Below are 72,089 nucleotides of genomic sequence, written 5' to 3'. Positions count from 1 at the left end.
TGTAGGGAGCTGCTAATATAAACTCAAAGGTCTTGTCCAGTCCCGTCTACGATTTTTAAAAACTGCCCATATATTTCTGTAGCATGACAGTCAACTTACTACCAAACAGGAAAAGAATGTGGTGTGGATGCTGGAGGAGGCTCTGCAGAACATGGGCCTCAACTTCAGGTGTGGAGGGGAAGGAAAATTAAAAAAAAAAAACAAATTTTTTTAGGTACTGGGGATAGAACCCAGGGACATTCTACCTCCGAGCTACACCTCCAGACCTATTTTTTATTCTTTGTTTTGAAACAGGGTCTCACTGAGTTCAAAGGGCCTCACTAAGTAGCTGAGGCTATCTTCGAAAGGCGATCCTCCTGTCTCAGCCTCCCAAATGTTGAGATTACAGGCGTGTGCCACCATGCCTAGCTACGAAAAATTTCCAAAGTAGTTCAAGTCTTCGTCAGGAACACATCTTCTGAAGCTGAGAACGAAGCTGGTAAATTGTAATCCCATCCAGGGTCCTTGGAGAGGGTCGCTGTCCTCCCCACCAGGCTGTGCCTGCGAGTCCCGGACCTACCACTAGGTGGCACTGTTGCAGCATGACACATTGACCGGAGCTGGTCGGACCAGGCTCCAAGTCCCTCTGCTTCCTGACTGACACCCACCTCAGCTCAAACCCCCCCAGGCCTAGAAGTGGGGCCGCAGCCTGTGGTCAGGGAGCAGCTGGTGATTACACTACAGATGCAACACCTACACTTGACTCCCTGCACTGCCCTTGACTGAAGATGTGATGGCCGTGTCGGGGGCATGGGGAAGGTCAATTAAATACCCTTTAATGTTGTCTTTTAAGTATCATAACAGACTATTTCAAACATCTAAAAAATCATAGAGGATATTATAACAGATACCTGAATTGAATTTTAACATTTTTCCCCATGGTTTCTTGAGTGTTTTATTTAATGATTTATAATTTTCTTTTAATAGGTATTCAGTGTGTGTGTGTGTGTGTGTGTGTGTGTGTGTGTGTGTGTGTGTGTGTGTAGAGAGAGAGAGAGAGAGAGAGAGAGAGAGAGAGAGAGAGAGATAGATATCTGGGAATTGAACCCAGAAACATTCTACCTCTGAGATACACCTTCAGCCTTATTTAATTTATTTAATTTTTTATTAAATTAAATTAAATTAATTAATTAATTTGTGGGTCTTGGGAATGAACACAGAGGCATTTGACCTCCAAGCTATACCCCCTGCCCAATTTTTTATTCTTTACTTTGAAACCGGGTCTCACTGAGTTGCAGAGGGCCTCACTAAGTAGCTGAGGGTGTCCGCGAACTGTGATCCTCTGGTCTCAGCCTCCCGAATGCTGGGATTACAAGAGTGCGCCACCACGCCCGGCTCTAATTTTTTATTTTAAAATGAGATCTCACTAAGTTGCTGAGGCTGGCTTTCAACCTATGACCCTTTTGTCTCAGCCTCCCAAGTACTGGGAATATTGGTACACTTTATTGCAATTATTCCAAGGTACTTTTTAGTTTTTATTGTTATTAATATGAATGTGTTCTTTTTCTCTTTATACTTTCTTAAGGTCTACTAGTAATACATTTGTTTTTGTATGAATAAAATTTGAATTTCCTGAATACTTGGTATCTTTTGAGATGATTATATTTTCACTTGTTAACATGCATTTCTGTCATAATTTTTAAAAGTTGAGCCATCTTTGCCCATGAGATAAGCCCGTTAATCTCCTCCATCGGCACCGACGACAGAGGTTTCTGTGTTGGTGGCAGCGTTCTCTGTCCCAGAGGGGAGCCACTTGTGGCCAGGGGACATTTGCAATGTGGTTTACTGTGGCCAAACTTGAAACTGTATTTGGTTTCCACTCACTTAATTATCAATTGAAGTAGCCACACACAGCCGTGTTCCTGGTGCCCGAGCGCGGTGTCGCTGGGGCTCCTCTCCTAGGGCCCCGCAGTTCAAGGGGCTCTTCACTGGCTTTTCACCGCTACCTTACTGAGTCAGTCTCCTGTCCATTATTTTGGCCTGTCTTTGGGAAACACAGCAAGGAATGCCAGAGCACAGCTTTCCCTGAAGAAATACAAAAGGGTGACTGAAGCCAAACCCACCACTGACTTGAAAGAGCCCTGACTACCTGGGTTGGAGGCTGGAGACGCTCTTCCAGGCTGTGCTGCTTCTGCTCAGAGGGGAGGTTGCAGCCCACCTCGTGTGCGCCTGCAGGAGCCGCACAAGGCACGCGTATGCACTGGGAGTTAAAAAGCCCTAACATTAATTTTTTTGGGGAAAAAAATACATGTGTATTTGATTACTGAAGAAATACATATCCTATTTGGGAAACACCAAAAACAAAGAAAAGGACAAGAAAAAATCAACCACTTAATACTTTGTTGTATATTCTCCTAATACATTTTCTCTCCTCCCCCTTTTTTTTTATTTTGACACCAAGGATTGAACCCACCGGCATTCTGCCTCTGAGCTATACTCCCAGCCCTATTTTTTCTTCATTTTGAGACAGAATCTCACTATTTTGAGAGGGCCTCACTATGTAGCTGAGACTGGCCGCGAACCTGTGATTCTCCTGTCTCAGCCTCCCAAGTACTGGGATTACAAGCGCGCACCACCACGCCCGGCTCAGTGTGGGCTCTTCATGGTCACCCCACCTCGTCTTTTGCCCAGCCTACTTAGTACTTAAATCTTCATCAACAGGGGGCTGCACCTCCCCAGAACACACCACAGGGCCATCTGCCCCTGACAGTTCTATTGCCCTTCCTTCCTTCCTTCCTTCCTTCCTTCCTTCCTTCCTTCCTCCCTTCTTTCCTTCTTTCCTTCCTTCCTTCCTTCCTTCCTTCCTTCCTTCCTTCCTTCCTTTCTCTTTTTTCTTTCTATTTCTCCCTTCCTTCCTTTCTCTTTTTTCTTTCTTCTCTTCCCCTTTCTTCCTTCCTCCCTCCCTCCCACCCTTCTTTCTTTCCTTCCTTCCTTCCTTTCTTTCTTCTTTCTCTCTTTCCTCTCTTGTGATCCTCCTGCATCAGCCTCCTGAGCAGCTGGGACCACAGTGGACGTCCCCACATCTGGATACCGACAGCTGCACTGGGTAGTTCCCGGAGCCCTGGACTCATGTCCCAACCTGCTGTCACACCTTCCCACCACATCTGCTGTACTTGCTGGGTTCTCTGTCTCCCTGAAGGACACCAATCTCCACCCGCCCAGCGGCCCCACAGGAAGCTGGTAGCACCTCAGCCCTACTCCACCTCCACTTTATCTAATCCAGTATTCCTCCTAGCTCTTCATCCCTTCTGTGATGATTCCTCTGGAATTTTCTCCAGCACTCAAAATATCTTCTTGTCCTCTAAACATTTTTTTTTTTTTTTTTTTTTTTTTTTTTTTTTTTTTTTTTTTTTTTTTAGCACTGGGGATGGAACCCAGGGGAAATCTACCTCCAAGCTACACCTCTAGCCTGATTTTTTTATTCTTTATTTTGCAACAGGGTCTCACTGAGTTGCAAAGGGCCTCACTAAGTAGTAGCTGAGGCTGTCTGCGTACCACAGTCCTCCTGACTCAGCCTCCTGGATGCTGGAATTACAAGCGTGCACCACCACAGTCAGCTCTCTAAACTTTCTTAATAAAGCTACTTAAATATAAAAAGTACAGAAAATACTTATATTATGCCTCTGCATCTATGGCTCAGAGTTTATAAAGGCCAATGTTGGTCACTGAATGCGTCAAGTTTTTCAAGAATGAGGCTGTTGTAGATATTAAAATGCTCCTTCTAGCTGGGCGTGGTGGAGCACGCTTGTGATCCCCGCGCCTGGGAGGCTGAGACAGGAGGATCGCACAGTTTGAAGCCAGCCTCAGCTACTTAGCGAGGTTCTCAGTAACTTAGTGAGACCCTGTTTCCAAATAAAATATAAAATAGGTCTGGGAGTATAGCCTGGAGGTAGAAGGCCCCTAGGCTCCACCCCCAGTATCAAAAAAAAAAAAAAGCTCCTTTGACCTTGTAAACCCTGCCGTCCATCCTTCTTTCTAGGATAACCGTGCCTCTGAGGCTGGCGTGCATCCCCTGCCTATTTTTAATGCTTTTGCTATATACATATAAATCTGAAAATACATAGTATTTTGCATTAAGTGATACCAAATGTCCTATATCCTTCTGCCTGCAATTTGCCTCTTTTTTTTCCAACTTAGCATTATATATTGGGATTTAGCTCTGTTAGTACAGGTGGCTCCAGTTTATTTTAATTGCTGAATAGATTCCACACTATGAGCTGAAACCCAACGTGCACATCTGTTCCCCTCTTGGTGGACATTTAGGTTACTTCCTTTCTTTCTTTTTTCTCTTTTGCGTTACAAGCCATGTTTTAATGAGCATTCTTACACTCATCTCCTTTGGCATCTGTGTGAAGTTTCCATGGGGCTCTTCCCTGGAAGTAAAACTGCTGAGTGGGCACATCCCCAGCCACTAGACTCTGCTGTTTCCTCCTTCACGGTTGGGAAGCTTGTTTTCCCACATTCTCACCAAAAAGGTATGGACAGCTTTTCCACCGAGGCTAACTTGCCGGGTGTGAGCTGTGGTTTTAATTTGCACGTTCCTGTTTACGAGGAAACTCAGCATCTTTTCCTTGGTGCACCATCTAGTCCCTTCCCTTGCCCTGTGCCCTCTCCTGGCTGCCGAGCCAGCTGCTGGGGGAGGGGCTCTGCCCCGCCAGCCCCTGCAGGCCCCCAGGGGGCCTCAGACCTGCACCCGCGCGGGCTGGCCTCTGCTGCGTCTGCATCTCAGACCTCTTAGCCATGGGCTCCAGGCTGCCAGACTAGCGCTCACTCCTCAAGGCACCAGGCTGTTTCCTGCCTGTGGGTCTTTTTTTTTTTTGTATTGGGAATTGAACCTAGAGGTATTCTACCTCCAGTCTACACCCCCAGCCCTTTATTTATTTATTTATTTATTTATTTATTTATTTATTTATTTATTGGCACTGAGAATGGAAGCCAAGTGAATTCTATCTCTGAACTATACCCCCAGCCCTGTTTTATTATTCTTTTTTTTTTTTTTTTTTTTTTTTGCGGTACTGGGTATGGAACCCAGGGGCATTATATCTCTGAGCTACACCTCTAGCCCAATTTTTTATTTTTTATTTTGAAACAGGGTCTCACTGAGCTGCAAAGGGGCTTGCTAAGTAGCTGAGGCTGTCCGCGAACCGTGATCCTCCCGTCTCAGCCTCCCGAATGCTGGGATTACAAGCCTGTGCCACCACGCCTGGCTGCTTATTTTTTTATTTTGAAACAGGGTCTCACTAGGTTGCTGAGGCCGGTCTTGAACCTGTGATCCTCCTGTCTCATTCCAGTATGGGAATTACAAGTGAATGCCACCATGCCGGTGGCATATTTTTATTTTGAAACAGGTCTCACTAGGTTGCTGAGCTGGTCTCCATCTGTGATCCTCCTGTGTTGGGCTCCCAAGTTTTGGGATAGTAAGGGTGCACCGCTCCGCTGGGTCTCTGTTCATGCCCCACCTCCCTTCGCGCAGCCTGCTGCTCTCGGCCTGGTTCCTTGGCCAGGGAGGCTCCCTGAGGCTTCCTTCCTTGGAGCCCACGCTCTTGAGTCCTGGGCTCAGCTTGTCTGCAACTGAATGATGGCTGGATGTCAAATGAGGAAGAAACAGCTGGGAGGGTGGAAGGGACCCGTGGCAGGCCACTGATAGCCACGTGCTGCGGAACAACTTGCAGGACTGAACTGAGGATGGAGCCTCAGCCCATCACACGTCCTACTTTGGGTCAGAACTGGGGGCAGCTCCCTTCCTGACCCCGGCAGGGTCCTGGGTGCCGGGAAGGGATCACACTGGGGCTTCTGGGACTGCCTTTGTACCCTGAAGGCTGCAGTCGGCCTGAGGGCACTTGTCCTCATGGTGCAGGGAGGTGACGCTTAGAGATTCCAGGGGACTCCTCCTTGCACCTTGCTATGGACTCCGCTTGACAGGATGGCAGCCATCTTGAGTTGTAGCCACCATAATGGTCCCCGAGTAAACTTGGCCGGTTTTCCAGCATAATCTACGTAAATAGACAAAACCCTTGGAGTGGTACATGGAGCTTTACCAGAGGACCCTGGCGCTTGGCAGTGCCACGGACGCACCTGGAGTCTTTGCTACTGGCTCTCAATAAACCAGGTTCATTTTGGCTTCGATGAAATCGCTTTCGTCCTGATGGCTTGCTCAAGACCCCCCTCCCTTTGCAGACACCGCAGCTCCTAGGCACAGCTTTCTCTGCATTCAGAACATTCCTGAGAATAGCCGTCCGGCCACCGCTGTGCCACGCGGCAGGTGAAGCCTGTCCTTCCTTCCCGCTGCCCGGGCAGGGTATAATTTAGGCAACATTTTGAATGATGGAGACGTGGCTGTAGCAAACACATCACAAGACCACCTGGACAGAGGACAGGGGCAGGGCGGATCTGGGCAAAGGCAGGGAGCTTGTCTCCTGCATTCTTACCCTGCGGTGTCTCCCTTCCTTCTATGTCCCTGTGGCCCCCGGCTGAGCCCTCCCCACGGCCTCTCATCCACCTGCAGCCACATGTGCCCTCTGTCCAGGCCCTTGCTGGATGAAAGTGTCAAGAGTTTGGAGGAAAAGATAGAAAGCTTCTAAGAATAATAAGACTAAGCCGGGCGTGGTGGCGCACGCTTGTAATCCCAGCATCCGGGAGGCTGAGACCGGAGGATTGCGGTTTGCAGACAGCCTCAGCTACTTAGTGAGGCCCTCTGCAACTCAGTGAGACCCTGTTTCAAAATAAAGAATAAAAAATAGGGCAGGGGGTGTAGTTCAGAGGTCGAATGCCACTGGGTTCCATCCCCAGACCTGCAAATAAATAAATAAATAAATAAATAAAATAAAAAATAAAAATAACAAGACTGTACCTATCCTGAGATTTGCATACACGTAGTGATGAGGGCTTGCTGGGGGGTAGGTATTGCTAATAGGTATTGAACACTCTTCTATTCTCCTTTATGGGTATGAAGGCCTTTCGCAGAACACAATTACATTTTCTACACATGCGTCACTGCAGTAAAAACCAAGTCATGATGTTGCATTCCTAACATTGTGCCCAAACTCAGGAGGCTGAGGTAGGAGGATCACAGGTTTGAGGCTAGTTTCAGCAACTTAGTGAGATCCTGTCTGAAAATAAAACAGCTGGGTGTAGTGGCACATGCTTGTAATCCCAGCACTCGGGAGGCTGAGACTGGAGGATTGTGATTTGCAGACAGCCTCAGATACTTAGTGAAGCCCTTTGCAACTCAGTGAGACCCTGTTTCAAAATAAAGAATGAAAACTAGGGCTGAGAGTGTAGCTCAGAGGTAGAATGCTCCTGGGTTCCATTTCCGGTACTGCAAAATAAATAAATAAATAAATAAAAAGTTAAAAAAAACCCTCCAAAAAAGCCAAGAGGGTGTGAGAAAGCAAGGTTCTGCTGACCATTGGGTTCGGAGGCCTCACTCCCTGGCGGGTGAGCCCAAGGGGGTGTTTTCGGCCCGAGGGGGTGTTTTGATCTGCTGGCTTCTGAGATCAAACCATCCTTGGAGCTAATGAAGGGGCAGGAAGGGGATTTGCTGAATTAGCCACAGGAATGTGCCCTCAGATCTCCCGTAGGGAGAAGCCCAGTTGACTGGCAGCTCAGCAGCTCCCCTGGGTGTCCCCACCCGTGTCAGTGTGAGTCCACGTCCTCCAGGAGGGGCTCCAGCACGGAGACCCGGGCCTCGCTCCCCAGGCTCCTCCTGGCCTGGTCTCTCCCGGGCCCTGGCGGCTGCAGTGAAGCTCTCTCTGCATCTCTGACTTCTTCCTTTGTCCTTCACGGCTTCTAGCCCATCTCAGCATCTGCTTTCTGGGAGACCTGAGCCAACTCAAGTGGTACCCCAGTGGTCCACGGACACAAGACAGGGGTGGGCTGTATAACTTTCCTCCTCCTCCTCTATTTTCATCAAGGGCCATATTACCTATGAGCTACACCCTTAGCCCTTTTTATTTATTTTTATTTTGAAATGGATCTCACTAAGTTGCTGAGGCTGGCTGGCCTCGAACCTGAGACTGGAGGGTACAAGCATTATAGCTGTGCCCCACCATGCCTGGCTGCCTTTCGTCTTCTTGGCATGGGTTTGCCTTTCCAGCCCCTGTCCCGGCCTTCAGAGCGCCTCTGCCTCTGCCCAGATCCCGCGTTGCCCCTAGAACACAAGATCCTGATGCCAGCCCCTCCCGGCGCTGCGCAGGGGCCTTCAGAGCGAGGATGGGGGCACCGGCTCTGGGAGGATGTCACCACCCTTGGGCCAGCGGCGTGGATGTCCCGTCAGCCCCTCGGTCTGCGTCAGCAGGGACATAGTCTTGGGGCGAGGAGGTTAGGGGTGGCACAATGACGCTCTGGGGACCGAGTGCTCCCCTCCGTCCAGCTTAGGGCTCTGCAGACTTCTGGCAGGAAAGGGACTGCACGCTGGCCAGAGGACACAACAAGGGCCACAGGATGGCGAGGCCCTGGGGGGCTGGAAACTAACTCCCTGTCTCTGGGGAGCAGCTTGTTTGGGGGCCATGGGCGAGCACAGGGCTTTCTAAACAGGGCTCAGGGAGGAATGCGTGTAGAATCTGGTGACCACTTGGCTGTTCCTAGGTACTTCCTTGCCTCATTAGAATTGATTTTTTTTTAATTTACTGGGGATTGAACCCAGGGGGAATGAATCCACCTTGGAGCTATACTCCCAGTCCCCCTGTCCACTTTTTTTGTGGTACTAGGGATGGAATCGAGGGGCATTGTACCTCCAAGCTATACTCCCAGCCTATTTTATTTTTATTCTTTATTTTGAAACAGTGTCTGAATTGCAAAGGGCCTCACTAAGTAGTAGCTGAAGCTGGTCGTTAACCACGAACCTCCTGTCCCAGCCTCCCGAATGCTGGAATTACAAGTGTGCACCACCAGGCCCGGCTTCCCATTCCCTTTTAGTTTCAGACAGTGTTTTGCTAAGTTGCTGAGGCTGGCCTCAAGCCTGCAATCCTCCTGTCTCAGCCTCTTAAGAAGTAGAATTACAGGTGTGCACCATCATGCCTGAAATTTGTAGCAGCCTTGAGAGTTAGGATTGCAATGGGCTCAGACACCCCCTGCTAAAGGGTGTTTGAGTCACCCCTGCAGATACCCCTAGATCCACAGGGGCCATAGCGGAGGGTGAGTGGGACCTGGGGCAGGATGAGTATCAGTCTGCCCTGAGACCGGCCGCCCACCGTGACCAGGAGGGAGGGGGTTTGCATCAGCACCTGGGGCCTCAGGAAGGTCTCTGGGCATGCTGCAGGAGTTGCTCCCCCACCCTGACAGAGAAAGCGGGTCTGAAGCAGTGGGCTCAGCGTGTGCCGGCTCCGCTGTGCTGCAGGGACGGGACGGGCGAGCTGACCAGGGCTGCCGCCCTCTGCTAAGGCACCCACTGTGTGCGGCTCCTGCAGGCTCCTTCTGGCCTCTGCCCGAGGGCATGGGGCTGCCAGCTCAAGCCCTTTCCAGGTTTCCTGGACACCCTGACTCCTCAGCCCTGGCCACAGTCGGGTCACCCATGTCCGGCATCCGATTCGGCTGTGAACCCGTGGTGCTGCGTGGATTCACAGATCTGCTGCTGAGCGTGTCTCCAGGGAGTGACGTCTGCAAAATCAGCTTGAAAGGCTGCTTTTGATACGAAATCAGTTTAGCTTTAGGAAAATTAGCACATTGTTCTTGTCGATTGCTTTTGATTTTAGTACTGATCATTAAAAATTGATCACCCGCTGGGAGTAGTTTGAAGCCTGGCGTCTGGAAATCATAGGTGTAAAATCAGGTTAGGGACTGACCCTGCGGGGACCCTCCTAGGCTGGACTCAGACCGCATATCTACGATTAATTGTTATTATCGCTGCTATTATTTATTGCTTTGTGAAGACCGACAGGGACGGGCCTAACTCCAGTTTCGGATCTCTAGCTTGGAGAGTGAGGACTGCCCTCCAAGGCTGGCCAGGTGCCGGCTCCACTTTGACTTTGACCAGCGCTCCTGACCTGGCGCTGACCCGACAGGTGGAGGGTGGGCGCTGACCACCCCACTGCCAGCACCTCCCGGCAGCGGAGGAGCCGCGCTCCCGCCGCGTGGACAGACGGTTTCCTATGATCAGTGACCCGCGGCTCCAGCCTGCCCAACCTACTGCTGCCTCTCTCTGAACAGATCGAAGCCAGAACCTTCCGCTCTATGAGTTTCTTTTGAACTATGGAAACATCAGCCCTTTCAGAAAATGTTTCTAAAGGGAAAACTGAACACGGCGCAGCCTTTTCTCTGCGAAGTTTTTCCTGGTGTTTTCAGCTGAAAACGCTCCCTTGCAGTTCCGCTCGGCCTGTGTCTGCGCGGCTCCTGGCTGCGCTTCTGTCCTGTCTAGTCAGCAGGTCGGGCTGCCACCCAGAGCAGCTGACAGGCTCCTGAGTGCGAGAAAGCAGGACGCCCCCAGGCCGCGTTCCTCAGGGAAAGGGGCTCGGCTTCTGAAATGCCCTCTTCTCTTCTTCCCTGTTAAAGGGGGCGGGGAGACTACGAAATGAGATTTAGAAATCCATCCAGTTAAATAGAAGACAAGGAGACCTGGTAAGCAGGGCACTGTGTTAGATCTGGAGAATTACCACCTTGGGGTTCTGTGACACCCAGCCGTTGACACCAGCACCTCCGCTATTGTGTAGCGCAGCCCCCGCCAGGGTGGAGGTGACTAAAGGCTGACTTGTGGCGCCTCAGCGACCCCCCACCCACGAGGTTCCCCATATCGCCAGAAAAGCACTGAAGCTTTAAGTTTATAGTTTTTTTGTGTGTGTGAAAGGTAATGTTTGCTCACATTTAGAATTTTAGTCTTCTGATTTTGAGCATCTGCTACTAAGAGGGAACCAAAATGGAAATAAGCCAGACGTGGTGGCACATGCTTGTAATTCCAGTACTTGGGAAGCTGAGACAGGAGGATCACAGGTTTGTGGCCAGCCTGAGGTACTTAGTGAGGCCCTCTGCAACTCAGCAAGACCCTGTTTAAAATAAAGAATAGCCGGGCGTGATGGCACACACTTGTAATCCCAGCATTCAGGAGGCTGAGACAGGAGGATCACTCTGGCCAGTTGAGGCCAGCCTCGACTACTTAGTGAGGCCCTTTGCAGCTCAGTGAGACCCTGTTTCAAAATAAAAGATAAAAAATAGGGCTGGGGGTGTATCTCAGAGGTAGAACGCCCCCGGGTTCCACCCCCAGTACCGCAAATAAGTAAATGAGTAAATAAGTAAGTAAGAAAGTAAATAAATAAATAAATAAATAAATAAATAAAACAAAGTAAAGAATAAAAAAAACTGGGCTGGGATGTAGCTTGGAAGTAGATGCCCCTGGGTTCAATTTCTAGTACTGAAGTAAAAATAAAGGTAAATAAACATAAGCACTTGGCAACACGGAGAGAAGGGGTCTAGTGAGGCCCAGGGCATGACAGCCCAGGGCCGGTGAGGACCTGGTTGGTGGACAAGCACAGGGGCAGCTTTCTGTCTGTTCAGTGTTGTAGTCCCAGAACTCAGGTGAAGCTTGGCACGCCCAACTGCACTCTTTGAATGAATAAATAAAAAAATAAAATGTCTAAATTAAGATTTGACTCTAGAAGGCTGGGCGTGGTGGCTCGTGCTTGGTAATTCCAGCATTTGGGAGGCGGAGACCGGAGGATCATAGTTCATGAACAGCCTCAGCTACTTAGTGAGGCCCCTTGCAACTCAGTGAGACCCTGTTTCAAAATTGAAAAGGACCAAAAAATAGGGCTGGAGGTGTAGCTCGGAGGTACAATGCCCCTGGGTTCCAACCCCAGTACCGCAAAAATAAATAAATAAATAAATAAATAAATAAATAAATAACAAAACAAAACAACATTTGACTCTAGAAAGCAGAAACATCCGAGAGTTGTTTGGAACCTGTTGAGCGCCATAAGATGCCACACGGTGAGTATAATCAGAGATGTTTCACATGAGAGGATCGTATATGAGAGAATCACTAGACGGGTACCGTAACAGTTGGCTCTGGGAAACCAGAGCACTATAAGCAGCCACCTCCTGGAGAGCGTCGCAGCCCAGGACTGCGCTCACTGCCATGTAGGACTGCGCTCACTGCCGTGTAGGACTGCGCTCACTGCCGTGTAGGACTGCGCTCACTACCAGGGCAGAGCGATCCTTTGGTAGGACCAGAACTCAAAGTCCTAGGAGAGCAGCCATCTCGATCCACAGGACAGCATTCACATGGAGAAAGTACGTGTCACACCGAGTTCCCAGGAGACAGACGACAACACAGATGCCCCAGCACAGGGTGACCCTGCGGTATCTTTCTTGGCCTTAACAGAGTGTTACAGTGTGAGAAGAAAATCATGTAGCTATGTAGTGATGTCATGTCGAGAAATTGGCATGCACACTACCAACACCGAGTAAGTTTTAGCTAAAACACGTCAGCAATGCTATAGGTCATGGAAATTCACACACAGGAGGATTTGTCACCTCTGGCTTCAGATACGATGTGGCCATATTCTCTACACGCCGCTCCCAGGGCTTCCGCTGGCACCAGCTTGTGCCTCTGGGTTTCTTTGGCCCCTGTGCCTCTCCTGACTCTATTGTGTGTGGGGGGTATCCATTAGGGTGGGGGCACAGTATCCAAACAGTAAGTATTTCTTCCACTAAAGCTGATTTTTATTTTCTTTCTTTCTTTCTTTCTTTCTTTCTTTTTTGCAGTACTGGGGATGGAACCCAAGGACATTCTACCTCTGATCTACACCCCCAGCCCTATTTTTTATTCTTTATTTTGAAGGGCCACCATGCCTGGCTCACAGCTTATTTTTATAAACAGCTTTATTTTGAAACAGGGTCTTGCTAAGTTGCCAAGGCTGGCTTCTACCCTGTGATCTTCCAGTCTCCCCCAGTACCAAACTAAATCCAAATCAAGACAACTGCAGGATTTGACTGTGTGTATGCTACGGCCTGAATGTTTATGACCCCACCAAACTCACATGCTGAGCCTAACCACCCAGTGATGGTCATGGGGAGGATCAGGTCAGGGCAGAGCCTTCCTGCTGGACTCACGTCCTCATAGGAGAGGCCCAGAGCCCTGCCCCATCCTCTTGTCATATGAGGACACAGCGCGGAGGCATCTGTGAACCTGGAAACGGTCCTCACTAGACCCCAGACCCGCTGGTGCCTTGATTGTGGGCTTCACAGCTTCTAGAACTGTGAGGAAGACGTTTCTGTTCTTTATAAATCACTCCGTTTATAGTATTTTGTTATATAAGACAAAATGAACCGAGACATATACAATAAAATGCTCTCATATTAATTATCTATAAAAATAACCATTTTAGCCGAGGGTGGTGGCACACACTTGTAATCCCCGCGCTTGGGGGGCAGAGACAGGAGGATCGCGCAGGTTTGAAGCTGTGCTGGCTTAAGAGACCTGTTTCCAAATAAAAAATATAAAATAGGTCTGGGAGTGTAGCCCAGAGGTAGAAGGGTTTCCAGGAACCCCGGTACCACCACCACCACCAAAAAAAATCCATTTTAAAATGAGGTTTTCCCTATACCGGGGACCAAACCCAGATCCTTGCGCATACTAGACAAGTGCTCTACCACCAAGCTATACCCGCAGGGCTTGAGCCGAATTTTCACAAGCGGACGCACTCAGGTAACCTTGACACACTCAACACGTACAACACTCCCACTGCCTCCCAAAAGGGCCGACGTGTCCCTCCTCAGAGCCCCGGCCCACTTCGCTCCCTCTGCTTTCCATCACTAGAGATTGGCCTGGCCTCTTCTAGGACTTCACATACACGGACGCATGCAGCACACACCTGTCCGTGTCCGTCTTCTTTCACGCAGCGCAATGCATCCGAGTGTCGTCATGTTGTTGTCGTACCAGCATTTGCTTTCTGGAGGCCGAGTGGCATTCCAGGGCCCGGTTATCCCATAATCTCCTTATCCCCCCACCTGTTGGTGGGCATGTGGGTTGTTTCCAGTTGGAGACTACGAATAAAGCTGCTCTTAACATTGATGTCTCAGTGTATACGTGAACTTACATCCTCCTTTCTCCTGGGCAATTTTTCATGGCTTATTATTGTCTGTCAGATTAAGTACACTCTTGGGGCTGGGGGTGCAGCTTAGTGGTAGAGCGTTCATGCATGAGGTCCTGGGGACAAGCATCCTCTGCTTAAAAAAAAAAATGAGTGCACTCTTAATTGTCCTCTACGGAATGGCCCCAATTACCTTCCCCGTTTCACCTTTCCCACCTCTGAGCCAAGCAGGGTCGCCTCCAGAGGTCTCTACAGGGCCTGCTGTTAAGACTCCCGTGGCTTACACTGTTTTCTCCACCTGGATGCTCCCACCTTCACCTGCCATTTGAGTAACACCTCAACTCCTCCTCCTGCCCAACTCAAGCATGGGACTTCTCCCTGCTCTGAACTTTATGGCAGTTTGGATAGCACTTGCCTTGTTATTACAGCTGATTTTTTTTTGTTGTTGTTGTTGTTGTTGCAGTGCTGGGGTTGGAACCCAGGGGCATTCTACTTCCGAATTACACCCCCAGCTCTATTTTTTTATTCTTTGTTTTGAAACAGGGTCTGAGTTGCAAATGGCCTAAGTAGCTGAGGCTGGCCTTGAACCCTCGACCCTCCCAAGTACAAGTGTACACCATTACACCCAGCTTTTAAAACATTTTAATAGTGTAGTTACTATCAACTCTTGGCAAACAGGGAGTCAGCAAATACTGAACACTGATCTGCTCTCGGAGGAAAGGCAGGCTCAGTTCTGTGTGCCTCTCGTCAAACGTTTTCAGTCAGTATTGCTGACTCTGAGCACTGAGCTCAAGGCCTGCGGCACTAAATCATGCCCCAAGAAAACTTCCCAAATGCGCGTGTTTTTTCCCTGAGTGCAGCCTTTGTGGGGTTCAGATCCTCAGACAGTGCTATAGCACAATGCCTGGGCCATTTAAAATCCCAAACAAGAATCAGGTGTGGTGGTGCACACTTGTAATCCCAGCATTTGAGAGGCTGTTTGTGGATAGCCTTAGCTACTTAGGCCCTTAAGAAATAGGGCTGGGAGTATAGCTCGGAGGTAGAATGCCCCTGGTTCCATCCCAACTGGTGCAAAAAACAAAACCCAAACAAAATTGCAAAAACCACACCCTTGAACAGATTGTCAAAAGGACTCTGTTTCCAGTACCAGGGCTGAGCCAGGGCATTTGACCTTAACTGGGATCTTGGGGACTCAGATCTGTGATGCTCACTGTAGGTCCACAAATGAACAAGAAAGCTTTCTTAGTGAGTGGGCAAACTCTTTTTTTCGGCACTGGGGATGGGCCCAGGGCCACCCTACTTCAGAGCTACATGCCAGCCCTTTTATTTTGAAACAGTCTTGCTAAGTTGCCGAGTCTGGTGAAATTGCTGATGTTGACTTTGAACCTGTGATCCTCCTGTCTTGGACTCCCAAGTACTGGGATTACAAGTCCGTGCCATTGTGCCCGGGGTGTTATTTCCCTTTTACTCCCCTGTCCCCAAGACTGACAAATAGTGAGACTTATTACAGCAAGAGAATCCTTTTACTTGTAGATGGACGAGTGCTCCACAAAGAAAAGCCTTACACGAAGTCAGGAGGGGACTGAGGACTTCTGCTCTACAGAAAACACAGTTCAGCTCAGAACACACACATGCTCAGGAGGGAAAATACAGTCGATCTGAGGCTTTCAGGGAACACTGTTATTCTCTTATTTCACTTTAGAACTTGGGAGCCATCTGTTTTTTGAAATGTGAAGCCAGTATATTGAGTTGTGGTATATGAAGAACTGCAAACAGGAGAAAGATTGCTTGATAAAGGAATACCGGAGGCAAGTCTTAAGACTCTGCTGTACACGTTTGCCACTTAAAAGTAATTACATTTTGGAATACTTCATGATCAGGACAAAAATCACCCAATATCACTGCAGTGAAATTGCATATATTCTCAGTGGCTTAGCAGAGCATGGTTTCTGGATTAGCAAATTACTGTTCAATGTGTGCATGCTGTTCTGTTATGAAAGGAATCTCACACTTCAGCCAAAGGGTGTGCAAAAGACTTTTATTAACAACCACAAAGGTAGCAATGAAGACTCAAGCTGACTTGTAGCACAAAGCAGGCATGTTTCACATCACTTAGCAGGAGTGGACCCACCATGCAAACACACCAAGTAGTCTCTCTGCCGTTAACCCTTTAGTCTGAAGCCTGTCTTCCCACTTTTCTTGGGCGAGAGGAAGACAGGGTTACTACACACTTTGTTACTTTCTTTTCTTGACTAGTTTTCTTTGGGAAAGTATTCTCACATGTCATCTTTGCTTCAATTCTGAGTCAATAAACAAATCACCAGGCGTGCTGGCGCACGCTTGTAATCCCAGCACTTGGGAGGCTGAGACCAGAGGATTGCGGTTCGCAGACAGCCTCAGCTACTTAGGCCCTCCGCAACTCAGTGAGGCCCTGTTTCAAAATAAAGAATAAAAAATTGGGCAGGGGGTAGAGCTAAGAAGTCAAACGCCTCTGGGTTCCATCCCCAGACCCTCCCAAAATAAAAAAAAAAAAATCAAAACAAACAAAAAAGCCAAATCTCTTGTTGTGTCCAAAAACAAGTCACTCAAACACCTATATCCAAGAAAAGACAAACTTTAAGCTCTGAAGTAAAATGTCAGGGACTTCAACAGCCAACTTCTGAATTTTCCAGAATATCCACAAACATATCTACTTCTTCATCCTCTTCCAGCACCACCCAGAAGACAATGAAACATTTTTAACTTTATCGTTAACATTTGTACTGTGCTTTAAGAATTTCAAATGGAAGGAATGCTAGCTAATTAGTGGTCTAGCCTGGGAACACATCTATTGTAATCATGGTCTTATGGTAAAATACAGAGTTCAAAACAGCTGTACCTGCTGGCTAACTTGAACAAATGTTGGAAATTGTTTGGCCTTCAAGTTTAAAAAAAATCAACCATTGAGCTGGGCATGGTGGTGCACACGCTTGTAATCTTACGGTTTAGGAGGCCGAGACAGGAGGATCGCACAGATTTGAAGCCAGACTCAGCTACTTAGTGAGGCTCTCAGCAACTTAGTGAGACCTTGTTTCCAAATAAAGTATAAAATAGGTCTGGGAGTATAGCCTGGAGGTAGAAAAGTCCCTGGGCTCCACCCCCAGTACCACCAAAAAAAAAAAAAAAAGTAATCAACCATTGACTACTGACCTCCTACTATGCCTAAGGATATTTACTGGGGGACACAAAGGCATTCGTAAATGGAGGTCAAGGCAGTAAGGAGCACCAAGTGGGGAAAACACAGAAATGCTCTGAAGGTGCAGTTTGGAGAGGCCTCATGACCCTGACCTTTGAACTAAACTTCAGTGAGAAAGGGTAAAGAGGGTGGACAAACACCCTGGAGAGGAAGGCTTCTCAAGGGACGTGATGTGAGGATTCTGTTGGGGAGAACTCCCTGAGAAGGCCAAGCAGGTGACCAGCGAACGAGGAAACAGCAGTGGAGACTTCTGGCCTGGGGAGGGGGAGAGCAGTGCAGCCAGGGCCATGTGCTTCGACCTGGCTGCAGCGTGCACGAGGGAGGGTGTGGAGGCAGGGAATCACTCTTCTCAGTGTGACAAGGCACAGCTGGCTGGGCACCAAGGTGGGAGCAGGGAAGATTCTACAGTATTTGCTCACTGCATTTTTGGAACATCAGCTAGCTGTAATGGTTTTATGTTGCGTACCTAGGGTGAGGGAAGAATGCCCTCGAAAGGGAAGATGGAGCTACCGAGCATCTGAAAGGGGAGGCTCTTGAACGCGGGTGCCTTGCTCAGTTTCAGCCTTTATGCAAAGACAACGATGTGTGGAAGCTGGAGTAGGCCCTCTGAATGTAGCATGTTATTTTCTGAATAAATAATTTGTTATTTTCTACTATAAAATTTACATCTCTTAGACAGCTAAGCAAAAGCATGCTTGAATTTCAGGTCAGTCTGTGGTATTTTCATCAACCCCACAAAGCAACCAATTTAAGGAATTAAGAGGGAAAATTCAGTGTCAGTGAACAAAACACTAAATTCTGAAGTGTTGAGATGTCCCTAGCCAATTCAGAAAAATAAAGAGCAAACTTACTTGTTAGTTAATACTGCTGAGGAAAGTTTTGCCTCTAAACCCATTCATGCAAACACACGATCCATGGTTTTAGGGACAGTTGCTACGGAGCAAGAGGAGGGGCTGGCTCGAAGGGGCTCACGCGAACCCTCACATCACCGCGAGCTGGGCTCTACCTGCCACCCACCCCAGCCGCCACACACTGCGGGACAACCTAACTTACACACATACCTCCAAATCACGTCTTCTTTAGAAGACTCTTCTCAGTGGCCTCTTTTTAGATGGAAGCAATAAAAAATTAAGATGTAGCGGAGTCACTTCAAGTAAAATGGATTTAAAGTTGTAGTTGCAAAAAACTGATGTCACAAGTATGTTTGCTTGTCAGAGAGGAAAATAAGTATTTTGTAGTACCATCTGGGAAACTATGCTAATACCCTGCCAGAGAGTAAACCTGGAATGGACTGTGGCGCCCGTTTTAATACTATTTTCTAGGGCAATACTGCCCACCTCAATCATTCATGAACTGAATATTCTATCTTACACTCTTCATCTCTTAAACCTGTCATTGTTCCCTAGAATTTCCTAGACATTAAATCAGTATACAGGACACTGGTGAAATATCAATTCTGCTAATTAAACATTCTTTATTAATTTAAAAGTTAGTATAGGCAGGGCGTGGCGGCTCACGGTTGTGGTTGTAATCCCAGTGCTTGGGAGGCTGAGACAGGAGGATCGCACGGGTTCGAAGCCAGCCTCAGCTACTTAGTGAGGCTCTCAGCAACTTAGTGAGACCCTGTTTCCAAATAAAGTATAAAAATAGGTCTGGGAGTATAGCCCAGAGGTAGAAAGCCCCTGGGTTCCACCCCCAGTAACACACACACACACACACACACACACACACACACACACACACAATAAGTTTTGGACTATGGGTATAATTTTCTGCATAATTTTAACCTCCAATATAGTTTTAAACAGATTGATTCAGCAATTTAAAAATGCAAATGGAGATTAATAAATTGTTACCTTTGCTCATAAAACTTGCAATAAAACATGCAAACTAGTAGTGATACTGGCTGACATTTTAATGACTCTTCCTGAGAAGTACAGTTTACATGAGCTGCCAATCCTCACTATCCTTGTGAATATGGGAAATGTTAGTACCCCAAAATAATGACAAGAAACATCTTTCCATTTGTCACCTTAGATCTGTCATCCTATTTGAACAGTGTGGCAGTGCCCACTGGTGGTCTCCAGACCACTAATATGTCCACACCTCACAGTCCTTGGCGATGGAAATTTCCTTCCTAGCGTGTTTAAAAGGCAACTCAAGGCAGGCCTTTCTACAGCTTCGTCAACAGGGACCGGCAAATGCTACCTTTCTGAGCTTAAAAAAAGCTCAGAAAAACTGAGTCCCAATTTTTTGAAAACTGTGAATATGAACGTTCTCTTCAAGAGACACAAACACACACTCAACACGTGTAGGTCACGGGACTGAGTGAATGTTAACTAGATGAAAACCTAAGCTAAGTGGACCAAGAAATCACATTTGTTTTCAACAGTGGAGTACAATTTCTAAAAATTAAAAAGAAACAAAAGGACAAGTTATAGCACACAATGCAAGCAACAGCAATGTCCATTCCCCTCCTGCTTTTTTTTTTTCCCGGCTCAGTTGAAATCTGGTTGTTTCCTTTCATCAGTTAAATAGAAGTCTAAGGAAACTGACAAAAGTAATCCGAGAAATGCAACCAAATACCACGGTGTCATGAGAGGATACTCTAGAGAATAGATTTTTTTTTTTTAAGATTTCACCAAATGCTTAAATGTTCTGCTGGGGTACAAATTATTTTCTGTCTCACAACCTTTAAAAACAAGCCACAGAATGCACATTAGAATATAAGTTTTTTAATTTTTATAAATAACTTATCTGTTACAAAGATAGTTTACCCAGCTAAATCACAAAACCATCAACTCAAGATATCCAAATTACGTTTTATTAATAAAACAAGTAAAAACTGATTTATCAATCTTCACATAGAACTGCAGATGAAGCTGAAAAACAAGGCCTATTTTTAAAACAAAATGCATCAAATATAAGGGCTTTGGGTCTATTGTATAATCACCTAGGACTACTGTATTTCTTTCCATACACATAATGTAAAGCCTGGAAGCCGAGGCTTTGACTCAGGAAGATCCCCTGTAATAATCCTGATTATTTAACACAGCCACTTGCATACATTTACAGTGGGCGACAGTCTACACTTCCTCCTGTCTTTGCTGTATTTTAGCATTTCCCTTAGCCCCATTCTAAGCACTGATATATAACTTCATAATTCTTTTTAAATGCATACTGTTATTTTTCTTGATTTCATTTAGTTATATACATTCCTGATCATCTGAATATTTTCCTTACAAAAATATATCATCAAAATAAAGAGATGCTTGAGGTTGCTTCAGTGTTCAAGTTTGCTTTGTTTTTCTTTTTTCCAGCATTTCTTCAGTTGTCCTAAATATGACCAACCTTGTTTTATAAATACATGTTACCGCCACCAAGTCAGGCTTAGAAACAGATTGTCCCAACAGTAAAGCATTTAAATTTCTTTCCAAAAAACGGGCTGTCGGTACTGCTGCTGTTGCTGGTCTGGAAACTGTACTTTCCCATTCATAATCTCTTGTGGGAGCTCTGTGGGCACCAGACAGATGGAGTGAGCTCTGCCAGGGAGTTAAAACACCGTGTTTTATGCTTCCCCAGGGAAGACAAAACACCGTGCCGCATCACTGACACAATTCTCCTAATATTTTCTGCAATTCACTGTGCAGCATCTGTACATCTTCACAGAACACCGGCACCCCTGAGGGCAAAGTACAGAGTATGTAGAGGAAAGTTACTTTGTGCATAGTTTCATTTCATTAATGCTTTTTTATTTTATGGCATTGCTTCTCTCAGGTAAGGCTTAAAAAGGGACATGATCGTGCTTAATTGCTAAAAGGAAGAAAGAAAATTAGTTAACAAAAGGCTATTACACTATACATATAGAAATATAAGAAAGTAATAAAGAAGAAATCACTTAAAGCAGACTGGAGGATCTGTACAGTAGGAAAGGCGGGGTGTTTCACTGCACGTTTGTAAGACGATGCATGCTGTGTTCCTTCCCATCTTGAGGACTTGGATGCTGCTGCAGAGACGTGCTCAGGGAAGACAAAGACAAGGTCAAGAGGACCAGACTGGTGAAATTCTTCCCTGTTCACTGGCACCATGTGGCAGCAAACAGTTTAATAAACCTTGATCCTTCTCTTTGCGGATGTAGTGTTTCACTGAAAGCTTTAAAAAAAACAAAAGCCATCATTTATTCCTTCCTCTTGTCAAAATTCAGTAGTGACACGAGGGGAGAAAAGAACTGGGAACACCCAGGCACTAGCAGAGTGAGAATAATCCATACCGGGGTACTGGTAACACTGTACACGGTCAGGCAGCCGGCAACCAAGTCTTTCAGCGGATCACCTTTCATGTGATGAATCTCAACTGCCCAGAACATTATACTGAGGTATTATTAGCTCTGTGGGCTGACATTTAACATTAGCACAACACCATCTTGTCACACCTTCAATTTAAAAAAAATCCTTTGTAGCAGTGAAACGTTTCCCCGATGACAGACTAGTTTCTTGAACTTTAGGATGTGGTTTTAGAGAAGACATAGGGCCTTCTGGCTCAGAAATGTCGAGGCATCTCACACTGTTCACAGCGGATTAAGGCTGGATGGTTCAAAAAAGTACAGGCAGTGCAATTCCACTGAGCGCCCTCATCATCTTCTGTGTCTTGAGTCTTTGGTGTTTTGATGGACCTTTGATCTGTAAGAAAGCAAAAAACATTATTCTAGAGGTTAAAATCACAAATTTTTAAACCGGGCATGATGGCCCACGCCTGTAATCCCAGCATTAGGGAGCCTGAGACAGGAGGATCATGGTTTGGGGACAGCCTCAGCTACTTAGTGAGGCCCTCTGCAATTCAGTGAGACCTGGTTTCAAAATAAAGAATAAAAAATAGGGCAGGGGATGTAGCTTGGAGGTCAAATGTCCCTGGGTTCCATTCCCAGACCCTAAAAAAAAAAAAATCACAAATTTTTGTTTTTTGCAGTACTGGGGATTGAACCCAGAGGCAATCTACCTCAGAGCTGCACACCCGCAGTTCTATTTTTTATTTATTATTTTGAGACGATCTCACTAAGTTGCTGAGGACCTCACTAAATAGCCGAGGCTGGCTGTGAACCTGGATCCTCGTGTCTCAGCCTCTCAAGTACTGGGATCACAAGCGTGTGCCACCACGCCCAGCTAAGATTACAAGGTTTGACAAGTTACTGGCAACTCTACCACTTGTACTGCATGGCACAAAGCACTTCATTAACCAAATGAACCACCAGCGGGAACTGAGCATGCGCTCAACCTCTGCCATCCCCATCAAGTGGGGCTTCTCTGGAGGAAAAGCAACACAGGACAGGACAGGACAGGACCACCTCCCTTTCCTCCCACCAGGAGGAAATGGCACGGTTTCCCCTCAACTTATAGTAGAAGAAAGGATATCGAAGAGCAAACATTTCTGTAATGTCATTTAAGACTGTGAAAAGGTATCCCACTGTAAAGCAATACTGACATGCATTTAGGTCTCACTAGAGTTAGTGCCACTTCCTACTAAGTACTGTTCATATTTCTTTTCTATCAGGAAATCCTCTGACTTAATTTTGGCTCTAGTCTTTTATTCTTTCTTTCCTTCTACTAACTTTGGACTTACTTTGCTGTTCTCCTAGTTCTTTGAGGTATAAAGCTAGGATGTTCAGGGTTTTTTTTTTTTAAATAGGCATTTATCTACATAAATTTAGCTATCTGTATTGCTTTTCTTTCTTTCTTTTTATGTGGATCACATTGGAAAAGACACTCACACAGTGCTTGGTGCCCCCCTCCCCCGCTTCCCCTATTCCGCCTTCCAACAATGAGTGTCCAGGTTGACCACGCTACATTCACATTTATGCACATACTCAAATGTAGCTCTCCCATCAATCAACCTCAGCCTTCTTCCTCTCCTACCCTTCCTTCCTGGCTTTGCTGAGATTTCCCCTCCATTATCTGGCGTCTCTCTGGTATTCCTAATACTCCCTAGTTTGGGCATGGCTGATCTCACTTAACATAATGTTCTCCAGGTCTTTCCATCTTTTTGAGAATGACATGATTTTGTTCTTCTTTATAGCTGAGTAGAATTCCATTGTGTGTATTTCCCATAATTTTGCAATTCACTCATCTGTTGATGGAGACCTAGGTTGGTTCCATATTTTGGCTATTACGAATTGTGCTGCTATGAACATGGGTACGCATATGTCACTGTAGTTCTCTGATTTCAACCCCTTTGGAAAGATACCCAGGAGTGGTATAGCTGGATTAGATGGTGGATCTATTCCCAGTTTTCCAAGGAACCTCCACACTGATCTCCACAGCAGCTGAACTAGTTTGCACTCCCATGAACATTGTAAAAGAGTTCCTCTTTCCCCACATCCTCGCCAGCATTTGTTATTTGACTTCTTTAAGCTTGTCACTGATTGGGGTTAGATGAAATCTCAGCGTAGTTTTTTTTTAATTTTTAAATTTTTTTTTATTTTTTTGGTGGTACTGGGGTTCCTGGAAGCCCTTCTACCTACAGGCTATACTCCCAGACCTATTTTTACATTTTTATTTGGAAACAGGGTCTCCTAAGCCAGCGCGCGTGGCTGGCTTTAAACCTGAGCGATCCTCCTGTCTCTGCCTCCCAAGCGCAGGGATGACAAGCGTGCCCACCACGCCTGGCTTCAGCGTAGTTTTGATTGGCATCTGTTTGTACTGCTTTTCTATCTCACAGGTTTTGGTTTGTTGTTTTTCTTGAAGTACTTTTAAAATTTCCTTTTCATTTCCTCAAAAGGAGGTTCAAAAATGTGTTGTTTAGTTTCCATAATTTTGTTTTTTTTTTCTTATTTCTACTGATTTCTAGTTTCATTCCACTGTGGTTAAAAAGGTTTTGGAATGTTTTGATCACAAATTTGTTAAAGCTTGTTTTGTGTGAACTAACACATAATTTACCCTAGACAATGTTCTGTGTATATTTGAGAAGGATATATATATATATCCTTTTGCTGTTGGCTAGAAAGTTTTATATATTTGTGCTTTCCTACTGAATCGATTCTTTTATCATTTATATGCTTTTGTATGTATGTATGTATGTATGTATGTATGTGCGTGTATATATGTATGTATGTATGTATATATGTAAAACTTGGCCTTTTTGTGTCTAGAGATAGCTTTAGACTTAAAAACCCATTCAGTTTGATATAGACACTCACGTCTTTTGACTGCCATTTGTATGAAACATGTTTCCATCTCTTTACTTTCAGTCTGTTTATGTCTTTAAATATAAACTGAGACTTGTTGAATCTTGATTTTTAAAATCCATTCATTTATGATTTCTGATTGGTGAGTTTAACTGATTTACATTTAAGGCAATTATTGATAAGTGAAGACTTAAATTTGCTGCCTCTAGTATATGTGGCAGTTTTTTGTTCTTTTCCTCTCTTGCATCTTTCTTTGCAGTCATTTTTAGGCTTGCATAAAATAAATTTTAGCTATTCCTTTTATTTCAATTACATATAAAAACATACTTTTACCATCTCACCCTACCATTTTGTATTCTTATAGTCAAAGCTTACCTTTTTATTGGTAACAAAATTTTATATTTTAACTGCTTTTTTTTTTTGAGAGGGGCAGTACTGGGGATTGAACTCAAGAACATTCTACCTCTGAGCTAGACTCCCAGCCCTATCTTATTCTTAATTTTGAAACAGGATCTTAAGTTGCTAAGACTGGCCTCAAACCTGCCATCCTGTCTCAGCCTCCCAAGTACTAGGATCACAGGCATGCGCCACCAGTGACAACCGAATGTTTTAACTGCGATATTAGGGTTAAAGTATTTACACACCATGACTGTACTGTTATATTAACCTGTATATATATATATGTCTACATATTTACCTTCATGGGTGAGTTTTATGTACTTGACTTCACTTTTATACATATTTTAATGTCTGACTCAAAACACATCAATATATTTTGACATGTCTTAATTTGACATGCATATCTTCTGTGAAAGGTAATACTTTTTCAAAACCATTTACCTGGAATTGAGGATATTTTGATTACCTAAGAGTTATGTGTAAATTAAGTAAAATAGGACACTCATGAAAAAGTAAATTTCCATAAAGTGTCTTATCATTTGTCTAAAATTTTAAAGAATACAAATTTTTGCAATTGGTGATCTTTTTTATCCAAGAATTGCCATTTGGGAGTACACAGTAATTTCTACAGTCACACATTACTCCTAAGAAGTTAATATTACACCTTTGCATCCTCCCCGACCCCCAAAATATAACATCAACAAACACCTTCCTAATGACTCCATCCAAGAATGCCAAAGTTTAAAGCACTTCTAGAGTGGAAGGCTGCTAAAAAAGTAAAGATTTTCTAAGATCTTGCTATTCAAAACGTAACAGTTTTCACACTTATTGGATACACTAACCTTTGGGTTTTGGTGGCACAGGACCTACAAATCCAATATTGTCATAAAAGTTATGAATTGCGCTGGGATTAAAATGTGGTCCTGAAATATATAAAAAGTAAATATATCAATGTTTATGGCTCAAAAATAATTTTTTTCAAAGCAAGCATTTCTTTCTAAAAATGTTAGTACAAACAGAAGAAATGCTTTTCAGTGTTTTTTAACCTATAACCTTAAATTATATGTCAGATTTCAAAATATAGGTAAATACAGAACTTATAAACAGAGGTTATGTGGTAAATTGGAGAAGGAATAAAATTAATGCCAGTAAGAAAGAATCATATGCAGACTCCTGGTCTATGTGACAAGTTAAAATAACTTAAAATTTAACAATTTAAAAGATAATTCTAAATGATCAAACATTGAGTTAAGCAACTAAATAGCCTGGCCCTAAGTAAGTATAAAAACCTTGTGCTAGCATGATATAATGTTTTAGATTTTAAACTAAAGAAACAAGTTCAAGAATTGTAGTTTCTAGATCAACACTAACTTCTTTTTCTTTCTAAATTTAACTTGTGGCATTGTTCTGTTTTAAGATATGTAACTTACCAACATTTTAAAAGAACTTAAGCAGGCCTAATCATCTTTCAGTCTGGTTGTTGGAGCACACTGAAAAGTGTAGGAACTTATTTTTTTTTAGCTTCCAAACTTTTCCTGTCTTTTCTACTTCATATACTTCTACTATTTCCCCAACTTTAGAATTAGGCTTAAGTAATAATTTTGTTTTAGCTTTCTATGGAACCGAATTAAATTATGAACATTTTTTAGTAGAGTAAAAAATTGTTTATTAATAAGAGCTCAAATGTGAAAACTACCATTGTCTAAGAATGTACAACATACTTGTATTTTCTTCTCTATTTTATCAATTAAGGTAGTGTCACTGAGATGAGGTGCATTAATTCTCAAAGGTAAAAGGAGAAAAGAGAAACAGTTATTGGATACCTCTATATTAATACTACTGTAACAGATTCTACATGCATAAAAGCAATACATCTGACCACCTAGACATACATGACTAAATAGAACTTGAAGGTTATAAAGTACATCATGTTACTACTGAACCAAGTACATATTTTTTTTTGGGGGGGGGGAATAGAAATGTAATGGTTCTTAAGCACTATCTGGCTCCAAAGCCAAATATTCTGCAGTGGTGAGATTATGACTGGTAAGTCTGTTCTCAGCCACAGGACAAGAGTGGGCAGATCAATTCAATGGGTTTCAGCTGAGTATACACTGAACTTTACCTCGGGCTTGAAAAAGATCAATTTCTTTGGTTAAGCAGTCAATGTCAATCTGGAGTTGTCTATTACAACTTCTCAACTGCTGCATTTCTTCGAGCTGAAAAATAATTTCAGGTAAGAAGGTTTGCACTGAATTCTCATGTCATTAGTTAAGAAAGAATGGAGTTTGGCAGAAGAAGGAAAGGATGGAAAAACAAGTATGACTTAAGAACATTTGTAGAAAAGTAGCGCAAGCCTTTACATTATGGCAGCTTATTCTCATGTTCAAACAAAGAGATCACAAGAGGTACATAGAGACTTACTGAAGGTATCTGGGATATGGAATTTGATCTTTTCAGGCGCCTTCGAGTCAGATTATTTTCCATTTCGTTGACCTCAGATTTTAGTTTATCCAGCTTTTTCTTCTGAATCTCAAGTTCTCTTTGAAGTCGTTCCATTCTGGCCTTCTGGTGTACCAATAGAGCTGCAATACATATTAGTAAACATGAAGATTTACTCACTTTAGTCAGTTACCCTATAAACAGACTTGGGGAAAGAAAACAAATGAATATTTCAGTGACAAATACGAATTTGCCAAGAATACCAAAATCTACATTAAAACAAAACATTCTGAGCTTAAACATTTAAAATCTAAAAATTGTCAACCTGAAAACGGTTTTAATTATTTAAGCAAATGTTACTAATCATATTTTTAAAAGATTTTTATGGTTTGGCTGAACATAGTAGTTTTAGCCTATTACTTTTCTAAAATTTCTGTCTACTTAATTAACCAGCTCACCGCTATCTAAATCACATCTGACCTTGGAAAGGACAAGCCCTTTTACTTCAGAGTAACAGGTTTGCTTTATGTGTAAGATACCTTAATATGAAAATTTTATAGATATTTTAGAAGAGAATTTGAAATAGGTTGAATATATTTTGATGTATCCAACAAAGAGGCTGACATCAAACCATATGAAAGTTAAATTGGTCAAACTGCAAAGTAAAAACAATACCATTCCTTTAAAGGAATCAAACTTATTTTCTTAGACTCAAGAGTGTATTTTATGAAAAATAATTTTTGGTGCTGGGTTTTGAACCCAGAACTTCTTATCTGCTAGATAGGTGCTCAACTACTGAGGTATACCCACAGCCCTCCAAATTTTTTAAAAAAATTAAAATAAGCAATCAATCTTGCAGCATTAATAACGAACTACTTGGGAAACCTTATTAAGCTATAAAAACTGGTGCATGTCCTCAGTGATTCATCCTGCACAAGGTGAACCTCATCTTTTAGGGTACTGAAATGCAGGTAAAGGTAACAATCTATTTTTATAACAAGACAGTTTAGGATGATGTTACCTTGATAAAATAGGCAGATGTAAGTTTATAAGTACCTTAAACCTCTAGAAAAAGAAGTAATTTGAAATGAAAAAGTCAAATAGAAAAAATAGTATATTACAGTCAAAGACATAGCTGGTGATCTATAAAATAGATATTAAGAATAATTCCCAGAAAACAAAGATAGTGCTAGAAAACATAAAGAAGGGGTTCAAAGGTTTCACATACTGTCGCGTGCTTCCTAATGACGTTTGGGTCAGTAACAGCCTACATACACAATGATTGTCCCAACAGATTATTGATGGAACTGAGAAATCCACTGCCGAGTATATTTCCTGAGTCTTCCCTATACTCATATATGTTTAGATATACAGATTTACCAGTATTCAATACAGTGACATGCTATACAGTTTTCTAGCTTAGAAGAATTAAGCTATAACATAACAGTCTTAGTATATAGGAGACAGTATCATTTAAGTTTGTATAAGTGCAAACTCTATTATGTTTGCACAGTGATGAACGATAGTATATCTAAAAAAGGAATTTCAGGAGGAGACAACAGACAGTGGAGAAGAGGCAATATTTAAACAGATGCTCATTTAAAATGTTCCAAAATTGAAGAAAAGAATTAACAAATTTCATAAAATAAAGGAATAATCTGCTTACCTAATTAAGTTAGCAGAGAGTATGACCAAATAAAGACATTTTTAGACTAGGTTTGGGAGAATCTTCAGTGACAGATATCTTTGAAATAACTACTGGAGATGAGTTTTGACAAGAGGGAAATTAAATACAAAGGAATGAAATAAAGTAAGTCTATCATCTATGGCTATAAAAATGAAGGGAAAAGATCATGGTGGTGAGGGAGACTTTCTAAAGCAAAGTGAGACAAGAATATAAGAAAATAATAACAAGAAATTGGAAGTATGCAGCAGGCTAAGTTCTTCAGAGTGTTTAGGAGAAACATCCTCAAATGCTGCCAAGCCAATATACACATCAAACATTTAGGAGTCACTACAAAAGGAACACATACAGTTTCTAAATGAAATATGCAGCCTCTAAACTGAAATGTGCTACACAGAATGTGCAGTTTCTAAATTAAAACAGAACATAAAGAGAAATAAAGAAAATGTGATTAAGATTAGAGGAGCAACCAGGCGTGGTGGCACATATGCTATTGTAATCCCAGCATTCGGGAGGCTGAGACAGGAGGATCACGGTTCATAGACAGCCTCAGCTACTACTTATGAGATCCTTTGCAACTCAGTGAGACCCTGTTTCCAAATAAAGACTAAAAAATAGGCCTGGGGGTATAGCTTGGAGGTAGAATGCCCCTGGGTTCCATCCTCAGTACCAAAAAAAAAAAAAAAAAAAAAAAAAAAAAAAAAAAAAAAAAAAGGATTATAGAGGGACAGTAAAGCAGTTTAAAGGATACAGAAAACAAAATTAAAAAAAACCTTGACAAGAGTAATTCCAAATATATTTGTAATCATAACAAATGCAATCTAATTAAATGTATTTGATGAGACCAGAGATCAATAGACTAGATTTAAAAAATTCAGCTACATGTTATTTATAAGAAAAATGTTCCAAATAGTTCACACTCATCCATTTAAAAAGAAAATAAGCTGAGAGCCTACTACTACCATGTGTTAGGTGCTATTATATGGAAATCAATGAACAACAACAACAACAACAAAAAGCAAAAAATCCTCATCCTTATGGAGCTTATATCACACTAGAGGAGAGACTGGGGCAGGGAAGGAGGGTCAGCGAACTAACTATAGGGCCCACAAGCCAAATCTGGCCAGTTCTGTCAGTAACGTTTTATTGGAATACAACTCTGCTCATTTGTTTATTTGTTGTCTATGGCTGTTTTCATATTACAATAGCAGAGTTGAGCTGTTGCAACAGAAACTATGTGGCCTGCAAAATCCTAAATCATTATCTGGTCCTGCACCAGATCACATAGAGCCGGTTGACCACATTAAGGATTCTGAATAAAATGGGAACCATCAGGTTCAAAGTTAAAGGAAGTATCGTGCACTTTGAGGCACCACTCTCAGAAGCTTAATAAAGCAATGGTAGCCAGCTGCTGTAGGTATGTGAGGATCATGGTGCACTGAGGCAACTTCCCTCCTGACGAAACCAAGTCTGTTCCTGACACTAATAACCAACAGAAAAGGAGGTGTCCCCATTTCTGCTTATAAACACTTACTTGGAAGAGCTCCCTTTCAAACAATATTTGGCACTCAGGGGAAAGTATGAGATATACATAAAAGCAAGAGAAAAGCCCAGCTCATCATCAAGAGATGAAGCCGCCAAGAGAACCATACTCAAGAACGAACCAGATGCTGGAGCTCCCCTGATAGGGTATTTAAAGTAACTATGACTAATATGTTAAAGGACTGAACTTAAAAGGCTGATAATGTGCAGAAACTGATGCATAATTTGAAAAGAAAGGTAGAGATTACAAATGAGTAAAATGAAATAAAAACTACAGTATTAGATTAAAAAGATCTTTAACAGTCTTACATGCACACAACAGTGAGCCTGAAGTTATAAATTATGCAAACTGAACACAAAGTGAAAAAGAACCATACATTTAGGAATTGTGGGGCAATATCAAAAGTGCACGTGTAACAGGTGAAGAAGGAAAAAAAAAGGCAGAAAAAATATCCAAAGACAAAATGGCCAAAATTTTTCCAAAATTAAAGACAATAAACTACAGATCCGAGAGGCCTAAAGACACCAGAATATTATTAAAACAAAAGAAAATACTCACATATACCATAACCAGACCACTCAAAACCAGACAGAGAACTGCTCTACCACTGAGCCACAATCCCAGTATTTTTTATTTTTGAGATAGTGTCTGACTGACCTGCCCAGGCTAGCCCTGAACTTGTGATCCTCCTGTCTCAATCTCCAGAGTAGCTGGGATTATAAATACAGAAGGTAAAATCAAATCAAAACCAAGCCAGTGTTCATTTAAGAAATATTTCTTTCAGATTTCCAGGAAGATGGCGGCCACAGCAACAATAGCTGGCAGCAGCCAAATAGGACAGGTATTCCTCTGAGAAACCCCACACATCAGATTTTGGTTTAATATCTGATTGGGACAATATACAGAGACATTTATAGCAATGACTTCCCAACTAAAATATAAGATGGACCAAGATGGTGAAAACGGTGGTGGCAGCAGCGGCCAGTATTCGAAAGAGGTAGATAAAAACCCACCTTGAACTGTTGGACCCCCCCCCCCAAAAAAAAAAAAAAAAAAGACTGCTCCTGCCCCACATGCTCAGGAATTCTGGACAACCTACTATGTAAAAAAAAAAAAAAAAAAAAAAAAAAAAAGTTCAGGAGGAGGGCAAAGATGGTGTCGATGGCAATGGCCAGTATCAGGGAGAGGCAGGTAAATTCATTCTAATCAACCCTGAACTTTTGAGGGAATCTCCTTGAAAGTAGATTGCTCCTGCCCCAATGCTCAGGAACTCTGCGCAACATACTATGCAAGAAAACTGTTCGGGGCACGTCAGATGGAGCCCCACAAAGTCAGATCCACCAGTGCCACGCATCCCGGGAACCAAGGGAACTCCCGGCCTCCGTTCTCATCTGCGCAGCGCTGGGGCTGGGTGCACTTGGAGCAGCAGAACCCGCTCTCCGTGGTGAAGCAGTGGGCCTCCGCTCTTTGCGGGGAGATAAAACACATTGCTACTGAGTACTTGGGCCCGCAACTCCTGCAAATGACATGTATTGTTTTATTAAAAAATATTGAAGAGGAAGGAAGACGGCAGGGGCTGCAGTTGCAGTGGTGATGGTTAGCAGAGGCCAAATAGGATATGCATCCCCTGAGAAACTCTGGACAACAGATTTTGATTTAATAGCCGAATGGGACAACACACAGAAACATTTCCAGTCATCACATCCTATCTGAAATATAGAAAAAGAGTGGAAAGTGGTGGAATTAGAGACAAGACTGCAGCGTGGCGCCCGCCACTGCAAGAAGTGATTTTTGGAGGGATATCTCAGAAGAGATCAGAAAGCAGACGGCTCCTGCCACACATGCACAGGAATACTTAACAACAACATACTCTAGGAGAGAACAAGAAGGCGGCAGTGGCAGCCAGTATTCAGGAGAGGCAGACAGATCCAACCAAATCCACCTTGAATTTTTGAAGAAATCTCTCCAAAAGTAGATTGTTCCTGCCCCACATGCTCAGAAACTCTGAACAATGTACTATGTAGGAAAAGTTTTGCAGAGACAAACCAAAATGGTGGTAGCGGCAGCAGCCAGTATTCGGGATAGGCAGACAGATCCAATCCAATCCAACTTGGGGTTTTGAAAATATCTCCCCAAAAGTAGACTGCTCTTACCCCACAAGTGCAGGAATTCTGGACAAAACACTATGTTAAAAAATGCCTGGGGCAAGTTGGAGGGAGCCCTGCCCGCACTGCTGGGATGATTTGCTGTGCTGGAGGTCCAGGGAGGCCTCAGCTCATAGCTACTGAGCCCCTCTGCACTGTACCAGAGGTCAGGGTGTGCTTGGATCAGCAGATCTCACTCTCCATGGTGAGGCTGTGAGCCTCCACTTTCAGTGGGGAGATAAAATCCACTGCTGCTAGGGAATTGGGCTCTCAGCTTCTGCAAATGACATGTGCTGTTTTCTCTTACTAATATATATACATGGATGGAGGAAAATAGGAACCTCTGTAAACGCCATGCCCAGTGATAGTAACCAGAGCCTGCTGGGGAGTGAGGCTGGGTCTGGAGCCAGCAGGCCGGGCTTGGAGCCTGCCGCGGGGCGAGGCTGGATATGGAGCCAGTGAGACTGGGCCCAGAGCCTGCTGCGCAGCGCGGCTGGGTCTGGAGGCAGTGAGAGGCCAGGTCCGAAGCCTGCGGTGTGGCGAGGCCAGGTCTGGAGCCAGTGAGGCTGGGTCCAGAGCCTGTTGCGCGGCAGGCCTAGAACTGGGGCCTGCTTCACAGCAAAGGGCCAGTGGGTTTCTTTGACGGTGTGGCCAGGAAGCAATAGAAGCTGCCACGGCCTCACCTAATCTCTCAGCAGATTTCCAGACCCAAGTGAGCCCTATTAAAAAAAAAAAAAAAAAAAAAAAAAAATGGAGCCAGGCATGGTGGTGCACGCTTGTAATCCCAGCATTCGGGAGGCTGAGACCGGAGAATCACGGTCGCGGACAGCCTCAGCTACTTAGTGAGGCCCTCCGCAACTCAGTGAGACCCGGTTTCAAAATAAAGAATAAAAAATAGGGCAGGGGTGTAGCCCAGAGGTTGAATGCCCTTGGGTTCCATCCCAAGACCCACAAAAATAAATAAATATAAAGTAAAAAAAAATAAATTGTTTATGAGTGGATCATTCTGTCAAAAGTTACTCACCTTCTGGCTTTCAGGTTCTCCATAAGTAGGAATAAGTGTGGAAAAAAAGAAGCTTTAATACGTTGTTGGTGGGATTGCAAGTTGGCGCAACCACTTTGGAGAACAGTACAGAAGATCCTCAGAAGAAGGAAAACGAACTTACCATATGATCCAGGAATACCACTTCTGGATATCTACCAAAAAGATACCAAATAATGCATGAACAACCATGTTCATAGCTGCACAGTTCATCACTGCCAAACTGTGGAACCAGCCAAGATGTCCTTCAATGAATGAGTGGATTTCCAAACTTTGGGATATGTACACAATGGAACTTTGCTCAGCCATAAGGGAGAACAAAATTATGGCATTTACAGTGAAATGTCACACACAAAGAAATCAGATGCTTTTCTTAATGTGCAAAATATTAGGAAGAAATGGGTACCAGGAGGAACTCTAGATGAAGAAGGAACCCTATAGAGGAGCAATGAAGGTGACATATCTGAGGGGATAAGAGGGAGGATAAGGGAAACTCTTTAAAGCACATGATGTACTTAAACATATCAAAGTCAATCAGGAAGCCAAGCATGGGTAGGAGGGAGGGGGAGGGAAGGGGTTGGAGATTGGGTAGGGGCTGATTGGGTGATGTGTGCATGTATATCTCCAAAAGTTTTTCATCCCATTAAGATGTATGACTACAATGCACCAATATATATATAAAAGCCGGGTGTGGTGACGCATGCTTGTAATTCCAGCATTCAGGAGGCTGAGACAGGAGGATCGCGGTTCACAGACAGCCTCAGCTACTTACTGAGGCCCTCTGCAACTCAGTGAGACCTGGTTTCAAAATAAAGAATAAAAAATAGGGCAGTGGGTATAGCTCGGAGGTTGAATGCCCCTGGTTCCATCCCCAGACCCGCAAAAAAAGAAAAGAAAAGAAAAAAAAAAAAAAAAAAAACTTCTTTCAGAAAAACTTCAATTCAGGGCAAAATATGTTATGAAACAAAGAGGTTCTTAATGACATATGGGGAGAAATGCAGGTACATAACTCTCATTCTGTATGAAAAAAAAATACTCTTTTCCAATGAATGCATCATATATAGATCATACATTTTAGAACCCTCCCAGTCACAGCCCCACTAGTAATTCTAATATTTCTATCAAAATAGAAGTATATATTATAGGGCTGAGATACAACAGAAAGCCTGTATTAGGAGAAATAGCCTTCAACATGAGGCAAAAGTTTGACTCAATGATTTAGAATTAACTGGGTTGGGAGGCTGAGACAGGATTGAAGGTTCAAGAACAGTCTTAGCAAGTAGTGAGATGCCCATTAACCTAGTAAGATCCTGTTTCAAAATAAAAATAAAATACAGCCGGGTGTGGTGGCGCTTGCTTGTAATACCAAGCATTTGAGAGGCTGAGACTGGAGGATCGTGGTTTACGGACAGCCTCAGCTACTTACTGAGGCCCTCTGCAACTCAGTGAGACCTGGTTTCAAAATAAAGAATAAAAAATTGGGCAGGGGGTGTAGCTTGGAGGTCGAATGCCCCTGGGTTCTATCCCCAGACCTGCAAAAATAAAATAAAACAAAATAGGGCTGGGGGTATAGCTTGGAGGTAGAACGCCCCTGGCTTCAATTCCCAGTACCAAATTCAAAACCAAACACCAAAAGGCTTAGAATTCAAACAGCCTGTAGTGAAGGTTTGGTTGCCAGTAGAGCAGTGTTCAGAGGTGGGCTTTAAGGTGATGGATGGGACGAGGGTGCTAACCTCATCAAAGGGTTAATCCATCATGGTTGAAAGGTCTATGGGGAGGACTGGAAACTGTGAGAGGAAAGACTTAGTTGAAGGGAGTGGGTCCTTGGGTCTGTATTTTGTCCCTATCTTCCCCCTCTCCCCCCTTGACTCCACCAGCATGCTTCCCAGCCACCGTGAAAAGAGCAGCTGTGCCACCATGCCCTGCCTCACCACAGGCCCATGGCAACGGAGCCAGCAGGCTGGGGCTGAAACCTTCAAGGCTGTGAGCCAAAATAAATCTTTCCTCCTCCAAATTGTTTTTCTTAAATATTTTGTCTCAATAAGAGCAACTGGACTAACAGAGATTCTGAAGGTATGCTTATAAGATGTTTCTGAAATTAAAGAGGAAATTCTTCAGAATGTTTCTGAAACATAAAATATTACATCTTTGGTAATTCAAAAATAAAGGGTTTTTCTAACAGCTGAAAGATTATGGCTATGAGAGGATTAAAGCTCTAAAAGTAAAATATTGCAAATCCAGTATCTTAAAATTGTTTGATATTTCCAGTCTAAACAATATTTTAGAGTTATAACAACTATATTAGAAAAGATATACTCAGTTGGTAGACTACTTAGGATCTCTTAGGTATGTCTCTTAGTTATAAACAATTTAAAAATACTCTGAAAATAGTAGAAAAGCTTACCCCTATACGAGAGAGGTAAACTACAGAGAAAAAAAAGAGGAAAATCCAGCTACAGCTCAACGCTTTATTCTCTAGCTGTAGTTTCTTGCAATTTTAACCTCTGCTGCACAAAACATTACTTAATATTTGTGTATTACAAAACAAAGGCCAGGCATGGTGGTAAATGCTTGTAATCCCAGTACTTGGGAGACTGAGACAGGAGGATCACAGGTCCAAAGCCAGCCTTGGTTAGGAAGGCTCTTGGCATCCTAGTAAGACCCTGTTTCCAAATAAAATTGGGACTGGGTGTGTAGCTTGGAGATAGAATGCCTCTGGATTCAATTTCCAGTACCAAAAACTGCTCCTCAAAACAAACAAAAGTGTTGGATTCATCCTAACGGAGGACATTTCTTTAAAAACATTTTTACTATCAGCCTCTGATAAGTAAAAAAGGGTTGGGTGTTGACAGGGAAGAAATATAACAATTACACTCCCAGGGTCCATAAGAAGAGGACAGTTGGAGGGCTTTCAAACTGGGATGCAGTTGTTGGGGGAGGCTGGAAATTTTCACCTGTTATGGAAAAGTGACTTGAGAAATGACTTGAAAAAAATTACTTTGTATGCCTATTTTTTTTTAATTTTGGCACGTAAAGAAACTTAAAATCCTATCAACTATACATCCTGATGAACTAGGCTCATGTACAATGTAGTAATATATTTTTTTATACAGGAGTGATTGTTAAACAGACTTTAGCAAAAGAACAAATTTCCCCATCCTTATTTATTTACATACAGATTAATATTGACATAAAAGCTGAACTACAAATAGTTAATTTTATTATTATCCAGGACTTTAAGGATGATTTGCACATTGTACTAATGACTTTGTTTTCCAAAAGCCCATAAAAATGACAGAGGAATAAATCTCATAGAATCCAACAGTAAGGAATAGAAAGAAGACAATAATGGACAATATATTTCAACAAGTTTCTAGAACACTAGAAGCAGATGAAATGAAACAGACTAACGAAGGAGTAGACAAAGCTATTGTCTCATGGGCAAGCAGGGCATTATAGAAAAGCAGCTACTGCCCTGCCCTGCGGAAAGCTAGAGGTTCTTGACCTTGGAGAATGCAGGTAACCAGAAGGAGAAGCGATGGATGGGCAAGAAAAGAGTGGCACAACTGGTTACCTGGGTGGAAGAGCCGATCTCTTCCCATCCTCAAGGACAGGCTGCATGCGGTGGTATGCTTCGCATGCGGCGGTATGCTTACTTTTCACACAACCTCCATTTCCCAACCTGGCCCCCATGCACACAGACCCCTAGTGGCCAAGGTGAAGAGTTCTCTTGTAGCAGTTGACTCCCACCTATTCATCACAAAGTAACTGCTGTCAAGTGGGAAGGCTCACATACATACAGGGCCTTTAGTCAGCCTTTATGATACTTCTTTCTAAAAAGGAACCACCAGCCAAGTACCACCACATAGTCGAGGAGCATCTGACACATGAAAAAACCGGATGAATAGTAAGAAAACTAAATCCAGATGAACTGGAGATATCTCAGGAGAGATGAGAACTTAAATTCTAATTAATACCAAGAGATTAGAAATAATATTATACCTATTAATATCAAGAGATTAGAAATAATATTATACCTATAGAACAACCTGCTTACTTGCTTGAAAAAAATCAGAGAATTAGCTCTCAGAAATTAAAAACATCATGCTGAAATGAGTATTTGATAGTGGATATGAGTAAGAATTAAGGAAATCTCCTAAAATGCAACCCAGGCAGAGTGGAATATACTGAGGATGAGATTGAGAAAGATGTAGAAAGCTGGTCCAGAAAGTTAATAGCTTAAGGAGGTTCTATTAAAAAAAAAAAAAAAGTGGAAAACCAGTGGGATCACAAGAGAATCTCCAGGACTGAAATGAAGCACTAGTCTTTAAAGGAGGCCACTAAATATAGAGCAACAACAAGACCTAAATCTAAGCACAGCACCATAAAACTTTAGGCTACTAAATACAAAAGGAAAAGCTTGTGTATTTCTAGAAAGGAAAAAAAGATAGGTCACATGCAAAGGCACAAGTATCATACTGACATAAGATTTCCCCTGTGACATAGGACTCAGTGACATGTCCTATGGAAAAATAATTTTCATCCAAGAATTCTAAACCAACATGAGGGTACTTTCAAACATTTAAGGACTTGGTAATTTCATATCCTAAGACTTTTATTAGATATTTAAGGAGATGTTCTAGCAAACTAAAGGCATAAACCAAGAAGGAAGATAATCTAAAGTCTAAGAAATGGTAACTCCCATGCTGGGCATGGTGGTACATACCTGTAGATCTCAGTACCTGGGAGGCTGAGACAAAGTATCTCAGGTTTGAGGACAACCTCAGTAATGTAGCAACACTCTCAGCAACCTACTGGTACCTTTTTTTCAAACAAAATAAAAACGAGCTGGGTTTATAGTTAGGAGGTACAATGCCCTGGGTTCAAGCTCTAGTAGCAAAAATTTTAAAAAGTACAAAAAAAAAAAAAAAAAAAAAAAGAAGGGTAATTCCTACTTAAGAGAGTGATAAAAGAAATCCCTGGTTGATGGCTATAAAAGCCTCAAACAGCCAGTCAACATTGTGCCTGGAGAAGTCTCCTGGGAAAAGGAATAAATGACTTCTTGGAGAAGCTTAAAAATACAATAAAGGAAAGAATAAAAATTCTAAGAAAAATAGAAAGCTATATCAAAGAACTATACAATATAAACAATTGTAGTATACAGTGTACAATATAAACACCGTGGTGAGCACTTCCAAGTCTATTGTACTATTTCCTTAACTTGCATCTTTATGAATTTAAATGTTGAAGCAATCTCTGTGGTAGTGGCATTAATAGGAGGGCTGAGCCGGGCGTGGTGACACACACTTGTAATCCCAGCATTCGGGAGGCTGAGACAGGAGGATCGTGGTTCACAGCCAGCCTCAACTACTTAGTGAGGCCCTTTGCAACTCAGTGAGATCCTGTTTCAAAATAAAGAATAAAAATTAGAGCAGGGGGTGTAGCTTGGAGGTAGAATGCCCCTGGGTTCCATCCCCGGTACTGCAAAAAATAAAAATAAAGAGGTGGGCGGAGGCGAGGGCAAGACAGTCTCTGTGGTGGTGGCATCGAGAGGTGGGCAGACACGAGGGTGTGCTCAGTGCTTGCTCTTTACCACTGGAGGACATGAGAAAGACAGCTAGGAGTAATGGGCCCTCACTAGTCTGCTGCTGCCTTGACCTTGGGCCTTCCAGCCTCCAGAAATATGAGCAATGCATTTCTGTTCTTTATATATTATGTACATTAAAGTATAATAAAATATAAATGTTGTCTACTATGAATGTGTTGAGTATAAATGAGAGGTGAAGAAAAGGGAAGAGTAGTTTGCATGTTATCAGTGAAAGCCTTATTTATTGCAAGGAGTTATCAGAAAAAAGTTTAAACAGTATAAATGTATTTAAAAGCCACATTAAGCTGGACGTGGTGGCGCACGCTTGTAATCCCAGCACTTGGGAGGCTGAGGCAGGAGGATCCAGGTCCCCCACCAGCCTCAGCTACTTAGTGAAAGCACTCCACAACTTAGTGAGACCCTGTTTCAAAATAAAGAATAAAAAGTAGGGCTGGGGGTGGAGCTGGAAGGTAGGAAGCCTCTGTGTTCCATCCCCAGAAGTGGGGGAAAAAAAAGCTACATTAAAGTTCTTTCTATATCTACACATTAACAATCCATAATTTTATGTTATAAATTGAACATACATAAGCATATGTAATATATATATATATACCTTGATAAAGATACATTAAACTTTCACTGTTCTGAAATCCAAGATAATCAATAGTAACGAAACCTGAGTTATTTTTTAAAATTTCTTTTGTGGTACTGGGATCTGAACCCAGAGACATTCTACTCTTGAGCTATACCCTTAATCTGATTTTATTTCTTATTTGGAAAAAGAGCCTGGCTATGTCAATGAGTCTTACTACTTGCTGAGGTTGTCCTCAAACCTGAGATTCCCCGTCTCAGCCTCCCGAGTACTGGGATTATAGGTGTGCGCCACCATGCCCAGCTGAGTTAATTTTTTTGTACGACTTATTCAAAAGACAATCTGAATTTTAATGGGTAATAGAAATACATGGGTAATAGAACAAAATAGTATTTTTAAGTCCAAGAAATACAAATATTGACAAAACAAAAACTTTAGATTTAAAGTCTCCTTACGTGTTTAGTTTTTTACTTTTTACTTGTGAAAATCAATACATTATGAAATCTGGCAAGCCTTTCAGGTTTATGGCACTGCATATAAGTGGTTTTTTACTATTTTAGTTCTAGAAAGGAAATAAAGTGGTAGCTGAGTGTGGTGGCACACACCTGCAATCCCAGTAGTTGGGAGGCTGAGATAGGGGCGTTGTAGGTTCAGCCCAGTAAGTAGTGAGACTCTCATTAATCTAGTGAGACTTTAATAATAAATAAATAAATAAATAAATAAATAAATAAATAAATAAATAAGCAAGCAAGCAAGCAAGCAGGCTGGGAGTGTAGTTCAGAGGTAGAATGCCTCTGGGTTCCACCCCCAGACCCCCATCCATGTATATTTAACATTTCAATCATATATTTATTTCTTTATTAATTTTCTAAGCTAGTCTTAGCTTGTTTCCCTAAATAGATGAAAAAGGAGGCACTACAGGTAGCAATATAAATATCTGCTTTTAAATCCTTTCAGTTAAAATTAATGAATAAAATAATTTGGCATGTAACTCCCTCTTGTGGTTGTAACTGAGTATTCATGATTTTAAGTACCAGGGCTCTTAAAACTACTCTTTCAGGAATTCCAGATGTTTTATACAAAAAGCTTAGTCTTGACCTAACTTCTGACATCTGATGAACAACAGATACAAATGTTACTCCATTTTATTTGGAACTAGAAAAACACACTGGAAGTTCCAGATGGTGCTAACTTTAATAATTTTAGGCATTCTATTGTATAATACCTATTTTCTCTAAAAGCCTAAAAACAAAACCATGAAAATGGAATGTACTGATTAAATATCTATGCCACAAGCTGGGCATGGTGGCCCACGCTTGTAATCCCTGTGCTTTGGGAGGCCGAGAAAGGAGGATCGCACAGGTTCGAAGCCAGCCTCACTCAGCTACTTAGTGAGACCCTGTTTCCAAATAAAATAGGTCTGGGAGTATAGCCCGGAAGTAGAAACCTGCTGGGTTCCACCTCCAGTACAACAAAACAAAACAAAACAAAACAACAACAAAAAAAACCACCTATGCCACTATAAAACTAAGAGGAACTCTTGAAGATTATAAAGATTTTAGGCTGCCGGGTGTGGTGGCACACTCTTGTAACCCCGCGCTTGGGAGGTATAGACAGGAGGATCGCGCAGGTTCGAAGCCAGCCTTGCTGGCTTGAGACCCTGTTTTCAAATAAAAAATATAAAATGGGTCTGGGAGTGTAGCCTAAAGGTAGAAGGGGTCCATCCCCAGTACCACCCCCCAAAAAAAAAAATTAGGCTTATTTTAAAGAAAAAAGATATTTTTCAATTGAAAAATATAATAGGTACTTCCTTCTAGTCTTTTATTTGTGGTACTAGTGATTGAACCAGGGGTATTCTACCTCTGAGATATACCCCTCCCCCTTTATTTTTGTTTAGAAACAGAATCTTGCTAGGTTGCTGAGGCTGGCCTTGAATCTGCTATGCTCTTGTCTCAGCCTCCCAAGGACTGCGATGACAGGCCGGTGCCACCATGCCTGGCTCTTTCATTGTTTTGTCTGTCATAATTTTATATGTTTAAATCAGGTATGTGCTTAAGTCTTGTCTAAGTTTTTATACTCAAGAAAGTAAAATGTCAGCTTCTAAAGTAAATTCACTTTTTTGTAGACTAATTTTGATAATTGTGTTTATACCTGTTTCATACACAACTACATGGCTAGTCATTTATTTGGTTACTGAATCACGAAAGATTCAAAGATGGCTAATTGCTCTTTAAAATAAAGCATTCTGGGCTGGGCATGGTGACACACGCTTGTAATCCCAGCACCTGGGAGGCTGAGACAGGAGGACTGCAGTTTGCAGACAGCATCAGCTACTTAGTGAAGCCCTTTGCAACTCAGTGAGACCCTGTTTCAAAATAAAGAATAAAAAATAGGGCTGGGGGGTATAGCTCAGAGGTAGAATGCCCCTGGGGTTCCATCCCAGTACTATAAATAAATAAATAAATAAATAAATAAATAAATAAAGCATTCTGTTTTCATCTATTTTGTCATCCTTAAGAACAAACTGAAATTAGGTATTGCAACAGTGGTACATCTGGACCTATAATTTGGGAAAGATATAAAAGAATTAGAAAAATGATTCTTAATCTCAGACACTGAACACATATTTTAGAAAGGTTTATATTTTAAAAGGGACTATGGTTGCTATTTTCAAGTTTGTGATGGGATTCCAAAGAAGATCAGGTCCATGTGGTTTCAAGAAGTATGGTTGTAATAGAAGTCAAAATACAGCGCAAAGTTTCTGTTTTATTTTTTTAAGCTTGAAATGAGGAAAAAGGTTTTTTAAATAAAGACACAAAACCCAGAAGCCATAAAAAAGGAACTTTGAATATATAAAAGTAAAAAAACCTATAAATTTACTGTCAAGTTAAAAGTAATTATAATTAGAAAAAATGGCATAAACATCCTACAAAACTAGGTAAATTTACAAGAAAAGAAATACAATTAACTTAAAAGAAATCACGAAGACACTCAACCTCATTCTTATTTAAAAATGCAAATTAAACTATAGCAATAATACATTTTTATCTAGCAGTCTAAGAAAAATGTATTTTTTTCAACCACCTATTTCTTGGTGGTAGGAGGGGAAAGAGGAAAGAAAGTCCTTATAAATGTTGCCAAAAATTGTACCTTATACATACAGTAATATAAAACTGGCAACATTTACTGTGGTAGTCATTGCTGTCCTACACAAAGTATTTCTGGTTAGTCTCCTAAGTGTGTGAGGAATTTTGCCTTCCACTTCCTCTGAAGTAAGTGTAACTACATGACTTGTTTTACCCAAAGAATAATATGTTGACGCAGGCGCCTAAGGAAACACTGCTGATGTGCTATCTTTCCTCTGTCATGAAAGCAGAGAGATGGAACTTCCCTTAGCCTGGGGCCCTAGATGAGGAAAATGCAGAATGGAGTCTACCAGCTAATCTAGAACAGAGAAGTGTGAGTACAAGCAAGTCTTGGTGTTAAGACAGTTTGTTTCTGCAGTATAACCAAGCCTAAATGATACATCTATAATACACATACCATTTGACATAGTAATTGCATTTCAGTAATTTGTTCTGCCAACACACTTGAACATGGGTAAAAATATAAACACATGAGGAATTTTATTGCAGCACGATTTGTAAATGCTAGATTAGCAACTACTTTAAGGTCTGTCAAAAAATGGGTGGTGGCACATGTCTGTAATCCCAGTATTTGGGAGGATTCCGGGTTCTAGAACACCCTTAGCAGTGAAATGAGACTCTCAGCAACCTATAGAGACCACTTTAAAACAACAAGCCAGGTGTGGTAGCACATGCTTGTAATCTCAGTACCTGGGAGGCTGAGACAGGAAGATGACAGGTTCATGGCCAGCCTCAGCAACTTGTGAGGCCCTCCACAATTTAATGAGACCCTGTTTCCAAATAAAAATGTAAAAATAGGTCTGGGAGTGTAGCCTGGAGGTAGAAGGGCTTCCAGGAACCCCAGTACTACTACCACCACCAAAAAAGAATAAAACTGGACTGGGGAGTGTAGCTCAGAGATAGAATGTCCCTGGGTTCGATCTCTAGTATCTAACACACACACACACACACACACACACACACACACACACACACACACACACACCTAAAAAAGCAACAACAAAAAAGGGCTGGGCGTGGGGCTCATAGGTAGAATGTCCCTGGGTTCAATCCTCAGCAAAACACACATACTTGTTAGATATTTTGGCATAATACTATTGCAACTATTTCTTTCAAATGCAGATCTATACATTTGTATATAAGAAAGGAGAAAATACACAAACAGGCCTGATACAAAATTTCAATTTCTATAAGATTACAAAATGAAGTATCAGAGAATAGGTATTGGAGGGAACTTTTCATCATATAGCCCTAATTTCTGTTTGCCCTGAAAAAAACAAGTATAAAAATAGTTTAAAGCAATCCATATCAGAATCTCTAGCTAATTCTAAAATTTATATGAAATTATAAGAAATTCTTAAATATAGCCAAATCATCTTTAAAAAGAACAAAGTTGCAAAATTCATGTCCTAATTTCAAAATTTGCTACAAAGCAATTGTGATTAAGATCATATAGTACTGGTTCCAGTACTTGAGAGGCTGAGACAGGAGGATCGCAGGTTCGCGGCCAGCCTTAGCTACTTAGTGAGGCTCTCCGTAACAGGCTCTTAGTAAGACCCTGTTTCAAAATAAAGAAAAACTCAGGCTGGGGGTGTAGCTTGGAGTAGAATGTCCCTAGGTTCAACCCCCAGCAACGCAACACACACACACACACACACACACACACACACCCATAGAGTACTGGCATAAAGAACACACAGATCAACAGAAAAGAATGAGACTAAAGAAATAAACCTGGGTATTATAGCTATCAGATTTTCTTCAAGGGTGATAAAATCACATAATGAGGGAGTCTTTTTCAACAAACAGTGCTGGGATACCTGGGTATATATTTATATGCAAGAGAATAAAACTGGGTCCTTAACTCATGCCATTATATAGAAATGAACTAAAAATAGATTAAAGACCAAAATAGAAATGCTAAAATTGTAAATTGTAATCCCTCCCACCCCAGTACCAGGGATTGAACTCAGGGGTCATCCTACATCCAAGCTACATTCCTAACCCTTTTTACTTTTTGTTTTGAAACAGGATCTCATAAAGTTGCTGAGAGTCTGACTATGAGGCTATCCTTGAAGCTGCAATCCTGTTTCAGCCTCCCAATACTAGGATTATAGGTGTGCGCCACATGCCTGGCTCTAAAACTGTAATTCTTAGGATAGAACATAGGGTTTTTCATTATCCTGGATCTGTCAATTGATCTTAGATAAGACACAAAAAGCATGAACAACAAAAGTACTTCAGCAAAATCAAATACTTTTGGGCTCAATGGACATCATCAAGAAAGTGGAAGGATGACTCATAGAAGAAAGTAATCTCAAGTCATATGTTACTTCTAGAATACACAGCAAAAATTCAATAATAAAAAACCAAATAACCCAATTAACAGAGGTAAAGGAAGCCAGATGTGGTAGTGCACACTTGTAATCCCAGTATTTGGAAGGCTGAGACAAGAGGATTGCAGGTTCACTCATGGCCAGCCTCGGCTACTTAGGCCCTCCACAACTTGGTGAGACCTTGTTTCAAAAATAAAAATAATAAAAAATAGAGCTTAAGAGTATAGCTCAGAGGTAGAATGCCCCTGAGTTCCATCCACAGTACTGAAAAAACGAGAAAGGAAGCCAGGAGTGGTGGTGGACACCTATAATTCCGGTACTTGTGAGGCTAAGGCAGGAAGATTGCAGGTTTGAGTCTAGCCTCAGCAATTTATCAAGACCCTGTTTCAAAATAAAAACAAAGACTGGGGGTATAGCTTAGAGGTAGAACACACCTAGATTCACTCCCCAGAACACTCCCACTCTGCAAAAAAGGCAAAGGATTTGGATATTTCTCAAAAAACAAAACCCCAAAAAACTAAACAGCCAGTCACATGAAATAATGTCCAAAATCATTATTCCTTAGAGAAATGCATATCAAGACCACAATCAAATATATCACAGGCACTAGGAAGATAAGAATCACAAAATCAGACGACAGCAAATGTTTGTGAGGATGTGGAGAAATCAAAAGCCTAATAACCTTGCCTATGGGAATGCAAAACGTTGTAGTTACTTTGGAAAACACTGTGGCCCTTCCTCAGTGGTTGATACAAGATGACTATATGAACCAGCAATTCCACTCCTAGATATACACTGAAATGAATATGCCTAACACACCAGAAACTCATATAGCAATGATAGCATTATTCATAATAGCCCAAAGGTGGAAAAAACCCAAAATATCCACCAACTGATGAATAAACAAAATGCACCAAATCTATATAATGGCACATTATCTGGTTGTAAACAGGAATCAAGTATTAATACTTGCTATGAGTAAACTTTAAGTGGAAAAAAAAAAGTTACAAAAGGCCACATAACTTATAACTTCATTTTGTGAAGAGACCAGAATATGTACAGCTACAGAGATAGGAAGTAAATTCATGGCTGCCCAATGCTGAGGGTGCTAGGGACAGGGAGATGAGAGGTATTTCTTTTTGAGGTGATAAAAGTATTCTATTATTGGCTGTGGCAATGCTTGAACAAATTGGTGAATGTACTAAAAAACTCTTGACTTGAACACTGCAATGAACAAATTATATAGTATGCTAACTATATTTCAATAAAACTGTTAAAATGACTAAAAATGAAATAAATTTGTACATGCTGAAATGCAAAGATCTTGAGATGTATTAAGCAAAAAATGTGTACTGTATATTCTCAGACTTAATACCTAGGTTAGACATATTGTAGGGTATGTACAGATATACAGTTGTCCCTTAGTATTTATGGGGATTGGCTCCAGGGCCCTTCACCTGCAGAATACCAAAATCTGAGGATGCTAAAGTTTTTTTTTTTTTTTTTTTTTTTTTTTTTTTTTTTGTGGTACTAGTAATTGAACCCAGGGACATTCTACCTCCAAGCTACACTCCCAGCCCTATTTTTTTATTCTTTTATTTTGAAACAAGGTCTCATTAAGTTGTAGAGGACCTCGCTAAGTAGCTGAAGCTGGCTGTGAACCTGCGATCCTGTCTCCCAAGTCCTGAGATTACAAGTGTGCACCACCACACCTGGCTCAAGTTTTATTAAGATACAAAATGGTGTAGTATTTATAAATAAACTATGTACATCCAACTGATCACATAATCCTACATGTGAATCAATGCCAATATCAACTAGTCTATTTCAGAAAAGGATAATCAACTGACACTCCTACTGACATAAATAAAATTCTTAGTCATGATTCTAGGTTAAAAAAAATTAACCTATATTTAAGGAAAGACAAAAAAGATAAGCATCAGAGCAAAATTCAATTTTACTTTGAGTTAATCTAAGACTCATGCATCATGTAGCAATTTAGACTTTAGCAGAACATAAAACTAAAAATGTCATGACAGAAAAATAAGAAAACTCCTTATTATTCAAATATCTGGTCAAGCTGGGTGTGGTGGTGCACGCTTGTAGTCCCCACGCTTGGGGCTTGGGAAGTGGAGAAAGGAGGATCACACAGGTTTGAAGCCAGCCTCTCTGGCTTAAGAGACTCTGTTTCCAAACAAAAAATTTAAAAAAAAGGTGTCTGGGAGTGTAGCCTGGAGGTAGAAGGGTTTCCAGGAACCCCAGTACCCCCCCCCCCCAAAAAAAAATCTGGTCAAAGAAGGCAATTTCACCTAATTTCTTAAAATGTGTTTTTACTTGCAAAAAATTTAAAGAGAAGTCAGCATCACTGGAGGGGTACAGAGTTGATTATTCTGGTAAAAGCTGACAGCTCTATCAAACCTCAAATCAGATGACAATAAAATTGAAATTCAAATGTACATAAATACTTTCAAATGTTAAGATAATTATTTTAGGTGATATTTAAAAGATGAAGTGATTCTGATGCCCATTTCTGCTTCGAAATCAAATAACAATAAGCCTAACATGGGAAATTATCCCTCCTGTAGTATGAATATTACCTTGTGTGTAGGCAGCATCATCAGATCCCATGCTCAATTTCCGCGCTTCACTTATTCTATCCACATGTGCTAAAGTAGGGTCCGTGAGGTGCTGAATATTCTCTGTTTCTACATAATGATCAGGATGATTTAGAAGATTTGTAAGTTCAAAGGTAGGGGACACCACTCCTGGTGACACTGCAGGAGGTTTATTGGGGGAAACTGTAATTTTGAAAGTGTATTTTGTGTTGGGTTGAGTGACCACCACTCGAGGAGAAGTTGCAGAGTTATTGCCTAATGCTCGGCTTTTGGGCGGGTGATGATGAATGAAGGCAGGACCCATGCTCACTTGCCCAGACATGTTCCTAGAGGCAGCAGATGCCCCAGAGTTTGTGGATATGAAGAGTGTGGGCTGATTCCGCATGCCCTGTTCATCTCCTGTGGCAGCATTAGCTGAAATATAGACCTTCGGTTGACTACGGGAGACCATCTCATCAGTACTTGGGGGGCTGGCAGCTATGTAAACAGTGGGCTGATTTCTATTTAAAGTCTGGCTGTTGACTGAAGAGGAACTGCTAGAGGTTCGAGGTCCATGACGCAATTTTGAAGAACTGTTTCTTTGCGGGGGTTCAAGTTTGATTTCAATCTGATTTTTTCGAGGTCCTGTTGAGATATTCTGAATGTTATACTGGCTGTGGGCAGAGGACTGTGAGCTACCAGATGAATGAACTGTTGGTGGTTGTGGAGTAGTTGGTGAACTGATGGGCATGTAGACATGAGAGGTCTGGTGGCCTTGCTGATTTGGCTGTTGGGCTGAGGTATGTGGCAGAGGATTAGATGAAGGGTAAGTCCAGGGACCAGGCTGTGAAGGTTGATAGACTTGTTGAGGGGGGTTCATGGCATTAAATTGAGATACCCAGCCAGAATGCTGCTGCGTCTGTCGAGCTGTACCACTAGTTGTTGTAATGTAAGGCCTAATATAGATAGAATTTCCCTGTGGACTGTTAAGTACAGGTGGAGGTACACCATGTATGTGCAAAGATGTAGGAGTATTACGAACAGTCTGGATATTTGGGGCTAACGTTACCATAATGGGGTTAAATCTCGGAGTTTGTTGAGAAAGGTTAGATGTTCCTTTGCTGCCTAAGTGAAATCCCAGATGTGGTGCTGAATTTGAAGCACCAGATGTACTGGACATTCCAAAAACATTAAAGCCTTGAGGAACTTGAGCTGGTGCTGTCTGTGGCTCCTGCTGATACAGTTCATTACTGGACTGACCACCTTGAAGTTGTCCATCACTAATGCTGTGCGTTAGAGTCCTACTACCATTCATTCTATTTCCTTCTCTTCCATGATGGTAAACGTTCTGTGACTGCAAGTCCAAGTTGAGAGAAGTCATGTGATTGCGTAGACCAGAAATTCCAGAATCATCCGAAAAATTCAAGTCTCCTTCACCATAAAGATACCTTGTACTCTCCTGAGAGAGAACAGCACAGCAGGCATCCAGGTTATTATTATTCTATAAAACAAAATAAAACCAGTTTGATGTTAACAATCAGAACCTAATACTGTCAACACACCACAAATATATTAATTAAATGGTAAATATAATTCTAACAGACAATTTTGACCCCCCCCCCGCCAGTACCAGAGGTGGAACCTAGAGGCATTTTATCTCTGAGCGATACCCCCAAGCCCTATTTTTTATTCTTTATTTTATTTTATTTTTTTTGCGCGTCTGGGGATGGAATCCAGGGGCATTTGACCTCCAAGCTACAACCCCTGCCCAATTTTCTTTTTATTCTTTATTTTCAAACAGGGTCTCAGTGAGTTGCAGAGGGCCTAAGTAGCTGAGGCTGTCTGCGAACCGTGATCCTCCGGTCTCAGCCTCCTAAATGCTGGGATGACAAGTGTGCGCCACAATGCCCGGCTTACTCTTTATTTTTGAAACAGGGTCTCACTGAGTTGCAAAGGACCTCACTAAGTCACTGAGGCTGTCCATGAACCACAATCCTCCTGTTTCAGCTTCCCAAATGTTGGGATTACAAGTGTGTGGCACCACACCCTGCCAAATCTGACCTTTTATTTGAGTACTTGTATGCAAATGATTAAAGTAAAAGTCCTCACTACTAATCTAACAGAAAAACCTATTAGTAACAGGCAAATAGGAATCAAGTCATTGCTTTAGAAGCTAATTAAGCAGATTCATGCAAATATAGTAAAATTATAACCTAATTAAAATAATTTTGAGTGTCAAGCTGTATATATATATGTAAAATACAACATAGAGTACATAATCTATATAGTTAAGTATTTTTAAAAAATTTGAATGATATAGTTTCAGGCTTCTCAAACTGTTTAGAAGGAAATATACCATCAATGTTTGCACATTCAGCACTATATAAATTCTTTAAAACTAATGACCTTAATTTATAATATTTAATTTAAAAAGTTCTAAAGTTCATAGCAAAGTCATCTTAATTCCTCACATGCCTCCTCTTTTGTGATTTATCTATCTATAAAGACACAAGTGTATGGTAGCTTTCCAAGGAATGGTCATAATCCTGCCTTTAGAGAGCACCATAATCTTCAAGAAGAAACAAAACAAAACAAAGCCAGGCTATTTTTAAAGAATCCACAGAGGAAAGCAACTCACCGTTAGTCATAAAACACCCACAAAAGTTTTAACTCAACACCTATACATATACAGCACCGTTTAAGCCTGTGGAAGACTCAATGACACATAAAACCGGACCTTCCTAGAAGAGTGTGCAACTTGATTAGGAAGACAAAGCGAGGATTTCTGAGAAAGTAACATTATTAATATGCATATGTGCCAAATGTATGTAGTGATGAAGTTTAACAGAGGAGATTTACAGGCGATCATAAGAAAGAACTGGGTAAACTGAGAAGGCACGTCCTGTTTTCATAGGAGATGTTAGACTTGGATAGAGGAGTGCACGTGCATGCGTGTGAATTCTTGGTGAAGGGCATGAGTACAGGTAATAAGCTGAGTGTGCTGGCTTATGACTTGTTATTTAATGTCTTCTAACTAGTTCTTTCCTCCAAAGGGTATCCATTTCAAGTAACAACAGAATTTCCCTTTGTTATCTTCACTTCTGTTCATCTACATTCAGTAGCTATCCCACTGTTTATAATAAAAGCCAAACTCTAAGGAGACTTCATTTTTCCAATATTTCACTGTTTAATCCCTATCATCTTGTTTGGAACAGGTTTTTATTTACTTTATATTTATGTCCTTTTTTCCCCTTTCTTTCTTTTGTGGTACTGGGGATTGAACCCAGAGGTGTTCTACCTCTGGGTTACATCCCCAGCCCTACTTTATTTTTTATTTTGAACTAGGGCCTAGCTAAGTTGCTAAGGTTGGCTTCAAACCTGTGATCTTTCTGTCTTAGCCTCCCAAGTACTAGGATTACAAGTGTGCACCACCATGCCCAGCTCATCTTAAAATCTTGTTAACAAATAATGATAGTCTACACTGTTTGAGTAGGCAATACACAAGAAAAAGTTAGTGGGCAGTGGCTGACTTTTTTTCCCTCCAAAACCCAACAATTTAAATCTCTCATGCTATAAAAATATTTTATTCTATTTAAAATAAGTCTGAACTGACATAAACTAGTTTTTCAAATTATTAACTATTTCTTCTTATAATTAGACTTTATCTAAAGTACCTAACAGTTGCCTTTTGCTATCTTTATTGCTATTCTTAGTAATTCTTCTCCCTACTAAGCCAAAGCTATGGAGACCTTGTCTTTCCTTTACCAACTCTCTGCCACTGTTCTCATTCTAATACATAATCCAAAAAGTAAAGAAGTAAAAATAAAATATGTATTCCTACCAAATCCAACTCTATACTCCTTTTGAAAAACTTCATACTTTTACAGCCTACCTCTTTAATTCTCTTCAGTGCAAATCCTCTCAATAGCAAGTATTTAGTATTAATTAATACAGTCCTATTAAGCAGCTATGCCATATCTTGTAGTCTTATGTTGCTTATCTCCTGGAGACATCACTTTCTTGGTGGAGGTCTTATACTATCAGCTTGATCCAGCTAATGATTTATAGCAGTTACTGATGATCACTGCTAAGACACATTATTTCATTAGGGACTGTAAAATAGTGATATTAGTAATATCCCGATTATAAGATGCCTCCCTTCATATTTTAGCAGCAATTCTTCCTTGAAGACTTGCTCTCTTCAACTATTTGATTACTTTCTTTAGACAGATACATTGTAAAAACTCCAGTTTTAGAACAATTTAAAAAATCTGTACCTTAGAAATCTCCAAAGTTGACTAAGATGTATTTTTAGTATTATTATAAACTCCTATGTCTTTAATATTTTGTCTGAATTGATTGTGGGCATTATTTTTTTAGGTTAGTAGGAATAGTATCACGTTGGCTCCTACAATAAAGAATTAAAAACAGGGCTGGGGGTGTAACTCAGAGGTAGAATGCTCCTGGGTTCCATCCCCAGTACTGAAAAAGAAACAAATAAAAAACAAAAAAACTAACCTGGGCACGCGGCACACATTTGTAATCCCAGCATGTGCCCAGTAGTTTTTCATTGCTTCCTTGCTTTCAGATAGGACAAGACGTACACATTCATCTTGTGCATATCCTACTCCAGACCTAAAATCTGCCATTTCTCAAAGAAACCTTGATTATTTTTAGTGGGAAACTGCAGAAGTGTACTTCTCTTTAAGTGTACTATATGGGATATAACTTAAAAGACAGGGTCATTGCTCTTTTAGAGATAGCCACAAATCTGCATTCTCTTCAAAGCTACAAAAAAAAAAAAAAAAAGCTGAATCACTTTCTAGTTTCTTTCCATCCCCCCAAACTTCTGAAAGGAGTTATATACCCTCAGATCAACCCTCTCAAATACTGATCCATTCATTCCTTCAATCAACATTTACTCAGCATCTTTTGGGCAAGTAGAAAATACAACTGCTGATTTAAAAGATCTTAGTCTAGTGGAGGAGATTACTGTATATACAAATAAATACAATGCAGGATGGAGGAATCAGAACCATGGAAAAGGACTATGTGGTTAGTGGTTGTAGGGAGAAGGGTTCCACTAAAGAGATGACACTTAATGTTAATTCTTACACATAATGAATAAACAGTACTTAATGAACTATTTTGGAGGAAAATCCAGCAACTTTAAACTTACAGCTCTAATTTTCATGTTAAGAGAATTTAAAAAAGTGAAAAATTCAGTTGAAAAAGAATCAAAGTGCCAACTATATTTCTATACTAGTCTAAGATTTAATTACCAAATATACAAGTAAAATTTAAAGATATATTATACTTGCTAATATTGTTATTTTGGAGAACCCATAGCACAAAGAAATGAAGTGAATAGTTCCAAAAAAGAAAGATCTAGCAATAAAATGAACAAGAGAACAGTTTCCTTTTCTTAAATGTCTGAACCAGATCCTCCCACTCACTATAGGGAGGAGGCTCTACCAGGAGAAAGAACAGAAGCTCACTCAACTGAGAAAAGGAGAGCAGCTACCAAAAGAGAGACAGTCACTGAACAAGAGATGTTTATATTACATTCAGAGGTAGCTTACTCTGCCTTTACAGTGTTAACAGTATTTTCCCAAATTTTGGAGACTTACAACCTAACTGTATCTAGAAAAACTCTTCTTGTCCCTTCATGTCACATTTCTTCTACCAGCTAAAAAGTAAATTATATGAATGCCCAGAATGTTTATAAATTCACTTTTTTTTCTTTTGCAGGTCTGGGGATGGAACCCAGGGGCATTCCACCTCTGAGCTATACTGCCTGTCCTACTTTTTATTCTTTAATTTGAAACAGGATCTCACTAAGTAGCTGAGGCTGTCCGTGAACCACGATCCTCTGGTCTCAGCCTCCCGAATGCGGGAATTACAAGTGCGAGCCACACCTGGCTCAATTCACTTTTAAAAAGTGTGAGCTGGCCGGGCATGGTGCTGCACACTTGTAATCCCCACGATTGGGAGGCTGAGACAGGAGGATCGCGCAGGTTTAAAGCCACCCGTGCTGGCTTAAGAGACCCTGTTTCCAAATAAAAAAGTATAAAAATAAGTCTGGGAGTGTAGCCCGGTTGTAGAAGGGTTTCCATAAACCCCAGTACCAAAAAAAAAAAAAAAAAAAAAAAAGTGAACTGTCTTACAAAGTTAGTTACAAGCAAAATAGATTTTTAGTCCTTACTAGCTGTTGGGAAGCATGCCAAGTAGAAGAAACTTCTAGGTGACTTTGAAAAAAACAAAATAATATTTTCTAATGTTTGGTAAAGTTGAAAAAGAATAGATTATATTTACACAGATGAAAAGAATACAAAAAGATATATATTGAGAAGTCTCAATCCTAACTCTGTCCCCATCTGGCCTCTTCCCTCTTGTATTGATAACCATCTTTTATTAGTTTGTTTTTAATCCTTTGGGCATTTCTGCAAAGGCAAATATATACTGTGTTCATGTCTATATGCAAGGACATCATGTTTTATTAATGCATCCTGCAAATTATACTGAAGAACAATTATACCTCTTTTTATTTTTTGAAAATAAGTAATTCTATAACAGGTTCTATGTTTTACATTGTTAATGTATTTTAAAATCTCACTTTATAACCATTGTTTTAGAAGTGTTCCTGATAGCTTTCAAAATCAAGTCTATGAAATTTCGAAGAACCTATAGTATTTTCCTATTAGTTTTTCAGTGACTTCTGACTGAATACACTAAGTGCAGCTTTACTATAAAATTCTATTTTATTTCACAAGTTAGGGAGAGGGTATTGGGTTCTAGGAGGAGACTGTCTTTCCCCACTATCTCTGTTCCCTCTTCATTCTGTCTTGAATGCCTGACTCCTTTATTTTTCCCGCTCATTTTTTCCTTTCACATTTTATATTGAGAAATGTTAACTATTGATTCATTCACCAAATATTTATTATACTCTTTCTACAATTAGTACTCCTGTTAGTACTGGCATGCCAACATTTATTGAGAACTCATTACAAAACAAGCATCCTACTAATTGCTTTATTTGCAGTATCATATTTAATTCTCTGGGGTTTTTTTTTGTTTGTTTGTTTTTTGTCATACTGAGTGTGGAACCCAGGGGCTTTTACTACCAGACCTATTTTATATACTTTATTTATTTATTTATTTATTTATTTATTTATTTAGGTGGTACTGGGGTTCCTGGAAGCCCTTCTTCCTCCGGGCTACACTCCCAGACCTATTTTATATTTTTGAAACAGGGTCTCTTAACGCCAGCACGGCTGGCTTCGAACCTGCGCGATCCTCCTGTCTCCGCCTCCCAAGCGCGGGGATTACAAGCGTGCGCCACCACGCCCGGCTATATACTTTATTTTTGAAACAGGGTGTCACTAAGTTTCTGAGAGCCTAAGTAGCTGAGGCTGGCTTTGAACCTGTGTGATTCTCCTGTCTCAGCCTCCCAAGCGCTGGGATTATAAGCCTGTTGCCTCCACACCTGGCCTCTGTGATTTTTTTTTTTTTTTAATTTCCATTGTGTAGCTGAGAAAATGAAGGTTAGAAAATAAGTCAGAGAGGTAAATTCAATGTCTGCTAGTAACTCTAAAATCTAAACTTAGATCGGTTTATTGCCATATGCTCTTCACCATTACATTACAGGAAAGGCCAGGTAAGTATGGAGAATTCCATGTGGCCCAGGTTGACTATAGCGAAGGGTATGAGGAGAAAGAAGCAGATAAGAAAGAAGTCAGGCTTGTAGATGACAGCATTCCAAACCACATACCAGTATGCCTTGGTTAAGACACAGGAAATTCATTCTGAAGGGCTTGGGGAACAACCAAGGGGTTTAAAGCATGTAAACATTATGGTAAAATCTGCATTAGAAAGACACTTTGGCAGAAGAGGATGGAAATGGGTTAGGCTAAAGGCAGATAGATCAATTCAAGGTACAGATAAAAGGTGATAAGGCTGTGAACAAAATGTATGCAAGCACCAGGTACTGATATGATAAAACATTAAAAGAAAATTTTTTCAGTATTGGTAATTGAGCCCAAGGGCATTCTATCTTGGAGCCACAGCCCCAGCCCTATTTTTTATTCTTTATTTTTGAAGCAGGGTCTTACTAAGTTTTGGAGGGCCTCACTATGTAGCTGTGGCTGGCAGCGAACCTATAATCTTCCTGTCTCAGCCTCCCAAGTACTGGGATTAAAAGCCTATACTACTATGCTTGGCAAAACATCAAATATTAAAAATCATTTGTCAACTGTAAAGATGTCTGACTGAGCCTCAAATACTTTTTGCAGAAAGATTTCCAGCTGAATCAAATGGGAAGGCATAACTATTACTAAATTTTTAGAATTATGGAAATCTATATACTAAGAACATAAAATATAAACACTCAGTTACATTAACTGAAAAACTTACAAATTAAGCTAAAAGTTAAAAATCAAAATTTTTTCTTTAGCATTAGGAATATAGTAATTATCAATTTAAACTTCTTAATTTTACAAAAAAACTGAACAAAAGAGCCTTGCCACATATGACTGGAGTGCTCAATTGGTATTAGAATCCATGTTTTCGGACTCCTCCATGAAATGATTTTCTCATTTTTTTTTTTTTGGTGGTACTGGGGTTCCTGGAAGCCCTTTTACCTCCGGGTTACACTCCCAGACCTATTTTAACATTTTTATTTGGAAACAGGGTCTCCTAAGCCAGCACGCGCGGCTGGCTTCGAACCTGCGTGATCCTCCTGTCTCTGCCTCCCAAGCGCGGGGATTACAAGCGTGCGCCACCACGCCCGGCGATTTTCTCATTTTCACACAAAGATCTGGAGTTGTAAGAATGGGACTGCATGTCAGTGCTTTCCAATCAATCAGAATTCACTTGTCTTTTTATCTACTCTACCAGAGGTGTCATCCTTACTACACAGGAGGCACAGAGAGCCCCAAGCTGCCAGAGGCCATATGACTATCTGACACCCACATTCATTTCTTTTCATCATAGCACACTAACACCAACAAGAGGATAACTTAGAAGAGTTTTCTTCTAATGTTTAAAAAGCACCAGACATTATTGAGGCCTCCGAGGCCAGATCGGAGCCTGCCGAGGGGTTAGGCCGGTGCCAGGGCCAGTGGCTGGCATCGGAGCCTTCCGTGAGGCAAGGCCGCTATTGAGGCCTCCGAGGCCGGGATCAGAGCCTGCCGAGGGGTTAGGCCGGTGCCAGGGCCAGCGAGGCCGGGATCGGAGCCTGCCGAGGGGTTAGGCCAGTGCCGGGGCCAGCAGCCGGCATCTGAGCGTTCCATGAAGCAAGGCCGCTACTGAGGCCTTAGAGGCCTGGATCGGAGCCTGCCGAGGGGTTAGGCGGATGCCAGGGCCTCCGAGGCCGGGATTGGAGCCAGCTGAGGGGTTAGGCCAGTGTCGGGGCCAGCAAGACCAGAATCGGGGCCTCCCATGAGGCAAGGCTGCTGCTTGAGCCAGCGAGGTCTGGATCAGTCCACCAGGTAGCCAGGCTACAACTGGGGCCGTCAAGAGTGGGATCGGTATTTTCAACGTGGCATGTACAGAGAAATATCGCAGAAAATTAAAACCAGATGCTTCCCCTAATCAGCAATAACTAGGAGGAAAGGGGCAACAGGAAGTGGTCGAGCTATAGAAAGGGCCCTATAGTGAAGCAATTAAGGTGACCAATCAGAGGGTATGGAATAGGGGAGGATGGAGCCTCTTTAAAAAGCAGGAGGTACATAAACATATGTATCAAAGTTAATCACCAAACAAACGAGGGAGGGGGAGGGAATGGGATGGGGACTGGATGAGGGCTAATTGGATGATGTGTGCTTGTACATCCTCTCAAGTCTTGTATTCCAATGTGATGTATGATTACAATGCACCAATAAAAATAAATTAAAAAAATCAAAAGCACCAGATTTATATTAATAAATTCAGAAATCACTGAACACTGACCTGTAACATGCACCTGGATACAACAACTTCAGGTACTTCAGGGAATTTTTGTCGCAGGTCATGTAAAACCTGAAAATCAATTTGGTGGCTTCCTTGGGCCATTCGTATATTGCCTGATCAGGACTATCTGTACGGTAGGCAATTCTAGGCCTTAGTGGAATTAGTACTCATCTCTTCTGTCCAAGCATTTTCTGTGAAAGAAAGAAAAAAATGAGAAAAGATTACAGAATGAATATTGTTATAGATTTAAAATTTTAGTAAAAAAAAAAAAGGGCATGTCTTAGCACCTACCAATGATTTATAAAAATATTATTTCCACCTATAATGCTCTCCCTATCTACTGTCTTGTCAGTATAATTCCTTTTAGATTCCCTTTTACACTGCCTAATTCCTTCATATTTGTATGCTGTGGCAAAAGGCATTGAAGTAAGAAATTACCATCAAGGTTCTCGTTTTTCACTCACATTTCCCCCTCATTGTTTATAGAGGATACCTTGAGGCAAGAAATATTATTTGTTCTACTTAAAATTGTTAAAAAGAACCTGAAAAAAACTAGCTCCCTAAAAGACTTCTGCATGAGTTGTCTGAAGCTTAATGATCTATGTCCAATATATCTGCTTTACTTTCTACATACACAGAAACCTTGAATCCATACTCACTTCATTCTCAGGAGCTTTTATCTCATGTCTCTATTAACTCAGTCCTTTTTGAACTTTTATTGGTGGATTATAGTCTCATATCACAAGGCAGTCCATGTCAGAGTGACATGCACGCACACAACAGCTGGACCCAACTATCAAGGTTCTGATTTAATTGGTAGGGACAGCCTGAGTGTATGGACTTTTCGAAGTTCCCTAAGTAATTCTAATGTTTGGTGAATGGTAAGAACTACCCTTACTTTCATTCCTAATGTTAATATTAAACAATGTTTATTATTTTACTTTTTGCAGTACTGGGGATGGAACCCAGGGGGCATTCTACTTCCGAGCTACACCCTCAGCCCTTTTTAAAAAAATTCTTTATTTTGAAATGGGGTCTCACTGTGTTGCAAAGGGCCTCACTAAGTAGGAGTAGAGGCTGTCTTCGAACTGTAATCCTGTCTCAGCTTCCCAAATGCTGAGATTACAAGCGTGTACCACAACGCCCAGCCTTAAACCATGTTTAATCTTGAAAATCCTTTTTGGGATATAAACAAAATATATGTATATAAGCCTAAATAAAATAGAAAAGATTTTTAAACCATATTATTAGACTGGTTATCAAAATAACTTCACTTTAGGATATTTAACAAGATTGTATCTATAAGCTAATTTCTTATGTGTAGTGTTACTCTTATCTTCATTAATATAAGTTAAAAAGACATAAGTATAAGTTTTATGAATGTAGAAACTAGATCTCTTTTATTATTGTGTATATAGCTAGCCTTTATGGAGAGTCTTCAGCATATTAAAGTATTTTTGATTAGATTTGGTTCTAATAGAATTGCTGAGTCCTCAATAGAATAAAAGTTTTGTGAGTCGCAAAATGTAAGAAATCGGATGCTTTCCCTAATATGTGCAAGGTAAGGTGAAATGGGTCATAGGAGAAGCTCCAGGTGAAAAAGGATATCCTATAGAGGAGCAAATAAGGCAACCTAACTGCGGGGATGGGAGGGGGGAGAAGGAAACTCTTTAAAGCACAGGATGTACTTATTCGTATTGTAATCAACCACTAAGCCAAGCATGGGAGGGAGGGATGGGGGAGGGAGTGGGGTGGGGACTGGATGAGTGATGTGTGCATTTGTGTCTACACAAGTTTTTACCCCATTATGATGTATAAATACAATGCACCAATAAAATTTTTTTTTAAAAATAAAAGTTCATTTAGATATACAGAGTATGCCTTAGATTTTTACCATTTGATCAAATTTTACTTTTTTTTTTTTTTGTTGCAGTTATGACTTCAGTTTAGTTCTACCTCATAGGTAAAAATCACTGTCAGCCGGACGTGGTGGCGCATGCTTGTAATCCCCGCACTCCTGAGGTGGAGACAGGAGGATTGCACAGGGTTCGAAGCCAGCTGTGTTGGCTTAAGAGACCCTGTTTCCAAATAAAAATATAAAAAATAGGTCTGGGAGTATAGCCCAGAGGTAGAAGGGCTTCCACGAACCCCAGTACCACACACACACACACACACACACACACACACACACACACACACACACACACACACCACAACATTGTCAAAGCAAGTTATTTGCATTACAGATTGTCCAAAAGTATTTCTATGTAAAACACATATACACATTAAACACACAATTTTGGTGCTCAAGGCAGTATTTCTATAAATGTGTTACAAAAGAAAACAGAAGTATTGGAAGGGGTAATGAACATGCCACAAAACTGCTCATCTTAAAAAAGAAGCCTCCCTTGATTTATCCTCATGTCCGTCACCCATTTGGGGCTAACACTCCTTGAAAAAAAAATTTATTTATTTTTTTGCTGGTACTGGGGTTCCTGGAAACTCTTCTACCTCCAGGCTACACTCCCAGATACCTTTTTTAAATATATATATTTATTTGGAAACAGGGTCTCTTAAGCCATCAAGGCTGGCTTCGAACTTGTGTGATCCTCCTGTCTCTGCCTCCCAAGTGCAGGGATTACATGCGTGCACCACCAGGCCCAGCTCATTCCTCTTTCTTGATTTCTTTTTTAGACCTACCCTACCCAGGCTTTCACTGAAACCACCATTAAAACCACACATAGACCTGGTTGTAAAACCCAATGGCGAGTTCTCAGTTCTCATTTTAATAGATCTGTCTGCAGTTTATGACCAGGTCAAGTAGGAGAGGGGGAGAGAGAGGGAGAGAGAGAGGGAGAGAGGGAGGGAGAGAGGGAGAGAGGGAGGGGGAGAGGGAGGGAGGGAGGGAGAGAGGGAGAGGGAGAGGGAGAGAGAGAGATTGAGATTGAATTATTGAAGCCAGAACATTCTACCTCTGAGATACACCCCAGCCCATTTTTTATTTTGAAGCAGGGTCTCACTAAGTTGCTGAGGGCCTTGAATCCGGATTCCTCCTGCCTCAGGCTCCCAGGTAGTATGAGCTTCCACCACCAGCTTATTCTCTTATTCTCTAAACAATTTCTTCTTTTGGCTTCTGAGATCCATACTCTTTTGGTATTCCTGGTGGTCACCTCTTAGTTTTCTTTGACAGATTCTCTCTCTTTTTCTGGACATCTTAATGATGGTGGGCTAACAGAGGTTAGCATAGGGTTTCTTTTCAACTACATCTACATTTTTCTTCAACGTAATTTCATTCAGATACACCTCTTCAAATAGCACCTACATACTAAGGCTTGGAAAAAATGATCTCTAAACTCAATCTTTTCCTTGAGCTCCAATATACCCAATTACTTGTTTGACATTTCCCTTTGGATATCTAAAACTTCATTTCAAACTTAACAGGTCCAAAATTAAACTTTTACTTTCCCCCTACCCAAATCAACCCTTTCCAATCTTTTCCATATCATCGTCCAGGTGGTCTTTCTCTTACCCCACATTACTCTACCACTGAGTCTTACAGACTTTACAAAAATTATTTTGAATAGAACTGTTTTACTGCCTTTGTTCAAAGCCACCATAATTCACATAGGATATGCCTCCTAACGGTCTCTTCTCCACCTTCACTCTTTGTTCCAGCACACTCCCTTCCATGCTCCAGTCTTTTCTCTAGTGAGTCAAAGACTTTGTGAAAAGAAAATCAGAGCAGTGTCTCCTTGCTCGAAGTCTGATGTACAGGCCTCTTTGCTAGCTATCCCTCCTCTTAACTTCATCTACCACTCTCCTTATTCCTTTAGTTCCAAATTGTCTTCTGGTGACTTCTCAAAGAAATTGAATTCCTCGCTGGTTTTTTTTTTTTTTTTTTTTTTTTTTTTTTTTTTTATTCTGGGCTCCTTCTGCCTGAACACTTTCCCCTGAGATAACCTGCATAGTTTCCTCTCTTACTTAAGATCTCGGATCAAATGTCTCTTCCTCAGAGACTACTTCTTGAGTAATCTATCTAAATAATGCCATACCTCATCCCCCCACACCATCACATCTTCACACTATTTTTTCTCCATAGCACTTATCACATATCTCACATATATGTGATTCATTATCTAACCCCCAAACTTGACTCTACAGGATCAAGGACTTTGAAGTTCATGGCTGGATCCCCAGGATCTAGATCATTCCTGGTACCTAACTATTTTAGCTATGTTCACAGACATATGGGCAAACAAGGCTGGATTTCTTGGTAAGGAAACAAACTATTTGGGGGAAAAATTAGAAGGGGCTGGGGTATAGCTCAGTGGCTTACCTGCCTAGCCTAGCATACACACTACCCTGGGTCCAGCACAGGTAGGGGTGTGTGTGTGTGTGTGTGTGTGTGTGTGTGTGTGTGACAGTGATGCAGAATATGAAAATTAAGAACTAAAAAATAAAATATTCGAAATGAAAAAATTCACTGGATAGAATTAACCATTGACTGGAAATGATAGAAGAATAAGTGAATTTGAAGACAAAGCAATCTGAAGGATGAAGAGAAATATGACCAGGTGGCAAAAAGGGACAGAACCTCAGGGTCTTGTGGGGAAAGTATCAAAAGCTTGAATGTACCTACAATTAGAGACTGGAAGGAAACAAGACAGAGAACTAGGTAGAAAAAAAATTTTTTTTTTGGAAGTAGTGGTAAAAAATTTCCCCAAGTTAGTAAAAGATTTAAGACTTATAGATTTAAGACTAACAAATTCCAAACAAGAAAAGCCAAAGAAAACCATACAAAGGAACTACGTAGTCAAACTGTTGAAAACAGAAAAAAGAAGCCTTAAACACAGCCAAGGATATGACACCTATTTATAAGGGAAGAATAATTTAAATGAATGCTGACTTCTCATCAGAAACGACAAAGAACTGTCAATAGTAAAATTCTACAGTAAAACTGTGTAATTAAAATGCTGAAAGGGCTCTATGGCTGAACATTAGATAACTATTTAAAAATATAAGCCTTTATGGAGGAGTAAATGGTTTATAAGGACAACCCAAATATATTACTGAAACAAAATGGTATTACTTTTGAAATAAAAAATCAAGAAATACCTTAGTGCCGGGCGTGGTGGCGCACGCTTGTAATCCCCGCGCTTGGGAGGCGGAGACAGGAGGATCACTCAGGTTCGAAGCCAGCCTCCCTGGCTTAAGAGACCCTGTTTCCAAATAAAAATATAAAAAATAGGTCTGGGAGTGTAGCCTGGAGGTAGAAGGATTTCCAGGAACCCCAGTACCACCAAAAACTAAAACTAAAACCTTAATAAGCTTATTCTGGAAAATTATTTTTCATGGAAAACAGAGACTACTTTCTATGGTGAGATGCAAAATGCTCTTCTAAGAAAAGAATCAAGAAATCATACTTCATAAAATATTTCCAGTATTAGGTAGTTTTAGCACATAAGCTTACATAAACTATAATAACCTAGTAGGATTCATTCCTTAAGGATTCTAAATAGTAGCAGAGTACATATAGCATGATAGGACACAATAGTTACTATACTGGAGTTACAAGATATGCCACTTTCTTTAGAAATGTGTATTTTAGATCTCTACATAATGATGACAGTGCAGAGTACTGTCAGCTAATAACTCAGGCTGCGAGCTGTGCTTCATCTTCATAATGATTTATCAAAGTAAATACCTTTCAAGTTTGTAAGAGTACACAAAACCAATGTAAGAAAAAGACCATAGTCTTCAGATTAAAAACACACACATACACTTCTAAGAAAGCAATCGAATTTACAAGTCTGATAAAAATTTTGGTACTTATGGTAATATTATTTAAACTGTGACTGTCATGGTCTATTTATCTACTGCCCCATACATTTAAGGAGTATCCAGTTTGTAGCATATATTATGCTAGAGATACAAGTATTAGAGACTATGTCTCTACCCTTTAGATCGCAGAAATTCCTGGATTAGCCAGACGTGGTGGCGCACGACTGTAATCCCCGCGTTTGGGAGGCTGAGACAGGAGGATCGCACAGGTTCTAAGCCAGCCTCAGTTATTTAGTGAGGTTCTCAGCAACTTAGTGAGACCCTGTTTCCAAATAAAGTATAAAATAGGTCTGGGAGTGTAGCCCAGAGGTAGCAAGCTCATGGGTTCCACCCCCAGTACTACCAAAAAAAAAAAAAAAAAAAAAAAAAAAAATCCTGGATTAAAGGCTTAATATACATAAGAATTTATAATCTAAGTGCCTATTTTAATTTGTCTACCTCATTGTGGTACTGGATTTGCTGTGTGCCTTTTCTCTTTTTGCTAGCTCTGCAATAATTTCCAACTCTTTTGCATCATTCAAGAACAGAGATTAGAAAGAAGTATAGTTCTCTGGAAAAATTATAAAGAACAGAGAGCAAAAACCAGGTGGGTCCCAAGTTACAAACTGATTTAGAGGCCATTAAAATTTGGGGTTCATCCATGTGTGGTGATGCATGCCAGTAATCCCAGTACTTGCGAGGCTGCAAATCTACAATCTCCTGTCTCAGCCTTCCAAGTACTGGGATTACAGAAATAGTAAATGTTTAAGTGAGTGATGTGTTATGTTTGTGATGGGTTTCAAAAAATTAGAATTATTAAATTTGTTCTTATACCTTTTGTTTAATAGTATTCCTTAGTGTCTTAAAGAATTTCAAATGCTCCTTTTCCTACTAACTAGAAATCATGAGAGGTCTACTCTGTTACATAAAAATATAAGAGATTGCCATTCAATTGGTATTTATAGAAAACTTAGTATCACTTTAGTAGAAGCAAGATATTAAAATGCTGCACCGATGCTTAAACTTGAGGAGATAGCTGTTACTACTGGACTTAAATATGCACTATGAATCTTGGGTAGAAGTGGCAGATTCAATATCCCCAAACTTACTTGGGAACCATGCCATTTATGTATTAAACATACTGACAAAGAGAAGAGATGGAGGAAATGCTGTCGTGTTAATAAGGAAAGCCTTCTGACTTAGGAATTTGTACTAAAGAAATAATTCAATGCAAACTTAAAATATCTGTATAAGAAAGTTGAAATCATAGCTTTCTAAGAAAGAATCAAAAAGCCTAACTTTTGGAGTGCTGCTTTGCAAATTATAATCTACCAATATTTGATGATAATGAAGACATTAAAACTTATAAAAACTTCATAAAATGCAAGGAAACAGCATTTTTTTTGCAAAAACAAAACATGTTATCATGTAAATCATTATTTTCATTGGGGAGAATTAAGATGGGAAGGAATACAAATAAAAAATAGCACCTAAATATAGGTGGAAGGATCATTAGAAATTTTGACTTATTAAAAAATAATGGAGGCTGGAGATTTGGCTCAGAGATAGAGTACTTGCCTAACACGTGCCAGGCCCTGGGTTTGATCCCTAGCCCCGTAAAACAAAAACAAAACCAAAAATTAAATGACTAACATTAACATCAAAATACATGTTTAATAGGTCAATTGCTGAATGCAAAGGGAAAGAGACAAAGAAAGATACTAATGGTAATCTCTATAGATGTCACCTTGGCAATTTCTATCAAAATCAAAACTGTATACGGCACAGGGTCTTTGACCTCGCCATTACTTTTATAAATCCACTGTAGTTACAGTTGCACAGAAAAGTATATCTAACATGTCACTGTTTATGATTATAACCCACAAATAATTATCTATGGTGACTAGGTATGAACTGTATTCATTTATGTAATACAGGAGAAGTGGGTGCTAATATTCCCAAGAACTAGGTAGAATGATTCCCAAGACACACAATCTAGTTGAAACACAATCACTACTAAATACAGAACTGTGTTTTGTATTCTCTTAAGGCATATATGCAACAATACACACTTTTACATGCACAGAATATCTCTAGAAGGATACACAAGAACTGATAATACCCTAGTTGGTTAAAAGTATACAAATAATTTATATTTAAAAGCAAACCATTATGTTCAATTAATATGCTATGTTCTATACTCAAAATTTGTTCAATGAAAAGGGAAAATAATATGTTTTATATCCAGTAATCTTTCAATTTAGACACGATGAAAAAAGAAGGTGCTTAAAATGATCAGGTAGTCCAAAATTACTTGAAGTTCTGAAATTGAGACTGAATTTTATGAAAAGACTTTATGATACTGTCTAGTTGTCTAAAATTTAAGAACTTACTTAATAAATGTTTTGAGATTTGCACAAGAAAAATTCGGTCCCACAGGGTGCTCAATTACCTGTTTCTCTTTAGATTATAATGCTCAAATAACATGTATTAATTAAGGTAAGCAGATGTATTAAAATAACACACCAGGGGCAAGACCTCATTTTGGACAGTAGAAGTTGGGACCTACTAGATGCATTTAAAAGAGGTTGTAATACATTATAAAGAAATCAAGTGTCCAGTAAACAGTACTGGGGAGAAATTTAGTTTCATTTTACCTGGACATCTGTCAATACTGAAAACAAAAGCAAGTAGCAGAAAAGGAGGATTTAACTTTTATGGATAATATAATTTGAACTCTAAAGTTTAAGTGGTGAGCTATGTTAAAAAAGATACACCGATATATGTCTGTCTATCTCTTTACACATGCAAAGTATGGATATATACGAATTATATTATACTCTATTTGAAGACATACAAAAGTGATATATTTTCTCTATATGAGGTTATATTAGAAACACACAAATATCTTTACCTATCTATAGCTACAGATACTTATAGCTACATATATAGATATATGAGTAAAAAATATAAGAGGGAGGACAGAGAGAGAAGCAAAGTACACACTTCAAAAATAAAAAATCTGGAAGTAAGCATTGTTTAAAATGTCTGCAGACCAGTCCACCAGGCATAAATACTATTGTTTATTTAATCATTCTTATAAGTAAAGTCGCTTCCAATTTTTTTCTAGAAAGTTACATTAAAATATTTTTGGATGCGGAACATTTCCCTATTTCAATCATTTCCTCAGCACATAACCATTGCTACAGTTTGGATCTGAACTGTCACTCAAAGGCTCCTGTGTTGAAGGCGGAGTCCTTAAAGCAGCAATGTTCAGAGGTAGGGCTTTCAAGCATGATGGAACCACCAGGGTTGTGATCTTACCAATGCAACACACTCATCAATACATAATTGAAAAGACTATTTGAAAGTGGCAGAAATCGTACGAGGTGAGCCTAGTGGGAAGAAGTCAGTCACTGGGGGTGTACCAGGTCCCTTTCTCCCCACCCCTCTGTTTTCCAGACACAGGAGGCAAGCAGCTCTGATCTACCGTGTGCTCTGTGACCATGCTCTGCCTCATCAAAGGCCAAAAGATGAGACCAAGTGACCATGGACCGAAACCTCTTGAACAGGCCAAAGTAAACCTTTCTTCCTTTGATTTTCTCAAGTATTTTATCACGACAAAAAGCCAACACAATCTTAATATTAAATATTCACTGTGTCCAGGTGAAAATAAGAAGTTAACATTTAAGTTTCATTTTTTACTTAGAGGCACCCTCATCCTCCTCCTTTCTTTCTAATGCCTGCATTAGAAATATAAAATGTCCCCTAGAGAAGCTCCTATGTTAGGCTATGTATCCAGGCTGGGAGCTGGGATGTGGCCAGAAGTGTATCACTGGGGGCATGCACAGCCTTGGAAATTCTTTCCCTGGCAACCCCTTCCCCTCCCCACTTCTTGGCTGCCAAGAGGTGAGAGTGGCTTTTCCCCCCTCCCAGTGCTGCTGCTTTGGTTCCTGCCTTGAAGCTGACTTAGCTCTGAAACCATCAGCCCCAAATAAACCTTTCTTTCTCTAAATTGTGCTAGCCAGGCATTTTGGTCACAGTGACAAAAAAGTTGACTAAAATGCCAACTTTTAAAATAAGAGGAATAATTGGTAACGTATTGTGTAAGCTACTCAGATTTACATAATTTAAACTTAAAGTATTTTTCTATTAAAGTCTTATAAAAAAGAAATCAGCTGGATGTGGTGGCGCATGCCTGTAATCCCAGTACTGGCAAAGGAGGATCACAGGTAGTCAGGTGTGGTGCACGCTTCAAATCCCAGCATTTGGGAGGCTGAGACAAGAGGATCATGGTTCGTGGACAGCCTCAGTTACTTAGTGAGGCCCTTTGCAACTCAGTGATATCCTGCTGTATAAAATAAAGATCCTGTTACATAAAATAAAGAATAAAAAATAGGGCTGGGGGCGTAGTTTGGAGGTAGAATGCCCCTGTTCCATCCCAAGTACCGCTAATAATAATAATAATAATAATAATAATAATAATAATAATAGTAATTCTTGTTTCTTTAGATGATATTTCTAATACACCATGAAATCCTGAATTGGACAGGATTCTATGAAGTTATTCAAGTTTGTCGTTTAAGAGGTTTGAAAAAAAGACTATTTCCACAATATATTTCTTGCTGGACTTCTTCTACCCATCAGTCCATTTTTACCTCTTATAATCAACCCATGATCACAAACATAATTCTCTATATAAGTAATGTTTGTTCTAAAGTGATGAGATATCTTGTTCACTTCTGTCTCTTTAAGTATGTAGTGTATGGTTAAGTACGTGCTAAGTACTTCCAGGGCTAAGTGCCCTATCCCCTATCCCCAGTACAGGAAAAAAAAAAAAAAAGTCTGAGATTTAGTTTCAATTTTTTATATGAAAGTATATTCATGTATTATTTGAATTAGGCATAAAGAACTGAAAGAGAATTAGAGCAGAATAAACATTTTTCCTATAAAACTCCTATATTCTGATTAGTGAGAGAGGAAGAAATGAGTTATCTGTAAATACCTGTGCTTAGTCAACCACAGCAACTTTCAAATAATTCAAAAGTCTATGTTAGCTATCCTGAAATTATTAATGATATATGAAGTAATGATCAATTATCAGAATGTCTGAAAGACTAGCCTTACAGTTACGTTTTAATTTAAATATTACTTATGGGTTCTTATATGGTTAGGTCCATGACTAACCATCTCAAAATTTAGTCTTCTAATTTATAACCCACAGTTTAAAAAAAAAGCTAGCTTACATCTTTTTTATTTTTAACCTAAAGTCTAACTCAGAACTATTTACGCAAGTCATTGTTAAATTAAAAAAACAGTTTAAGTGATTAAAAGAGGTAGGGAGTAGTAGGAAAAATAAGTTTATTGCTACTATTAAGTTTAAGAGTTCCCCAAGAAACACAGTACTCTCATGGGAAGTTATCATACACAAAAGTAGACAAGTTGGGCGTCATGGCGCATGCTTGTAATCCCCACGCTTGGGAGGCAGAGACAGGAGGATCACGCAGGTTTGAAGCCAGTCTTGCTGGCTTAAGAGACCCTGTTTCCAAAAATAAAAACATATAAAATAGGTCTGGGAGTGTAGCCGGAGGTAGAAGGGTTTCCAGGAACCCCAGTACCACAAAAAAAAAAAAAAAAAAGTAGACAAGATACACTATGGGCAGGGTACTATGCTAAATGTGTATTTCAGTTACTTCCCACTCAATACTTACTGTGTTAGTCAACTTTCCAAAAGACTTACTTATATATACCAGTGCTAAGAAATCTTACTGCCTGGTAAGTCCAAACTCTTTCCCCTGACATTCAGAAATGTTTATGACATAGCGCTATATCCTATCAAATCTCCATTATTCTCTAAGCACATTGGATGCTGGAAAATTTTGTTTGGACCATTGTTGTCTCTACAGAATTTTAATCTTCAAGACTCAGTAGAAATAATTACCTTCTTCACATAGTTGATTTTCTCTGTACTTTCTATTATATACTTCCTTTTATATCACAGTTGTCCCTCAGTATAAAAGGGGGTCAGATCCAGGACTCCCCAAGAATACTAGAATCAGGAGATGCTCAAGTGTCTTATATAGACTGTCGTGTATATATTTATATATGCACACTCTCTGATAAACTTTAAATCTAGATTCCTTAAAATACCTGATACATTGCAAAAATTTGCTATACTGTGTTGTTTATGTAATAATGCCAAGAAAAAAAGTATACACATGTTCAGTAGAGATGCCACGGTAGGTCTAATTTTGAGTCTGTGATTGGTGCAGAACCAATTACTTACTATATGGCTATGGAAGGCCAACTATACTTATCTGTAAAGTTCACTAAAAGCAAAGTTTATTCGTTTCTACATCCCTAATGTGCCTAGCATGATTTTACAAACAACTTACATCCAGTAATATAGAAAGTTTCACCATTTCTAATACCGTCACTGAAGATAACTAATAAGAATCATATATAATCATTATACAGTATAATAATTAATGCTGACTAGACTGCCTGATAGTAAGCTCTCTACATTAACACTGCAGCAGGAAATATAAAAAAGGGGGGTAGGTACATGATAGACTATTAGGATCATCTGTTAAAAATTCATAATTGGGCCAGGTGTGGTGGTACATGCTTGTAATCCCAGCATTCAGTAGGCTGAGACTGGAGGATCACAGTTTGAGGACAGCCTCAGCTACTCAGTGAGGTCCTCTGTAACTTAGCAAGACCCTGTTTAAAAAAAAAAAAGTATAAAAAATAGGGCAGGGGGTGTAGCTCGGGGGTCGAATACCCCTGGGTTCCATCCCCAGACCCGGAAAAAAAAAAAAAAAAAAAAAAGTCCAAAACCAAAACCAAAACCAAACCAAACCTTCCTAATTTGGATACAAAATTCCTTGGGCAATCTCTAACCTGAATGAAATGAACTTTAAAAATTAAAATATAATGCCAGGCGTGGTGGCGCATGTTTGTAATCCCTGAGCTTGGGAGGCTGAGACAAGAAGATCACACAGGTTTGAAGCCAGCCTCAGGTACTTAGTGAGGCTCTCAGCAACTTAGTGAGACCCTATTTCCAAATAAAATATAAAATAGGTCTGGGAGTATATCCTGGAGGTAGAAAGCCTCTGGGTTCCACCCCCAGCACCACCAAAAATAAATAAATAAATAAATAATCTATCTATCTATCTATCTATCTATATATATATATATATATAGTTATCTACACAGTAAGTAAATTTATCTCTTACAACTCAATTCTGTTTCTAAACCTATACAAATTGGTAAAAGCAATAAGCGTCCTTAATAGCTAATTGACCTTGGCTCTCTAACCATTCATGAATAGTTTTCCTTGGTTAAAATCTAAGGCAAGCAGGAGTGGTGGCATATTCCTATAATCTCAGTACTTGGGAAGCAAGACATGAGGATTGCAGGTTCGAAGTCAGTCTCAGTAACTTAAGAGACCCTGTTTCCAAATAAAAATAAGAATGGGGGTGTAGCTCAGAGGGAGAAAGCCCCTGGGTTTGATCTCCTGTGACACATAAAAAACAAAGACCTCAGGAAACCTCAGTATTTAGTTTTGTTCTTATATTCCAGGATATTTCCAAATATTTGTGACTTTCTTATCTGGCTTCAGGGCAATCAAGTTTAAAAAAAAAGAAAAGAAAAGAAACATAAGTTCTTCAAGTAAAAATCTTTGTTCACATATTGCTTGTGATTTCCATGCAGAACATATTAACTCTCAGGAAGAATTCATTTCATTCCCTATATATAGCCTTGTGCCATATGTGAAAGGAGAAGTAATTGTTGCTAATGTTTACTTTTCAATACAGACTAGAGTACCTTTTATACATTTATAGGACTTAATAACATTTAAAATGTATATGTCTTAAACTACTTATCCATTAGAAATTAGAAATATTCAGGCAAAAGTAACATTAAAGTCAATATTAGCTACACATTATCCAGATGTTAGGGGTGTTACTGCAGGTTTTGAAGGTAAAGTGGGGGTTATTACAGACTTCACAGTAAGGCAGTTACACAGGCTAAGCTTGATTGGTGCCAGGGACTTTAGCATACCTGGAAATAGAAAAATTCAAATTGTAGCTGTTCTTGGTTGGCCCACTGCCATTTTTGCAGCTTACAAATGTTTAATTAAGTAACTGCAGTGAGCTCATCTCTACTGGATACTTCTTTTCCAGGGCAGGTCCAGGATCTGGGTCTGGAGCCTTGAAAGCAGAAGAGAAACTAGAGTAAACTAGAGGTAGGCAGAATAAGAAGTGTGACCAGATAACATTATGAAATCTAATAGTAGTGAGGTAGTTTCTACAGTCTCTTAACATAAAATATTCT

The 72,089-nt window shown here is 40.7% G+C and overlaps 1 protein-coding gene across 1 annotated transcript; it reads right to left on the bottom strand.

The window, feature by feature from the left end:
- Window positions 1–21,834: 21,834 nt before the first annotated feature.
- On the bottom strand, window positions 21,835–58,031 carry TAB2 (TGF-beta activated kinase 1 (MAP3K7) binding protein 2; the record flags this gene model as incomplete). The annotated part of the gene is made up of 6 exons (XM_080700642.1): window positions 21,835–21,974; window positions 25,714–25,794; window positions 26,997–27,090; window positions 27,296–27,456; window positions 47,985–49,482; window positions 57,930–58,031. 6 exons carry the CDS (start codon window positions 58,029–58,031, stop codon window positions 21,835–21,837), a joined length of 2,076 nt encoding a protein of 691 aa, XP_080556768.1.
- Window positions 58,032–72,089: the final 14,058 nt, after the last annotated feature.

This window comes from Muscardinus avellanarius (genome assembly GCF_963383645.1).
Source record: "Muscardinus avellanarius genome assembly, chromosome: 8".
NCBI lineage: Eukaryota > Metazoa > Chordata > Mammalia > Rodentia > Gliridae > Muscardinus > Muscardinus avellanarius.
The sequence above is the reverse complement of the archived record's forward strand: the minus strand, read 5'-3'. Positions and strand labels throughout refer to the sequence as shown.